The sequence below is a fragment of the Coptis chinensis genome, chromosome 2, assembly GCF_015680905.1.
Source record: "Coptis chinensis isolate HL-2020 chromosome 2, ASM1568090v1, whole genome shotgun sequence".
Lineage (NCBI taxonomy): Eukaryota > Viridiplantae > Streptophyta > Magnoliopsida > Ranunculales > Ranunculaceae > Coptis > Coptis chinensis.
The window spans coordinates 83,947,632-84,019,720 of record NC_141457.1 but is presented as its reverse complement, the minus strand read 5'-3'; the positions used below and the strand labels follow the sequence as shown (position 1 = coordinate 84,019,720).

The 72,089-nt window shown below is 39.0% G+C and overlaps 2 protein-coding genes, 3 long non-coding RNA genes and 1 other non-coding gene across 7 annotated transcripts; 2 read left to right on the top strand and 4 right to left on the bottom strand.

Annotated features, from left to right (window-relative positions):
* Positions 1 to 6,655: 6,655 nt before the first annotated feature.
* Positions 6,656 to 6,727, bottom strand: TRNAC-GCA (transfer RNA cysteine (anticodon GCA)). Its single transcript has one exon. It is a non-coding gene; the product is annotated as a tRNA-Cys (tRNA).
* Positions 6,728 to 27,674: 20,947 nt separating this feature from the next.
* Positions 27,675 to 30,516, bottom strand: LOC147518396 (uncharacterized). Of its 2 annotated transcripts, none has more exons than XR_015214054.1 (6): positions 30,341 to 30,516; positions 30,003 to 30,259; positions 29,489 to 29,523; positions 29,209 to 29,280; positions 28,911 to 28,981; positions 27,675 to 28,241 (listed from the first exon to the last, which is right to left on the bottom strand). It is a non-coding gene; the product is annotated as an uncharacterized LOC147518396 (long non-coding RNA). The 2 variants fall into 2 exon arrangements; XR_015214053.1 differs by having other exon boundaries at positions 30,003 to 30,251.
* A 1,537-nt stretch (positions 30,517 to 32,053) lies between these two features.
* Positions 32,054 to 33,044, bottom strand: LOC147518395 (uncharacterized). The gene is made up of 3 exons (XR_015214052.1): positions 32,689 to 33,044; positions 32,466 to 32,503; positions 32,054 to 32,108 (listed from the first exon to the last, which is right to left on the bottom strand). It is a non-coding gene; the product is annotated as an uncharacterized LOC147518395 (long non-coding RNA).
* A 5,105-nt stretch (positions 33,045 to 38,149) lies between these two features.
* On the top strand, positions 38,150 to 39,163 carry LOC147518394 (uncharacterized). The gene has a single exon (XM_086593907.1). The coding sequence runs from the start codon at positions 38,150 to 38,152 to the stop codon at positions 39,161 to 39,163; it is 1,014 nt and encodes a 337-aa protein (XP_086450033.1).
* Positions 39,164 to 58,030: 18,867 nt separating this feature from the next.
* On the bottom strand, positions 58,031 to 63,069 carry LOC147518393 (uncharacterized). The gene is made up of 2 exons (XR_015211782.1): positions 62,717 to 63,069; positions 58,031 to 58,243 (listed from the first exon to the last, which is right to left on the bottom strand). It is a non-coding gene; the product is annotated as an uncharacterized LOC147518393 (long non-coding RNA).
* Positions 63,070 to 68,922: 5,853 nt separating this feature from the next.
* Positions 68,923 to 70,814, top strand: LOC147518392 (uncharacterized). Its single transcript, XM_086594768.1, has 3 exons — positions 68,923 to 69,023; positions 69,107 to 69,950; positions 70,030 to 70,814. The coding sequence occupies exon 2, from the start codon at positions 69,292 to 69,294 to the stop codon at positions 69,703 to 69,705; it is 414 nt and encodes a 137-aa protein (XP_086450894.1). The 5' UTR covers positions 68,923 to 69,023; positions 69,107 to 69,291; the 3' UTR covers positions 69,706 to 69,950; positions 70,030 to 70,814.
* Positions 70,815 to 72,089: the final 1,275 nt, after the last annotated feature.

Sequence of the window (72,089 nt, the reverse complement as noted above, 5' to 3'; positions counted from 1 at the left end):
TGTGGTTTAGCATTTTTTTTTGTGTGGATGTTCATTCTAAAATTTTGTTGAATCTTATACTTTCAGGTCCACATCTTTAAGAATAATCGTTCATGCATTGAGTGCTGACATACCGTGTCTGGTCGAGGTTAGGACCATCCTATTATTGATGAATAGGGTTCTGATCCTAAATTAATTGCAAATGTTTTTACTTTATTTTCATATAGCATGTATCCAAGAAAATGGTAGGAAGTACTTTTGCTTTCTTCGTCATCACGTTTTCAATTTTAATTGCTTTGAGGGTCATCATATAAGCATAATTTTTTGCCCTGATTTAGTTATAATTTGTTCGTGGAAGAAGCAGTGGCTAGCATGGTAGGTGTTAATGATTCTTGCTAGGGTTTTTTGAGTGGTAGATTATTATATGGACCAAAGGTATATAAAAAGCAATGGCAACATGTCTATAAAACCAGTTTTTGGCTTGGGAATGAATTGTGTGTATTCATTGTAGTTAATCTTCACCATTTGAAGTCAGACTTTTTATTTTCCTTTTCTCTTATAGGTATGTTCGTGACTTCCACAATAGCGGTTTCCAAGATAAAAGTCATTTTCTTTTCTTTATAGATTTTGAAATGGAATGAATGTGTTTTTTTTTTTATCGTATATGCTAACTAATTTGTTTAAAGGGTTTCATTTTTGTGTTGCTGTCGTTACTCATCCTCCATTGTTGGATTAAATGGTTTCATAAGTGGTGTCATGTAGAACCAAAATTTTCAGAACGTAGCGTAAATAGGTTTTCACAATCCCCATACCTAATTTGGGACTAAAGGTACACTTTTGCATCTCTTTTTCACAATACAATAAGAATCCCTAGGACTCTTCTCAAGAAAGCTGGAAAAAAAAAATATGAATTATAGAATTCTTATGGTATTTGAAATCGATACCATTTTCGAATCAACTAGGAACAAAAAACAGTTACTGTACTGCAGACTTTTTGAGATTTGACAAAGTTGGTGGCTAGGAACAAAGACAACACTATTGTTAATGGCTAGATGAGTTTTTATAAGTACTTTCAAATAGTGGAATTTTTACTAAGTTGAGTCGACTTGATCGAGCTTAAAGTTGAGTGATGTTAAATTGCTCTTTTTTTCCCGATAATCCTAGATAAGAAATTTAGCCTCCTAAAGTCTAACATTATTTTTTTTCACAGGACTGCAACACCTACCTGTTGCATATATTGGAATGGGTATTCACCCAGTTGCATCAAACACACGTCTCAATTAAGAATGCCCAAGAGAAATTAGTATAAGGTGTTTGCATTTGCTCGACAGTAGGGTACCACCAACCTTATAGTTCATCGAATACAAGTGGATTGTGGAAATTTATGAACCTCCCAAAATGAATTGAGAAGTACGAGTAAGAGTTGGCATTTTTTGGATGATCATCACTGAAGCTTGACCTTATGGGTGGTTGAACCTTGCATGGGTTTAACGTAATGCATATTTCGTTAATACTGTATTGTTGTGTATTTTATTTTATCAAAGTTTTTTACTTTATTTGTACAAAGAGTTGCCACATCTTTAATGAAGTTTGTTGTAGGTGATATTTGGTGGGAGTCATAGTTGTACAAGTTGCTTGCAAATTGTAAGTATTAAGTAGCTTCTTAACCATATATTGTGTCTTTGTATGTAATATATTTAATTAAAGAGGTCTATTTTGCAAAATACATATACCATTGTAAAGTTTCTAGACATATTCCATGATTTAAAAAACTATACCAATAAGATTGGCCACTAGAGATGTAGATCAATTGAATCTAATAACATCATTGACAATTAGCTATATTTTTTTTATTGAAAAAAAATCCTACTAAAGTATCTAAATAAAAATATGTACTGTGTTGACAATAAGAGCTCATATTAATATAATTAATAATTACTCAATTAAGTAAAAAACTGCAACTACATGTTAAAGTTGACATGTCTTAGGAATATATGTTTTTTTTGTGAACATTAAACAAATGATATTGAGTAATTATATATATTAACTTTCTTTTTCTAAAAAACATAAAGACAACTGTGCCGAAGGCACGAGTTATATCTAGTCTATTATAATAAAACAAAATAGATAGACAAAGAGTGGTGGAGATTTTATAGGGATCTGCATTAGATGTTGACAGGTGTGTGGTTGGGATCACTATTATTCCATCAATTACTCCATCAATTAATTCGTACTATTAATCCTCTATTAAATATTATTAAAAAAAAACATTGGATTCTCTTTTGAGGCATGTCAGTTCATTAAAGTCTCTTTCTCAAGGCATGTTAGTATGATTACTCTTTGTTAAATTTATACATTTGTCAGCTCTTCATTAGGGAGAATTGAAGGTAATCCTGGTAATCGTATCCCTGCAACTTCCCTTGATAATAGTAGTGCAACAATTACATTAATGCAATTGTGTTACATTGATATGCAATGTGGACACTAATGCAATTCTATTATGCAAGTTAATGTTTGAATATGCACTTGGTAGCACTGTTACAAACATGACATATGTCAATTTTGTGGTTGAGTGTGTATATATATAGTCATACATGCCTTCTTTTTCTTTTTCTTTTGTTTGAATGGTTAAATTTTCTTTTTTTGGGTTTGATTTTATAGTCAAGTTGTCAAAAAGTGTTCAAGATTGAGTAATTAGGGTTTGCTATGCAATCCATCCCTTCCCTTGCAGTTTTTCCTCATTATTCTCTTTTTCTTGATAGGATGCTTTCTTATGTTTAAATTAAGTTGCGGTTGACGTTGGATAATTCCGATTTTAAGTATTTTCACGTTGAGATGTTTTACCGAATGGAGATTAGCGAAACAATTTTGTCTTCTGCTCAGTATGCCCATATAAGCAGGTATTCTGGTAATTGTTGCTTTAGTGAGCAATTTTTGTTTTTGGCATACTTGCGTATGAATATATTGATAAGACTGAGTAATGTTTCAATTTTAATATCCAAAATACGCATTCATGCCATAAATTTGGTCGAGTGACACCTTGCTCTTTAATTTCAATTATATCAGAACCTTTTGACGTGCACTAACAATGTCAATTGTTTTGCTTAATTTTACTCTTACAGCCTACACATTTATGGCACCGCTGGCATGCCAACATGCATACTTAACGCAAATAAATTAACCTAATTGTTTTAAATGTGTTGTGCATAAAATAAGTTGAAGATACAAGAGCACTGCTTATTGAGCTGAAAAAACTCCTCTTGGGGATGTGGAAAAGTGTGTTGAGTGAATTGGGAAGAACACTATCTCTTCTTAGCACCAAAAGGTTCAATGGTATATGCAACCAATTTATTTCAACCAAACAGTCCTTACGTGAGCTACAATGGTTAAGTTTCTCACAAGGTAACATCATGTATTATCAAGTTTAATTAATTATAATTCTTTGGCATAATTTTCTTTTGCATAGTTTTATTTAAATCTTGTATTTTCACGTTGAGCTGACCTTTTAGCAATTTTGAATCTACCACTCAAATCATATAGTAAATGTTCATAGTTTTGACAATTATTAGCTCAAACGCATTCACAAAGCATTTTAGGACAGGAGGCATTGGTTACAAACTCAAAGAGCACCTAAATCAATTTAGCAATATCGCAGTCATAGTAAAAGCTATCACTATATATCAGACACTCAAGTGATCTAATGTTTAAATCTTGATTTAGTTGTGCTTTTATTACAATCCCGATATATACATATATTTTTGCTTTTGTCTCATTGAATGAGTAGATCTTTTCTTTGGATGTGATTGAGCAACCTATGATTACTAGGAGCAAAAGGCATTGCATGTTGTTACATGTATTTCAGTAGTTAGGTGTGTTGTAACATACTTTCCAACGCAGCTTTTTTCTTTTCCTTGAAACATGACAGTGAATACATAATTGTAGCGTGCTTAAGTCCCTAGACTGAACTCTAGAACCTCCAACATATTCCCTATTTATTTTGTTTTGGAGTGCATATAACTTATATGTATAACACTATCAATACCTTGATCCAGCTTGAATTGGTTACACCTAATTAAACAAGTCTGACACGTTTATGTTTGTCACAATTTGGTTAAGTAAGCTCTTAGTCATATGTTGTTTTAAACATGTTTCACTTCTACTTTTGCTCTAATATATATATTAATTTTTTTTCGTTATATCAAGCACAAAGGCGTAATATCTAGCATATGCTATGTCAATAATTTAATATAGCCAACAATGTCATATTTGTGCAAAATCAAGTGAAAAATCCACTGTGTGGGTGTCAAAACTTTATGACAATTGGAAGCGCCGATGGCATTGACATTCAACAATTTGGAAACCTCATAAGACGACTAACTGATTTTGCCGGCTTTTATTGAAATGAGAAACTCACTATGATCTCTTGGGGGCTAATCAGCAAGTATGTTGACACTTTTGAATATGAAAGGTGCTGGATATTGCAAATTGTTGAAGAAAGAACACACTTCAAGTTTTTTGCACTGGAGATGTTTTTTTACTGTTAGTGCGAGATCTGGTGTAAACTTAAAGCCACCCCCAATAATATTGATATTGGTAGTCTGAAGTCTTCTGTTTTATTTAGTGTTGTGGTTATTTGATTCCTCAGATGCAGTGGAAGCTTATATGGGACGCTTACCTTGCACAATCAAGGGTGGTCAACCAATGTCTAGAAAATTATTGCGGTATAAAGAGGCCAAATTTTACGCATATCTGACATCTTAAATGGGATCTCGACTACATAAAACACACATTCATGGATTTTAATATAGGAGAATTGAATTACTACATTTTATAGTTCCATTGAAATTGAAATGGATTTAATGTTGGTTGAAAATACTGGGAGAGAAGTATATATTTGTTACGGTTTATGAATACTTGGACGCTCAAAGAAAATGATACAGAGTTAAAAGTGTTCAAATTTTGATGAATAGAATTTTATCATTTCAATTGTTTTCTAGGATTGAATATTAGGTTAATCCGTTATACAAAAAAATAATAATTGGCATCAATTCATGACTTCAAATTAGGTGTCAAAGATACAACAAGATCTACACTATTTCAATAATTGCATTTATTCCCCCATACTATTAGGGTCGCGGTATTGACACCCCACTTTATGGAATTGGCACTCCTTTGACCAATTCAAAGGTACTGGCACCCCTCCATTAATCACATAAAAAACACTCACGACAAGAAGCTACCGCGAGATCACACAATCCACAGCATCGGGTTGTCGCGAGATCCCATATCCCACGGAAGGTGGTTGTCGTGGATCTTTTTTTCTTTTATATTTTTTTTAATAGCCACCATAAAAAAAGTTAGTTGCCGCGAGATGGTTGTGTTCACTAAAATATAGTTTTGCTTGTGTTAATTATCAAAATTCTTCTTCATTAATTTGATCACAAGTTTTTCTTATAACATATGAAAATACTTGTCATGAGATAGCAAAATTATGTCTCGATTGTACACTTTTTTTGTCATGATTTTGGTGTTGTTCTTGGAGTGTATAAAAAAGCTTTAAAGAAGAAAATGAGGTATCTATATGTCGTGTATGTTCAATACGCAAAATTTGAAGTGAAAAAAACAAAAAGCACAAAAAAAATGTTCCGCGGCAACTATCTGCCGTGGGATATGGGATCTCGCGACAACCCGATGTCGTAGATTGTGCGATCTCACGGCAACTGCCTACCGTGAAATATGGGATCTCGCGGCAATCCGATGCCGTAGAACTATTGGGTATGTGGGGGTGTAAAAAGACATATAAAGAATATCCATTATTGTTTTACTTTTTACCAAAATGGTGCCAATCCCATAAAGTGGGGTGCCAATACCGCGTCCCTACTATTATGCATCACTAGGCATCCATAAACACTAGCAAGAAAGTATGTCAACCAATATGTAGTGGCAATTTTAAAGAAAATGTCTACAAATTCCCACACATTTGAAAATACTTAGATCAGTTAGATATATCAAGATTAATGCACAAATAGCATAATAAGTGGCTATGGCACGGACAATACCTAGTAAAGCAATAAAGCATACCATAAATCTGCAGTGCCTGGTGCTGGACTGCTGGAGTATATAATTTCGCGGATTTACATTTCAATCGATTTGATTTGCTTGACAAGAGTACAAGACATAAAAGCCAGTGGTTTTTGGTCACTCCAAAATCAAACTTTTTCCTAGTTGTCAAAAATACGAAAGTATGACACCAGCAATTTCGATTGCAGAGTTGAGGTATTTTTTTTAGGGCCTATAGGGACGCCAGCAGAGACCGTTGGATCCGAGATCTAACGGTCCGAAAATAAAAAACAAACCCATATTCTCTCTCTTCCTTTTTGTTTTTGATTTTCGGACCGTTGGATCTCGGATACAACGATCTCGAAACACTCATCCCTATAGGGATATCCTCGTGGTAGCCCAGATCTTTTTATTATTGTTTAGCAACAAGAAAATGTGTGGTGATTTTTGAGGTTCTTTCAAGTCTTCTATTAATTTGGGCTTTTTTCTCTTCGGGCCGCTGGGAAATCACATATTACACGTATTGGGCCAGGCTCCTTACTATTGTAGTTTTTCAACAAACATAATTGTTCAACAAACATATTGGGGAAAAAAATAAAAATAAAAAATGTAAAAAAGGGCCCAACCGGGTTCGAACCGGTGACCTCTTGATCTGCAGTCAAATGCTCTACCACTGAGCTATGGACCCATTCTTGAAAGAAATCATAATATTTTATTACATAACTTAATAACAAAATAAAAGCTTGTGAAAGAGTCCATGTAAATTGCAATATTTTCAGTCTTTAGCCCTCAAATTTTTTTGTTATGTATGCCTCTATCAAAGACCATTAATGTTGAGCAGTCGAGAATGCTCCCAGTGAAATACGTCAGCTCCTTTTTTTTCTCTTAAATGGACACCTCAGCTTTTACAATGATTCGATAGGAAAAAAAAAAATAAAACTCACGCCCAGTTTTGGGAACTATTCGCGTAACAATCCAAAATAAAATATAAATATAAATAAACCTTTCATCAAAACTCAAAACCCCACCCCGACCTTAAAAAAAAAAAAAAAAAACCCAACACCTTGCTTGATAAGCAATACACCAAAAGGTTCGTTTTACTTGATGGCGTTGTTTAGCGGGGTGCCCATAGTGTCTAAACCTTCTTGGAGGAGCTTTGATTATGCAGAACTTGCTGCTGCTACTGATAATTTCAGTTATGGCAAGAATTTTTACTTTCCTTTTTTCTCTGTTTTTTGGCATTTGAACTGATTTTTTGGCGACATTTCAGTATTTTTGAGTTAGTCAAAATTTGTGTTTGATTCCGTTGTTCTTTAGAATTGATGGGGTGCAAATGTAATTGTTGCACAAAGTGCTGGGATTAATTGCGAACCGAAAGCTGGAAAAGCAACATGATAGATCATAGATGTCGTTTTAGTGTAGACAATTCGATTAATATCATTGTCTAGATTTCAGAGTGATCAATTGAATCGTTATTGTCTGAGCATGTGTATTCAGTTTGCTCAGGAACAGGAGTTTTCAGACAAAGTGTGTTAATCTCTAAGAAGAGAAAGGAGGTATACCCCCTTTCCATAGTTTAGGTCTCAATTCATTCAATTCAATATGATTAGTTGCTATTGATTATAATGCAATCTCCCAGGAGTTAGTCGATAGTATGTTAATTCGTTTTTTATTTCCTTGGTAGATACAAGAATTGTTTTGTGGCATTAAAGGTGTCGTCTTGCTTGGCCTGGTATGTTCAAATTTCTACGCTTTTTTTTTTTTTTTTTTGATTTGTATATGTTTTTTAAGCAAATAGTTTTGGTCTTCTTCCTTTCAGTTCATTTTCTGGTATATATTCTCCTCATCTCAAATCCAAGTTCCTTTTTTGGTAGTAAAAGTTAATCCACATCTTCCCCTCCTCTCAAATCCAAGTATTCAAAAAATTTATCGCCTCCATTCTTCATGACTTCACAATTTGAATCGATCAATTGAAAAGATTTAATCTTTTATTGGTTGGCAGAGTATGCATTTAAGGTAGTAAAGTTGGCTGGTATAACTTCGATTGGTGTTCGAGGGAAGGATTCCGTATGTGTTATCACTCAAAAGAAAGTATATATTATTTGTTTGATTGATTGTGTTATTAATTTGAATGGGCTGAGTTTATTGGAATGTGTCTGTGTGTGTTTTCAGGACAAGCTTCTGGATCAAACGAGTGTGACTCATCTTTTCCTAATTACTAAGTACCTTGGATTACTAGCTACAAGTTAGTATAGGGGCCATGGTCAAATGATCGTAACAGGCACCACACTCAACTTATGATTCAAATGACATTCATCGTCGACTCTTTGAAGTTGCTTTAGAGTATCCACTAAACTGGGACGAGTTTGGTTATGTAGATGCCGACTAGATAGTATTCAATTCACTTTAAGGTATTGACATCTCATACTACTAATGGACTGTTTATGGGACATTATTTACTGTAAGATTTTTTCAGAAGTTTTGTTTATGGACACGAGACTTAATCTTAGCAGTGTCAGAATAACATAGGGGCACATTGATGGACTACTTCGAGATATGAAATTGTGTCTATTTGGGTTTATGAAATTGTAACCTTACTGATGTTTGATGAAACTAATTTTAGAATAGTGAACAACTTGACAGAAGTGGGGAAGTTGAGACTTATATTGAAGCCTGTTGGAGTTTATCATAAAGATAGTGAATAATGGATGTACAATTTTGCAATTAAGGAGTATATGAAGTAAATCTAGATAAGATATTTATGATGAATACTATTAAAACATGTAGCAACTCTTAGGTATGCTTCAGTGGTCAAGAGTATAACAAAACATTTCTATCATTAGGCCATCAGGTATCCAAGAAGGAAAGCATAAGTCTCAAGGGATTTTTTAGAAGACAATTCAAATTAGCGAATGTCATCTACTTTCATAAGATGACTGATACAAAGATATGATGGTAATAGGGAATCAACAGAACTCAGTGCACTACATGGTATACCATTACATAATAGCATAGTGCAAATATATGTATTCATAGGTGTATATTAGTAAGCTTATGGAATCTAAGATTAAGTGCAATCGTTATACGGTAACTTGAAATTAAATAAAAAAAAATTCATTCCTTTGGTTCAGGTAGAAGTCGAAAGAATACATGCATCTTTATGTCATATTTGGAAGATATGCATGATTATTTGTGGTTATTTTGGTTTTTAATTGATATTATATTTGGAAGTATCTATTATAAAGTTTGAAGAAGAGTGAATTGTTTGATGTCATATCTTTGCTCCTACATACCAAAATAATCTACTCATTAGAGAATAGAAAGCTAAAGCATATACATTGTCGTGATAACAAATTTTTTATTTTCTTTGATATTCTTAAATCATGCATATTCATATAGTTCATTAATTTAGACAGAAAACATAAGAAGAACTTCTTAATGAAACCCAAAGTTTCAATCTTTTTCTCTTCCCTCACCTTAATTCACATGTTAATTTCGTTATTATTTTTTTTCTTTTTTTTTAAAGATTATCTTAGAGTCTCAACAGGTCTTCATTTAGGTGTTTTACCATGTAATTGACTAAGAAATTTAGGTGGCAATGTTATTCCTACTCGACAACGTGGATTTGATCAGGTACATCAACAACAAAACCCATTACTATTCTCTCTCTTTCTATTGTTAAAATTTTCGTTTGATGTCCACTTTATATGCTGTAATTTATTATGATCACTTAATCTATGGTACTTCTGTCATAGATGAGGGAGAATAGTAATGAAAGCTGAAAAGGGCAAAAAAGGACACATATTCTTACTTTTATGAGTCGTGATTCATGATAAGTTTTAGTTTTTGAATAAGTAGTTTCACGAGCTACCAAGTAGAAGAATTGGAATGTAAGGCCAATGTGCATTAATTAGTGTGGTTGTTAGAATTTTTATATCAGTATATGGTCCCTGCGCTATCAACTCAAAAATAGTTTTGTTTGTGTTATTGTAGGTTTTTTAGCTACATAGGACTATGGGAGTGATGGTTTTGTTAGTACGTACATAATAATGTTAGATTGTTAGTTATTTATAGGATTAATTAGTCCCAAAAGCGATCGGGAAGGAATGGAAAAAGGGTTTGTTGCTACCTCAGCAGGTTCAGGAATGATTGTTGTTGGCTGACCTTGACTTGGATTAGGAATTCAGCTTTTCGTTTTTTCCTGGGTTTGAAGAAAAAGGTGACAGTTTCCCACCTGCGCTACGAGTGTAAATAATGTAGTTCTTACTGGCGGAAGCTTCAGTTTAATAGAATCTACACTTTAATTGAAACACAATTAAAAGACGACTTAAAAATCACTCTTTTATTGAATCTCTCAATCACAAATCACACACATAAACACAACTACTGAAACCCTAACTACAAGCCCGTTATTTAAACTAAACCTAAAAAGCAATGAACCAATAGAGGACAGACACGTGGACACTAACAAAACATAAAAGGGCCTGTGGGCTTGGACTCGAGATACAGGCGCACACCCTTCATACTTGGAGGGAACATAGGCACACGCCTATGACACTGACAGACTCGACTAATGTTCTACATCATTCTCCCCAGGTTTGGAATAGCTCGACCGCGAGATATAATCAAGATGATGCTGATAGAAGATGGGATCAATCTGTTGAAACAGAGCACCAGATATCCAGGAATTATCAAGGAGTGGACGATTTGCCCACTTAATTAAGAAACGGTCTAGAGAATGCAAAGCTGAAGAAGACTTGGTCATATCAACGACTCCCTCAATTCGATCAGTATAAATGGGAGAAGCACAAAGATGATCCACCGATAGCGGAATAGGAGGGATATGGTCACCAGCAAAAGGAGAAAGCTCACTAACATTGATAGTCTTATGTACACGTACTTCAGGAGGGAAATCAACTTGATAAGCATTATCTCCACATTTACCAAGAATGGAAAAAGGGCCAAAACACCACATCATCAATTTAGTAGACTTGCCAACATGACGTTCTTTCCGAAGATAAACCATAACTAAGTCTCCCACCTCAAATAACTGTTGTCGTCGATGGACGTCAACCTTGGACTTATACTTAGCATAAACTTGAGTTAAGCGTAGACGAACATTATCATGAATAGCCTTAATACTGGAAGCAAAGTCATCAGCTGCAGCACTAATAGGAGTAGACGACAGTAGTGGTGCCAAATCAGTGGGCATAGTAGGCGATGTCCCCTGAACAATCTGAAAGGGCGACTTGCATGTACACCTGTTAACAGCATTATTATAGGCGAACTCAGCCTGGGATAATGCAAAGTCCCACTTAATCGGATCATCACCGACAATGCAACGGAGTAAATCACCCAAGCTACGGTTAACAACCTCGGTTTGACCATCTGTCTGTGGATGAAAGGCAATGGAAAACTTCAAGGAGCATGACAATAATTTCCACCGGGTCTGCCAAAAGTGACTAGTGAAACGGACATCTCTGTCAGAAGTAATGCTACGAGGAATACCATGCAAGCGCACAATCTCTTTGAAATATAAAGTAGCGACATGACTAGCATCTGACGTCTTTCTACCAAGAATAAAATGTGCCATCTTAGAGAAATGGTCAACCACCACGAAAATAGAATCAAAACCCTTTGCTGTTTTTGGCAATCCCATAACAAAATCCACGGAAACATCAAGCCAAGGGCGCACAGGAATCGACAATGGCAGATATAGGCCGGCGTTAGTTTTCTGACCCTTGGCTGTCTGACATGTATAGCACCGACGTATAACAGCGTTAGTATCACGCCGCATTGAAGGCCAAAAGTACCGCTCGCATAAGGCAGGGAGAGTGCGTAGTACATCCACATGACCAGATAAGCCTCCAGCATGGAACTCGGCAATAAGCTTGTCTCGAAAAGAGGACTCCAAAATGCTCAATTGTGAGCCTTTAAAAAGAAATCCATCCTGTAAAAGGTACTCACCAAACAAACCAGCAATAGTACTACAAGACTGGAAAATAGGGCCAAAAAACTTATAAGTAGGATATAGTCCTTTGAATTCCTCGAAGCAAAAGACAGTAGTACGGAGGAAAACAAGAATGTGATCCCGGCGGCTCAAAGCATCAGCAACTTTATTATCAATACCAGCTTCATGTTTCAATAGGAAATTGTAACCTTGTAAAAAAGCAAACCATTTCGTTTGTCGATCACTGACTTTAACCTGACTGTTCAAATAACGTAAAGCTTCATGGTCAGACTTGAGAACAAATTCCCGGTGAAGGAGGTAATGACGCCAATGGCATAAAGCTTGTACCACGGCATATAGTTCAACATAATAAGTAGAATAACAACTAGAAGGACCAGACAACTTCTAACTATAAAAGGCCACTGGTCGGCCATTCTGGCTAAGGGCAGCACCAACACCGTGCTTACAAGCATCACAGGCTACTTCGAACAGTTGGGAAAAATCTGGAAGAGCTAAAACTGGGGTAGTGGTCAGTTTCTCAGCTGCTTCTTCAGTCCACACAGGATTTTTCTTGCAATAACGCTGTTAGAGGCGCCATGATGCTATTGAACCCATGGATAAAACGCCTATAAAAATTGACCAGCCCGTGGAAGCTTCAAACATGAGAAATAGAAGATGGAATAGGCCAATCAACAATTGCTTGAATCTTTGACTCATCGACCCGAATACCATCACCAGAAACAACATACCCAGAAAATTAACAGAAGATACCATGAAAGAGCATTTCTTTAGTTGCAAATATAATTTATGCACGCGGAGAACTTCTAGTGTAATTTGAATATGCTGTAAATGCTCTTCCTCGGTGTTACTGTAAATAAGGATGTCATCAAAGTACACAACTGCAAACTTACCGAGATATGGCCGAAGGATGTCAGTCATTAACCGCATAAAAGTAGAGGGAACGTTAGACAGACCAAAAAGAATTACCAACCACTCGTACGAACCATCTTTAGTCTTAAAGGTCGTCTTCCATTCATCACCCTGCCGCATCCTCACCTGATAATACCCACTCTTGAGGTCGAACTTTGTGAAAATACGAGCACCTTGTAAAGAATCCAATAAGTCCTCTAGTCGCGGGATAGGAAAGCGATACTTAATGGTAATCTTATTTATCGCCCGACTATCTATACACATACGCCAAGAGCCATCTTTCTTTGGGGTCAATAAAGCCGGAACGGCACAAGGGGATTTACTTTCTCGTAACAAGCCCTTGTCACATAATTCTAAAACCTGACGCTGTAACTCTGCATGTTCAGTAGGGGTCATCCTATAATGAGGGAGATTTGGCAAAGATGCTCCAGGAATAAAATCAATGGAGTGCTGAATATCTCGGAGAGGAGGAAGACTGCAATTTTCTGGCTCGTAGCAAACGTCAGAATAAGAAGCCAAGATGGGCTGTAAAACAAAAGGCACTTCTGTCGACTCAATCTTCATAGATGGTGCAATAGCGAAAAATGTGCCATATTCATGAGCTTTCGCTAAGAAAGATGCACACACAGATTTGATGATATTTGGTGGCTTGAGCGGTTCCAGAACCAATTTCTGACCGTTGTGAAAAAAGGAATAAGTATTAGATTCCCCATCATGGATACTCTTGCGGTCGTACTGCCAAGGCCGCCCTAATAAAAGATGGCAGACATCCATTGGAACGACTGTACACCAAACGTAAGGACCTATCTCGAACGGCACTAAACACTGCTTGTCTGCCTTCACGGGGTCTCCGGATTTAAACCACTGAATAGAAAATGGATTAGGATGCGAAACAGTCTTCAGTTGCAATTTATCGACCATCTCTTGAGCAACTAAATTATCTGTTGAACCGCCATCAATGACTACATTGCATAACCTGCATTTACTGATACACCTAGTCCTGAAAATTGCATGACGATGCCACGAGTGAGACTCCTCCCCGTTCTTTTTGGAAGGTTGCGAAAGTGGAGTGGCAACCAAGGAAAAGTGGGGAATTTCCCTGCCTGATGTTGGGTCGTTTAACTTAGGGTTAATACTCGATGGTGGAGTAAACCCTAAGGGCACCATGGTAGCAATGGACTCCTGATCGTCGGCTTGCTCAGTTGCTGCCACTGTTGATGCGTCAAGACCCCAACCTTCGTCCCATTCTGACTCAAGCAACTGATTCATATTTGATTATGTATGTACTATGTAGACATATTCTAATTTACGGAACTCTATAAAGATCAAATATTTGATCGAAACACAAAAAAAAATTGACTTTTGGAGAAAAATAAAAATAAAAATCGTTGTGAACAGTAACCTGGGTGAACATTGACGTGGTGAATAGTATCCATGAACAGTGTTTTCGGTGAACAGTACTATAAATAGTAACTCATGGAATTAATCTGCTCTGATACCAAATAATGTAGTTCTTACTAACGGAAGCTTTAGTTTAATAGAATCTACACTTTAATTGAAACACAATTAAAAGACGACCTAAAAATCACTCTTTTATTGAATCTCTCAATCACAAATCACACAGATAAACACAACTACTGAAACCCCAACTACAAGCCCGTTATTTAAACTAAACCTAGAAAGCAATGAACCAATAGAGGATAGACACGTGGACACTAACAAAACATAAAAGGGTCTGTGGGCTTAGACTCGAGATACAGGTGCACGCCCATGATACTTGGAGGGAACATAGGCGCATGCCTATGACACTAACAGACTCAACTAATGTTCTATATCAAGAAATCACTAGGTGTCAAATTTCCCGAGGTGGAAGGAAATGGTGGCTGTTTCTCTAAAGACCCTAATGCACAATTGATTGTCAAAAACCCGGGATTTTTTATTAAAATGGCTTTTTCACTCCTAAGATAGAGACTCTTAGTCCTCTAAATAGGAAGATGAGTAGCCCTAGAGAACTGAAAAGTGAAAAGCCAATCTCGATGTGTAAAAGCATTACTACTTTTTTTATCCCTTATCGTTGTTGACTGGAATAAGGCAGTCTGGATGCTATCGAAGAGCTAAGGAGAGATAGAGATAAGCAGGGAAAGGGGACCTGGTACTCTTAATCAGATATGTACCATATAGTGAGGGATGCCTGGGGGAGCTCGAACATATCTATGTCAACAAGGAGATCGTAGTATGTAGCTAAGCGAATGTGACTTTGTGGGCTTCCCCTAAGTAAGGATAGATAGTGAAACCTTGAGGTTTAGGACTCGCTATGCACTTCCTTCCCTCTAGATAGATGGGTAAAGTCCTTCCTATCCTAATATCAGGTTTTTCTTATTTAGGTAGGGTTATCTCATCTTTGATCTGTCCTTGGGTTGGGGCCAATGAGGCTAAAGAGTTAGAAGTCTTATCCTCTACCTTTTTTCAGGCAATCCAATCTATCAAAAAGTGAGTGCAAAAACCACTCAATTCTTTGTGAAATTAAGGAGAGCAACCAACCCTTTCTTATTATATTAATTATTAGCGGGTAGGTGAAACTTTTTCTTGAAGTATAGATGAGATTAGAGATGAAAGAGACGCTAGGATTAGCAAAAGATCATTGATCATACTTTCTTGCCTTAGCCACTATTGAGTAAGAGGGATTTCTACATGCCTTAGATCACTATCGAGGAAGAGAAACTCATAACACAGACAATCCTTACCTGTGAAGGTAGTTTACTTGCTTACTTTAACAAGTAAGGAAGAAACAATACCTGTTGTTAACAAAACGGAGTCTCAAACTTTTATCGTATTGGTCTTAAAAACTTAATTATCGTATTTTCAGGCAGAGCACCACTAAAAGACCACCTAGAGGCCTATGAAAGTCACGTGTTTTTTCTTAAGAAAGATGACAATAAAATGATGTTTTCAATTTCATCAGCAACCAAGGCGATAGAAAGAGGTGGAAGGAAGACAACCTATAATGCATTACCAGAAGGAGAGCTACCATCACTATTAGCTAGAGGACCTAGAACTCCAGAACTAGAGTCAGTGATTGCGCCATAACAGAGTGCTAAAGGGCCGTAGAGATATTGATTAATGATATTCATAGGGATTGCACTTACGCTTGCTGCCAGCATTGAACTTGAAGTGGATCTCCAATCTATATTCGATAGCTTGAAGAGGGCTGATTTCTAAAGAGAAATTGTCATTGAAAACGATTCTTTTGCTCAAGAACTAGACTCAAGGGGTTGTGCCTACCAGTCAAGACAAGAAGGTGGGATGCTAGCTAGCACATATTCTTCGTTTAAGTGCATAAATTTCCGAGCAATGTACTGATAAGCAACCAAAACTGTAATATTAATCACCATTGAGACATATAAATTTGGTTAATTATATGTTTAATAATTATGAAATAAGTATATTTTCATACTTTTGCAGGTCTTCGCAGTAAACATGAAAATATTGGTTAAACCTGCGTTAAAGCACAGGGAACGATGTATATATGAATTCTTCCAAATTAGCCATGAGAAGCTAAACAAAGACGGATCAAAGACGGGGACTCAAACATGACAGAATCAAGTCAGAACGGGACTATGTAAAGAAAAGCGTAAACTTTTGGAGCTCATATCTTGTTAACCTAGACTCTGATTTCGGCAAGTAAGCTGCCCTGATGATCAGCACGACTAGCTCTATCTTAGGCCAGAAATTGCAGAAATCGACGTCCGGACCCACCAATGGACATAGCATATGGACCCACCTTTCGGGCCCACAAGAAGAGATGAGTCATCAATCATGGAGCATGTCAAGACAAAAGTGCCAAATTATTAGTGCAAAGTTGACAACTTGCATGTAATTAATATATTAGGTGTTAATAGTGAAAAAAAAAAACAAGGTGTCACTTTGTTTTAATGTGGTGGATAAAAGTGAATTAAATATCTGTGTGTGTTTTCACGTGGGATGAGGGGGAGAATTCTAAAAGGAAGGGAAAAAAAACAAAACAAGGGGGGATGCACTCCATTTACTCCCTTGACTTCTTTTCCTTTATCATGCATTATTTTTTTTAGTTCCTTAGTAGGAGTAGTAGTAGTTTAGTTTTAATTTTAGTTTTGAGTTTTTATGAAAAAGTTTGTAACTGTTTTAATGGTAGAACTTTTTGTGTTCTTGTTCTAGAAAAAAATCTAAACTTCTTAATGCAAGCGAGTTCCTTTATTATTCTTCTTCTTCTTCTTCCCCATTTACATATCTATTTGCTTCTTTCATTTATATCTCTAGGATCATGAGCTAAAACCTTCCCTTTGTGGGGGGTTAATGATGCTCATGTGAGGGATAATCTTTGTGATGTGATTTTAGTAAGTTGTTTAGGAAGAACAACTAGACCTACATCCTATCCCAAAATAGTAGTTGGTGTAGAGTCTAGTTAGGAATCAAGGTGATAATCTTAGAGATAAATCATTGCTTTGGTTCTACATGCTAGCAATATGATCTTAGAGATGAGTCATAGTGTTAGGGATCAAGTTAATCTTTATTAGGACTTGTCTATGAGTTCTAGGAAGGTTAAGATGCATGAACCTAAAATCATACAATAGATGTTATCTTCACATGAGGAGAACTAACTCTCCACACCTATCTAGAAGTAAATTGTTATTTTTGTTTTAGTTTCATGTTTACGTAACTTAAAGTTTTTATTTTTTGCATTAAAAGAAACCAAGTAGTTAGTATCAATTCAACCATAGCTTAAAACTTACTCACTAGTTTCCTAAAAGAGCAAAAACAAGTTGTAAGTTGTCTTAGACTTAGGATGGTTCGAAATCTCTACTCAAATCTATACACAGGTGAGTAAGAAAAAAATCTTTGTATTCGCACTTTGTCAAATTAGAAAATCAAATCTCTAACATACGCAAAAGGTGAACATCAAAATGGCGCCGCTGCCATCCTAAGGACCAAAAGACCTTCCATTACAAGTTGGAATTGCTCCAAGGGAAAACCCCCACTCTCATTCCTATCCATCGTTTTTCATTCGTTTTCATTACTTTTTTTTTTTATATATAAAAAATTTCCTGCGTTTCGCTGTTGATCTGAGTTTGAATTTTTGGTTGCACTTACAGGAACAAAAAGTTAGGACCTGGAACAGAATCTATACACTAAAATAAGATTGTTGTGAAAATTTGGGGCTGATCAAGGAAGACTCTCTGCTGCGTCTTGGCGATCTTTGAACACGCGTCCGGCTGGGTTGAACTTCAGCGTGTCTTGGTGTTTAGTCTCTGTTGGTACTCCTGTTTCATTTCCAGCATCCACTGTGAAATCTTGTTCCATTATCAGGCCTAACTCTCTAGACCTGTAACAAATACTTCAAATATCTTCTGGGATTAAGGGCATCGACAGGTTGAAACGTCTGTTTCATTTCTTTGGCGGACTTGCGGGACGCTACAGGTTCCAAATTTTATACTATTTTTGCATGAATACCATGTATGTAGTTATTATGTACTAGTTTATGGATTATTATTTACGTATTAGATTCGAAATATGCATGAATCATGTTAATACGCCTATAAATATATATATATGCGATTAAGTGGGTATGGATTGCATATTAATATATATATATATATATATATATATATATATATATATATATATATATATATATATATATATGGTACTGTTTTGCATGGCTATCTCTATCTATATGTATAAGTGTCTATTGTTGCATGTTTAGTATTTCTTTATGTATAAGTACACGGTCTTGTTTAATAAGTCGATTTTGTCAAGAAAGAGGAGAACATTTCAACGAGGGTTTAAATCTGAGTTAGGTAAGTTGTTTCTAAACCCTACGGGGTGAAGCTGCTCTCTATATAACACTCGCAATCTCAATGAGTATTACCGAAATCGAATTATTATGCAATACAAGAGTCATATTTTAATTTATGTATAATACGTTGCATGCTTAGTTTACAATTTTGCATTGTCGTATATATCCATGTACGTATAGTATCTTCGCATGCTAATGTATCTAGATACGTATGAGTGATTACAATTTGCCGGTTAGTGTAGATATACGTATACGAAATATATATCTACCTATAAGTGCTCAAAAGTAATGATTTATAACCCCAATTATGTGTATGTTAGTCTCCATTTTATATTTAAATATTCTAATATGATGCAATTTGAGTTTTTGCAGGTCAAAGAACCTAAATGTGAAATATGGAGGGAAAAGAAGTCAAACAAGTCAAAAAGGAGTCACTGGGAATTATAGCTAAAGGTCTAGGGAAAAAACGTCATATTTGTCTCCATAAGTGCCAAGCCTAATGGGACTCTAAAAGAAGATAATAATTGAGTTAGAAGAGTCTTCAATCTGATCTCAAAGCCTTAATTTTGACTTCATAGGAAGATGAGATCAACATGGAAAAGAAGTCAGAGTTTCACAAGAATTAGGAAACCTGAAAGTCCGTCGAAAGCAAAAGGGGGAAATAGCCTCTTGAGGGAAAAATTGGGCCACGTCCAACTTTGGTCCAACCAAATTTAACTTTTCTAGGATTGCTTCTAGAAAAATTATAGAGAGTTTGACACCAAATAAACATAGGATTCAGATCTCTATCCAGACGAGCATATAAGCCAATATATAAGGCACAAAAACCTCGGTTTACATCATCTAGGAAATTTAGTGTTTGCATCTTAGATCTAGAATTAAGAGAGAAGAAAGTTCAAACCTTTTCACCATTAATAGCTATAAAGATTATTCCTTTTCATATTGTGTTCATAGCATAGTATGATGGGCTAATCTCCTTTCTCTTGGGAGGGGAGATGAAGCATTTTTCGTATGTTTTAGTTTAGTTCTTCTTCTATCATGTTTTAGTTTAAATCTCTCATTGAGTTTTTTCTTATTCGTCCATTGATCTAACGCTCCTGTGGAGGTTAGGAGGTCTTAGGGTAATTCAAGATTGTGTAGAGCCAAATACCACAAACCCTAGATTCTTTTCTTCTAGTTTTTAGTGTTCTAGTGTGATGATTGGATTCTTTATGGCACCTCAATTAGTTGTATGGTTAATGTCACATGTGTATTTTCCATGGCACCTAGAGTTGTATATTGAATGCCACTTAAAGCACAATTTGGTTAGATAGAAGATATCATTGGAGATTGAAGAAGTATTTGATGGAAAGATAGAAAGCACGTTGAAAGCCACATATTATCATCATGGTTATGAGCATAAAGTTTGTAGGTATGATGAGTTTCTATTGGTGATTTATATTAAGCATGATAGATAGATCTATTAGACTAATTCTATGATTATGGTGGATTCATCTCTCCCAAGATATTCTTTCTCTTGATTCATATTCATATATTTAATTTAGTTTAGTTTATACATAGTTTAAATCTCAAACCAAATCAACCATATATTAATTATTACTTAGCCACATCTTTTACTTGCATCCATTAGAGTAATTTAGATTAGAAATTTCTATTATTATCACTTAGTTATTTAGAGTAGGATTGATACCTTGCTAGCCACTATACTAATCAATATTTAATAGGCTAAGTAAGATTTGCAAAAGATACGTAACACAAACAACGACACAAATAATTACGTGTTGCGTGCCTTTTCAATAGGCTATCACATTATTCATAATAACAGTGTTTATTATTGTTCTACTGTCGCTCATGCATAACAGGCTCATGTAACCGACATCTCTCTTTCCCTATGTCGTTTTGTATATTAGTATGGTGTGTTAAATAATTCTCACGCATTTGTACGGTTTACGTATTAAATGGAGAAGTTCCCTATTTTATATTTGTGTGTATTAATTGTATTTTTAAACTTCCAAAAACAAAAACAAAAAAAACAAAAACAAAAACAAAAAAAAAAAAAAAAAAAAAAAACAAAACAAAACAAAACAAAACAAAACAAAAAAAAAAAAAAAAAAAAAACAAAGAAGAAAAATTAATAACTCACTAAAATAATTCAATCTTAACTCATGGTGTTCATAGAAGATCGCACACACTACACGATACGCCTAAAAACCATCGAGCACGCTGCTCGATTATTCTTTTCATCTTCCATTATTGAGGTATGATTAACAATTCAGAAATTACCTGTAGGTCTAACAACACTGTGAAACCTAGCTTCATCCGTATTTTCTAACAATGAAATAAACATCTTATTAATTGTTTTTGGAAATCTGACATGAAAAGACTTACTATGGATACCCATATTTGCTGTTCATAAAGGTATGTGTCACAACAACACATGAGTCACTTGTGTTTTAACATATTAATTTCGGATTTAACTACACTTGGAATCCGGATTGGTACAGACTCATAGATTGGCTATAAATCTCTTCTTTTCGGCCATTCTCATTTCAAGCATTCTCCATTATCCTTCCCTCCGTAATACTTCCAAATGGATCACCCAAGAAAAATAATGCCTGAGAAAGACTACCTGAAATGTTTGATGATAGCCAGTTTTCTCCTTAGTTTGACACAGAAATTGTACGTCGAGGATGGATGCCTCTTATATATCATTCAGCAGCTGGTTATTCCCGAGAATTGGTTTTGATGTTCTACCAATTTATCAGTCCTGAAGATGGAAAATTCTACTTCAATGCCTATGGACAATGATTTAAATTGACTAGGGAAATTATCTCCGACATACTTCAAATTCCAATGAATACACAAGAGTTCCTTTTTCCAGAGTCAACTTTTGATTTCGTCAAAACTTTACTACGAGCTACCGTATCTCGTGGCGAAGTCGGAAATAGACATCACGTTGTTCTTCAACACTTTTTGAAACAGAATCAACGAGTTGTGCTCCACTGCTTGGGACACAATGTGGTAGGTACATCACACCAATCAGAAGTCACAAAGCCTCAACTTCACCTACTTTGGATTTTGCAGACTCAAAGAGATGATTTTTGTCTAATCCAACACCTCTGGAACGCGATCACCAGGAAAACGAGAAGGTTAGCACCTCTACCTACTTTAGTCACGAAAATTATGATGCGTTGGGGTTATCCAAAGAATTTCTCCGAGAGACACCCCTTCAAAGAGCAAATATTAGTGCATTCCACACAGACTACTCCGTTGGTTATTGGACTCCCGATACTCTGACAGATGAACAGAACGACACAAGCTTAAACTCTGAACATTTCTTTGATGAACATGCCATGCTAAACATTTTTAATCCCATGGAAGGAATTCAATTTCTTCATCAAGGCATGCGGGAACTACACGCTCGTCAAGAAATAATCATTAAAACTCTTAAGGATTTCCAAGAACGTCAAGCAATGCATGATGTTGAATAGGAGGAAATCTTGGAAAATCATTCTCAGTCCTTGCAATATCACGCTCTCCTAATGGAGAATCAAACTGCACTCTCTGCCAGCCAAGGGGACATTCAGATGTAGCTCAGCCAACAAATTGAAAAACTAAACAGTGTGGTGCACGATATACGTCTCCATAATTATCATAATAATCCATGATTTTCTTATTGAATAAAAATAGAATAATAATATTAAGTCAATAAATAAATAATCGAATATATCATTACATTTTTCATCATATTATGAATTTTTGATGTTATCTTTGTGTCTTATTTTGTTAGAAATGCCTACTAGAATTGTCATAATTCACGTTGTGACAAGAACAATTTTAACATGTGATTTTCAATGTCATTACAGGAGGGTCTATTTTCTTCCATACTCATTTATCCATCCAGTTTGCTTTTATCCTTACCCATTTCTTTACTTCATCCAACATAGCATCTTCATCAAACCTTGCATCTTCATCAAACATGACACCTCCAAAACTCATTCCTGAGCAATCCTTTCAGTCTATGATGGATTCCAATACTTATGGTCATCTCTTTCGAGACTACATCACTAACATTGGGTAGTCTTTCCTAGTTCTTCAACCTGACCAAACATATTCACCAAGTTTGGCTGCATACTTTTATGCTAATGTGGGGGACACACCAACATTCAACGTTGCGCACGACTTCTTCTTAGATGGATTCACAATCCAGGTTGGTGGCACACATCATATCTTTTTTGAGCCAATGCTTGCCCTAACTTTGGATCTTCCCTATCACGAGCCGACATCAACATGGTCATACATCTTTCAAAACTCTACGCATTCCTTTTCATGGTTTGCTTTTCGCAAAACATACGGTGATGGCCTTGCAATTAAACAAGAAGAACCTGGACCTGGTAGATGGCCAAATATCAGCATTCCTTTAGCAAGCATGACAATGAACGTGGGGAATGCGATGTTGTTTATCTTACTAAACATCATGGGAGATTGACATTTTTCTACTACCAATGATGTTTCCTACATAGTATTCAATGCACTTGCTCAAGGTCATACATTCTTTGATATCATAAACTGTGCCATCTCCAATCTGAAACGAGCTCGCACTGTTCAGGATTAGTATATATTGTTACCAGTAACTGCATGTCGTATTATGAGGACACATTTCCCGCAGTTTTTAGCTCATGATTGGGTTAAGGTTGATTCTATGTGCCTGGCAAACAAAATCATTCGTTCATTAAGGTTTCGACAATGGAGACGTCCTGCTAGGTACATTAGGCATGTTCGTTGTTACACGAACGACGAAAACTTGTTGGCAAATTTGAACAACTCCGGAGAACAACGATGGGCATAAATTTGGCAGCAAATTATCTTTTGGCGTGATGCTAAGGAAATACATTTCATTCAAGAAGACGCCAGACCAGCAAGTCCACTGGATGGTGACTTTGTAGGACATTGTACATATATCTAGCTATAAATAGTTATGTTTCGTGTGCTATTGTTTTTCGTTGTTTCTTTCTGAATAATATATTATGTTCTCCAACCTTTCTGTTCCAACAATCCAGCCCTAATTTTGCTCAAGGTTCTCAGGTACTTTCTTTCTTTATCTATTGATATTTCGAGGACTAAGCATCATTCAGTTTGGGGGTGCTTTAAACCTGTAGCAAAAATTAGGCAACTTGTAGGTTGTATATAGTTTTTATTTTCTTGTTAATAATTGTACTTAGTGACAAAGTCTTGTTTTCTTTTCAATGATGAAAATTGTCTAGAAATCTCACATTAGTATCTAAATTAGGATTGTTTTTAAGAAACTTAAGATAATACGTATGCAATAGTTTATACATCTTTTCATGAACATTCATGCACTGAGTATCATCGATTGTACATAGCAGTAAGTTTCTGGAACCCACGGTTAGTTACTTAAATGATCAATCCTATGAGAATCTAACCAAAAAGCCTCGATATGTGTTATATGTGAGTAATGACATAGAGGAGTAGTTTTTTTGAATAGAGAAAATCACGCGTCTACTTACTTGATCACCATCCGAACCCAAGGAGAGAATTTAGGCCATCTTTGGATCGACATAGCCAAAAATTCATACCTGTTAAAAATTTTACCACTAGTCAATCTACTGAACCTTTCATCAAACCTTTCATTTTCACCAAAAATCCCTTACCCGTCTAGTAACCCTAAATAAATTAAACCTACCCAAATGAGAAGTATGAGAAATAGAATAAAATATAGAAAAATAAAGAGAAAGACTTGTCCCAAATAAAAGTCAGTTACTTGCTTAAAAAAAATAAAAAATAAAAAAAAAATCATCATCAGTATCCAGAGGCTTAAGAGCAAGGTTGGGAAACTCAGTTAGAAGCAGGAAAGAAAACAAGGATTTCTCTAGTGTAAATATCTTGAAGACCCTATTCTCTCATAGTCGTCAATTTTGATTATCCATTTCCATTTTCTTCTACACCATCACCTAAGCCCCAAAATACCTAATAAAGACATCTAGCTCAATTAGGAGTAGGAAGGTGTGATAATAAGTAATAAACGTGATTGATCGACCTCGGCTCCTCTGACTGTCATTGAGTATGTGATGAAATGTGTGCCCACTGCACACTAGAGTTAGCAAAACCTAAGTGGAAAAATTATGAGCGAATTTGTGTTTCGACACACACCTGTGAGAACCCATTTAGGTACGCTCTCCAAAGGATCCAGAAACGGCCCTACTTGTACATTTCATTAAAGAGTTCACTGTATGCATGATCATATGTAGATGTTTTAATTATTGAATGTATATTAACTTGAGTTTCAAAGAAATCAATCCTCGTTCCCTGCTAAGGAGATGTATGGATATCTGAGATTAATTTAGGAAACGAGTTTTTGTCATTGAGTCGTTATAGTATAAATGAAGTTTGTGAGTATCTTCTCTGGAAAACTCTCACGAGGCTATAACTCGTCCACTAGAGAATTCCTAGTGGTTTAAGGCCTTGTTGCATATGGTCAATGCAACCGCACTCTGCGAAACGAGAATTAGTTAGGACTATACATTTTTGGCCACTTATCTGTTTTAGTGTCTCTTCTTTGCTTGAGGACAAGCAAAGTGTTGTTTGGGGGTAGTGTGATAAGCACCAAAAATTGTAATATTAAACCCCATTGAGACATATAAATTTGGTTAATTATGTGTTTAATAATCATGAAATAAGTATATTTTCATACTTTTTCAGGTCTTCGCAGTAAACATAAAAATATTGGTTAAACCTGCGTTAAAGCACGGGGAACGATGTATATATGAATTCTTCCAAATCAACCATGAGAAGCTAAACAAAGACAGATCAAAAACGGGGACTCAAATATGACAGAATCGAGTCAGAACGGGACTATGTAAAGAAAAGCGTAAACTTTCGGAGCTCATATCTCGTTAATCTGGACTCCAATTTTGGCAAGTAAGCTGCCCTGATGATCAGCACAACTAGCTCTACCTTAGGCCAGAAATTATATAAATTGACGTCCGGACCTACCAATGGACATAGCACATGGACCCACCTTTCGGGCCCACAAGAAGAGATGAGTCATCAATCATGGAGCATGTCAAGACAAAAGTGCCAAATTATTAGTGCAAAATTGACACCTTGCATGTAATTAATAATATTAGGTGTTAATAGTGAAAAAAAAGCAAGGTGTCACTTTGTTTTAATGTGGTGGATAAAAGTGAATTAAATGTGTGTGTGTGTGTGTTTTAACGTGGGATGAAGGGGAGAATTCTAAAAGGAAGGAAAAAAAACAAAACAAGGGGGGATGCACTCCATTTACTCTCTTGACTTCTTTTCCTTTATCATGCATTATTTTTTTTTAGTTCCTTAGTAGGAGTAGGAGTAGTTTAGTTTTAGTTTTAGTTTTGAGTTTTTATGAAAAAGCTTTTAATAGTTTTAATGGTAGGACTTTTTGTGTTCTTGTTCTAGAAAAAAATCTAAACTTCTTAATGCAAATGAGTTCCTTTATTATTATTCTTCTTCTTCTTTCCCATTTACATATCTATTTGCTTCTTTCATTTATATCCCTAGGATCATGAGCTAAAACCTTCCCTTTGTAGGGGATTGATGATGCTCATGTGAGGGATAACCTTTGTGATGTGATTTTAGTAAGTTGTTTAAGAAGAATAACTAAACCAACATCCTATCCCAAAATGGTAGTTGGTGTAAAGTCTAGTTAGGAATCAAGGTGATAATCTTAGAGATAAATCATTACTTTGGTTCTACATGCTAGCAGTATGATCTTAGAGATGAGTCATAGTATTAGGGATCAAGTTAATCTTTATTAGGACTTGTCTATGAGTTCTAGGAAGGTTAAGATGTAAGAACCTAAAATCATACAATAGAGGTTATCTTCACATGAGGTGAACTAACTCTCCACACCTATCTAGAAGTAAATTGTTATCTTTGTTTTAGTTTCATGTTTACGTAACTTAAAGTTTTTATTTTTTGCATTAAAAGAAACCAAGTAGTTAGTATCAATTCAACCATAGCTTATAACTTACTCACTAGTTTCCTAAAATAGCAAAAACAAGTTGTAAGTTGTCTTAGAGTTAGGATGGTTCGAAATCTCTACTCAAATCTATACACACGAATATCGTGAGTAAGGAAAAAATCTTTGTATTCGCACTTTGTCAAATTAGATAATCAAATCTCTAACATACGCAAAAGGTGAACATCATGTACGAAAGAGGTTATAGGATTTTGTTTATAGATATTGTGCTTTTACATCAATTTGTTATTTACGAAACTTTAGGGTGTTTATGTATTGCCTTTGATATTATTTCCTTTCATTCTAAGAGTGTACCAACTTCTCCAAATTTTGACTGATTTATAATATGAAACTTGCAACGGGTCAGCCTTTCTGTGATGGCATGGGTTCACTTCAAGAGTAGAAAACTTCTTCGAGGGTAACCTCGCTTAAAGGTTGGTTGCTTAAATTTTGGCTGATCAGCTTCATGATTGGTTGAAAATTTTCCATTGCTAAGTTCTGGTATAAGTTTTCTTTGTTTTTTTTATGCGTTTCTGATATATTTCTGATATTTGTCAACACCACCAAGTTTGGGGGTATTTCTGCTATAGTATTGAAGCAACTTTGTGATGATTATTGTTGGTTACTTTGTTATTTCAATTTGATAGTAATGGTATGTGACCTTTTAGTACTTTGTATTATTAGAAAATTGAATGTGGCATATGAAAGCTTAATATTGACTTTCAGGCTTGAAACTTTTATATGTATACTTATGTGTTGGTCACCTTTGCAGGCCAACATACCAAAGGAAATATATGTCTAACAAAATTTATAAGGATGGCAATCAGGTTCGTGTTTAAATTCCTTTAAGACTTTAGACAATTTCACTCTTTCAAAATCTAAGTGTACTGATATTACGCTTGATATTTACACTACAAAAGAAATGACTTTACCCGACTGACAATGATTGTCGCCAAAGGTATTACCCGACAGACCAAAACTGTCGTAAGGCCGTCGGAAAACGCTTGATCTGTATAGAGTTCTGACGGTTATTATTGGTCAAAACAGGCCGTCGGTGTTTATAATCTTTGACGACGGATATTCCTATGGCCTTTGACCGTCGGATATTTCTGCTGTCATTGACCGCCGGGTATGCCTGCTGTCATCAACCGTCGGGTAGTCCAATTGTTTTTGACCGTCGGATATGCCAACTGTTTTTAACCGTCGGATATGTTTCTTGAGCGACAGTTTATGTCCGTCGGATATTAGTTTTTTTTATTAAAAAAAAATATTTGTCATCCCAACATCACATTCTTTCAAATATCCCAACATCACAATTATTACAGAAGAATTGACTGAATCCCAAGACACTAATCATATTCCTTTCTCATTCAAAGGGGAGTCAAATGTCAATAACAACAATTAAAATCAAAGATTTGCTGGTATCTAACTTTGACTAATCTTCCACTTAAAAGGATTGCAATGACATCCACCTGTTAAACAAATTGAAACAGTATAAGAACAAGTGTGCATCTAGTGAATATATTGCAAAGCTCAACATCACATTTCATGATCAATTTGACTAGTTCAACTCCTACTCAACATCCATATGCAACTACAAGTACACTTACTGCTAGATGTTCACATAGCACCTACACATACAAACCCAACACTAGGTATAAGCAAAAGAATACAATACGAGACATACAAATAAACAACACACAGGAAGTTCTGAAAGTTTAAAACAACCTTTTCAACTGTTAAACCATGGAGAAGATAATAAAGGAAATGTCGTATAAGTCATAATGACAAGTAGCACCTATTATCGCAAGATAAAAAAGTTAATATTTCAACAATCAACTCATCACCTAAATCATAATGAAAACATATTGCTGCAAAAACCAACCCAACGCTAGAAATATAATGGGTGTCTTAAGATTTACTAAACAAGTGTGGTCAAGGATAAAGAGAGCCATGGGACTCATTACAGCAGTAGTGAACTATAACTTTAACAATTTGGCTACTTACAACAAGGAAAACTGAAACAGATTTTGAGATCACATTCGACCACCCCTTGACGTCCGTATTAAACCACAAAAGAGATGGTGGTAATGACCAACACGATTCAATGTGAAAGAGTATCATACACAAAAAGAACTTACACTAGGATGACATCCTCAACTGTTGCTGCAATTGTTCAAATTATTCTACCGTTCCACTGTCACATATTGACCTGCCAAATAGAAATTCAAAAATTAAAAAATTTGCAACAAATCTTTATCATGTCTTCTATGATTTGAACTAATTTCTAAGTTAAAATATGAATTAGTGTGAGCCTTTCAAGCTTGTGTTACTGGTTCAATAGGCTGCAACAAGTCAAGCATAAAGACTACAATAGGTCTTGGAACGAAAAATTACTTCAACATATAACGGAATGCATAGTAAATGTAGGAGTCTTACATAGCAAGTCGAAGTGTCGTACCAAAAAAAAGCAAACATTGTATTGAATTCGAATCAATCCTTCACAATTTCCTATAAACCAAAAGAGGATATAAAAAAAGGAGTGGCCTAACTTTGAAAAATAAATTCAGAAATCACTAGTGTGCTCAATAAGCAAAACTAGTGTAACAAGTGTATATGCAAAACTAGTGGAATTATTAATACTGAAGTTGAAGTGAAAAAAAGAGGCTAAGAAGCCTTCACAGTTGGGGGGTGTCAACTAATAAAAGGAAACGTTTACCTCTTTGAAACCATGCTTCCTTGATCCTCATAACGCTATCAATATTCAATGAAATGGGATTAGAAGTTTCACAAATCAGATTGAACTAAGTTAATTTAACAGTTCTTTTTTCCTATGATTCAACCGAGAAAGAACTAGTGTACTAGACCTGTTATGTTTCCCGCAAAGTGACTAGAATATGTAGCTTACTTGAAAAGAATATGAACAAATCTTATTTTTAACTTGTCGTTGGGTATAATTGGTAACTAAAGCCCATTCTACTTAATCGGTTGAATTAAGACTTATCGGTAGGTGTTTTCGATATAGTATCTAATTGTGATAACTTATGGAATCGTGATCGATGGGTCTTCTTCTCGAGAGTTTCAGAGTACAAGTACTTTGATCAAGGGACTTTGTTTGACTTAATACCACTCAACGCAGAAAAGCAAAGCACGGGCTTAAGATATAAATTGGTCAAATTTAGACTATAAGCATTTGTATTGGATGAAAATAGCTGGTAGTCTATACAACTTACCCGAGATAGATGGAGTCAAAATTTCATCTCCAATCACCAAGGAACAGCCTAGAATCGTGACAAGCAAGAGCATAACTTGAGCCACTTTACTTTTCTCCATCTTTTCTTTTATTTTTTGGGCTCTCCTTAACTGGTTTGATGGTGTATCTAGTCTATAATTGGATAGTTCCCTGTCTTCTGCTTGGTGATTAGGAATCAAGCTTACCTTCGCATGGCGACATATCAAGGAGTAGAGTGCAAATGTTCCACCTACAACACTTAAAAACATATATGTGACCTTCAATTCAACAAGAAAAATTTCTTAAAAGAGAACCAACAGCAACTGCTCCAATCCATACCATTAAAGCCCAAGAACAGAAGGTTACTGATTGAAACATGCCTGTTCCAATTCCCTTTATCAAAGCCTCTCTTTTGCTCAGCTTGACTTGTTTTTCCATGCACTCTGAGAAGGAATTTATTGCTGAATGCTCTCCAACAAATGCAAATACAGTTTTGATTTGAGATATTGTCCGCAAGGCAGCAACTGTGATGTCTTTCTCATTTTCTTGGTAAATTTGGTATATATCTTAAAGAAATGCTAGACATCAATGCAATGTCCCAAGTTGTGGAACTGATTTAACCCTAAGATCTCTCAGTACTTTACTTGACTGCCTTGAAGAGAAAAACACGGTGAACCAAATCAAAAGCAATCTGAGTCTTTGAGGGGCACTGCAAACAAGTAATGCATCACAAATAAGAACCTCTTTCTTTTATGGAATTGAACCAATTTTGAGGCCTTTAATGGGCGACACCAACAAATACACCTTCTATTTTCCATTTTAAATGTGTTAAACTCTAAGAAGTTAGATCATAAGCAGCACCTGTTCCACCATAGAAGTAGCATCTAATAGATATATGATTCTCATTGTTGATATGGCATTCATCTTCTTAGCGTAGGAGGCTCCAATGACGTAAAATCATAGGAACCACCAACAAGGTAAGCAAAGCGACTTGCCAACAATGAGATAAAAGCAATCAATACTCCCACAAAGAATGTCGCTAAATTCGACAGGAAATGTCCCAACTGACAGAAAAATTATACAAATATATGTCAAGTAGGAACAATAAACACACATACAATTAATTGTTGAAGCACTTATGATACTGGAAATATATAATATATCAGCAGTAATTTGACCTATGGTGGTTGGCAACTAGGCATTTTACATTCTTTTTATGGAAATACATAAGCTTGGGATTCAAATTTGCACTCTGTTAAGCGTGTCTCACATATTCTGCTTCCCTTAAAGTGTGTCAAAGGAGTGAAAGACGTGTGTTAACAAAGGAGGGATCAACTCGCATTCTAGATGTTGTCAGTAACACTGTGCTTAATTTAAAATATGAATTCTGAAGTTTTCAGGCTTCAGAATATGTTTTTAGGCTCCCAACGTAAATTTGTTATTTATTTATTTATTTATTGTAGAAGCCAGCGATTCATTATATATTTGATAAGGTGAAAGTGAAAACATGGTAGAATAAAAAATTAACATACTGTCACTCAATGTTCCTGTAATTTTTGGTACAGACGTCGTTGTACTTTATATAATAAATCTGTAGTATTAAAATCATATATAGAAAATATATGTCAGGTATATGGATGATAGTCTATATATTCATGAACTAATGTTGTGGTTCCTTGTACCTTCTCGCCAATGGCATCTTGGATGACACTCATGTGGCTAGTCATCCCAAAGAATTATCTTTCCAAATCGTTAAATCTGTATCAAAAGTCCCTATATCCCCGACTTAACATAGCTCTAAAGAATGCAAGTCTCGAGACGAGTTGATTGTCGCTCACTAGCATACATCCAACATCCGGTCTCAAAAAAAATAAGTATTGGCGGTTGGCCCGCGGAATGCAATAATACACACAAAATTCAACAAACTCTCTGTGTCCAAAGCTTGAAGACACCAATATAGAAGCTCCATAAATATATAACTAAAAGGGGACTCTATCTCAAATTCAAACGAAGCAGAATCTAACGCGCTAGTAGCATTAGAGCAAAACTCACCCAAGATCCCAAAGAGAAATGTCGCGATGGCCATATACCATACAAAGGGAACAACCTGAAAGACTTGATGACAAAGATCAGAAGTCATTACAAGTTGGCTTAACTCGAGCTTACATGCATATATAGGACACATCAGAGCTTCAACAATTGAATACATAAAACAACCACTCTTTTCCATAATTAAATCTGTTAACAAGTTAGTTGGAGTACGTATAACTGTGGTAATTAACTAAGCATGAGCATATATAAGTAGTGCGCACGTATATGTACCTTGTAGAGAGCTTTAACCATAATATCACTATTGTTGATATTGTTAATTTAGGGTTTAGTTAAACCCTAAAATTTAACTAAACCCCAATTCATAAATAATCAAAATTTATTAGAAAATAATTAGATAACCCTAATTATTTACCTTGATGGGTTAAACCTCATGAAGTGTTACAAAACAACCTAAAAAATCACCAACAGAAAAGATTAGTAAATATGAAATCATAATTTGATTTTAACAACCGAAAAAAAGAAGAGGTTTAGTCTTTGGTTGAGTGTGAGAGTGATAAGTGAGAGAGTGAGTGTGGGAGTGAGGAGATTTGAGATTTGTGGGAGTGAGAGTGAGAGTGAGAGTGAGGATATGTTACCTTCTTGGAGTCGCATGAGAGATTTGGAGAGGGAAGACAAATTTATTTGCCGCCTGATAATTGGGAAAGATAAGCCGATGGCCAAAACTCGTAGAATATTAACCATTATAGAATATTCAAACTACTGTCGGGAAATTATAATGTATGTTGGAAATAACCAAGAACCGTCGAACTATCCCACGGTTAGTAACTCTCATAGGACCGTCGGCCATATCTAAAACATGTGAAATACCATTGGAGTTTACCCGACAGATGGCCAAACAATATCAGACGGACAAAATAAGCCGGAAACTTTCAATAGATAAAAACCGTCGGATATTCTTTATGGTGTCTGTCGGGTAAACTCATTTTTTTGGTAGTGTTAGGTTCCTCATTTGTACTGCATCTAGCGAGAGTGTGGAATTAACAAGTTTTCCTACTCATAATTTCTTCATTATGTCCTTAAATTAGCAAGATGCATTATGACCTTGACTTAACAAGATATTCAGTGAACAACATTATTAGTTTTCATTAACTATGTTTTTTTATGTTTCAGGGTATTGATTGCAATCTCAGGTGAATGGGTGATATTCTACTGGTTTGCAATGATCTCAGGTTAGAAGCCGAACTAAAAAACTTATCATGACCAATATATAAATAGTTATTACGAAGTTATCTCTAGCATTGGGTTGATTACTAAAGTCCGCCTGGATAATTTTCGGTACACATCATAAATATCACTATGTTATATATCTGGGTGCATTACATTAGTAGTGATGCTCATGGAATTGGATATTATCATATCAGGCCACTTTTATGTGGAAAATGCCCCTGCTTCAAAAATAGATATGTTGATGGACCATTTCATGTGAAAACAACAAAGATGCTCTGGAGGGGTTCATAAGCACATGAAACTCAGAATAAAGGAAGTGGGTGTGTTTTCTAAGTTGGATTATTAGCCATTACCCTGACATTTACCTGAAAGCCGACCTCACATATAAAGCAAGTCTACTTATCATCATGTTCACAAACAAGAAGAAGAAATGATAAGTGGAATGGGCAATGCATGTTGTTACTTACTGCACTTTGTCCTTAGCCAACTGTAGAACCTTACTTTTATTATTTTATCACAATAGAAGTTGGATGATGTCCCAAACAATGCATAGGTTTTATGAGTCAAGCTTTACTGAATTATGGGATTGATGATCTATATATTTCTCTCTACGTGCACGGTAAGTCATTCTTTTTTGTATGTTTATTGATTTTTCTTTGATTGATTTATGTTCAATTAATTATATGCAAACTTGGATGGTTATATTAATATACTCTAGCTGATGTATTTAAGACACTAACTTTAGAGGAATGTAGATATGATAAATCACCATCGACAAGGTTTTATATGGCTACTCTGACTGCAAAATGTATTTGGTTTTTATATGGTTTGCTAATTTAGTGGTTTTTCTGAATATCCATGAATGGCAAGGGAGGAACTTTTAATACAACTAATGGCAACACTCACATTTCGGTACACAAGGTACACAACCCGCATTGGACCCATTCTACTTAAGAGAGCATCAAAGACTAAAAAATAATAGAAAATAATGCAAATATGGGGAGGGCCAAAGTTTGTTGTTTATATAATCTTCTGTTACATATTTGGATGACAATAATCAATTTTTTTTTTATTATTATTATTTATGTTGTTCTTTTTTTAACTGTGCAGTTTTCAATGGAAAATATTTATCTTGGTTCTTTTATAAATTATAAATTTCATAATTTAAAATAATATTGAGCATAACCTATTACTTGAATGCGTGAAGTGGTTTCATTCCTTCATTTCACTACTTGATTAAATGTTTTAGTAGATGGTCAGTTACATTTTTTTTGTATGTTGATGGTGAGGGAAGCTATGACTTGAAGCCTCTCCGCTCATGAGCAGAATGTTAAAAAAATTGAAAGGTAAAATTTTCATTTTATGAAAATAGTGTTGTGTACACCTATGGTATTCCATGTTGTAAATCCATGAGCTTGAGGGAAAATCAAAAAATTGTTAGTTCCATTTGATAATTACATAATTGTTGACAATTATATAGATTGTTCTATTTATGTAGCATTGGATTACAATCAAAACTTGCAATTTGAAATTAATAAAATAATACCTTGATATTCTATAGGAGGTCAGGTGGTTTGGACCTGCCTTAAGTACATCCCTCACCGGTATTATGATTTGTAAAAATCAATTTCCTATCTATGTTAGCGTTCTTTTTGCATTATGGTTTGAAAATACCTAGCTAAATTTGGAAGCTCGTGAAAATTGGCAGGCTATTAGGTGCAACTTTACTTACACCAGTCGTCAACTACTGGTGGCCTGGATTTCCAGCCAATTTAACCACAGAAGTCTACAACCAGCATTTCACGCAGGACCAATGGACACTTCGAGTGGCTCACTACCTCCCATGGCTCACCTACTGGTGGAACACTCAGAAATGGTTCCCTGCTTCAAGTGTTGCAGCCATGAAACCCGCAATTTTTTCACAACCGCACATAGCTCTCCTCCCCAAGTTTGCATCCATAAAAAATCATCTTGTATGGACTATTCTTTAAGCTTCTTCAAGTACATGTTTGCCCTCCAATTCTGAGTTATGTTGCAGGTAATACTATAAGAAATCAGATAACAAAAAAATAGATAATAGGTAACATATATTTTCCTATTCTTGAGAATTGGCATTGAGTCTTTCAAATTCACTTTAGAGGACATACATTCTAGGATGGAGCTTGATTGGAAAGTAGAGGTCAAACATATTATGTGAAAAAAGTCCAAAAAGTCATTTGTCATTATCACTTGGTCAATGTACCAATTGACCAAATGAAAGAATTAAGATTCCACCAATGGAAATTCATGAAATACTACCATAACTTACTGTATTATTCTCAGTAATTTTTTTTAGACTCTCGATATTGAATTGGGGAGAACAATTGAAAAGGGGATAAAAGGGCGTGGAACTTCTTTGAAATCACACCAATATCATTTGCAAGAATGTTGAGATTGACATGTACAAAAGGTACTTTCCCACTTAATTTCAGATGAACCATTTGTGTTTTGCAAAGATTGAAATAATTAAGTTCTATTTTGAACTTAAAAGCTTTAACACAGGCAATCATGAAGAGAGAAAAAAAGTTGTATGGCTCAGTAGCAATAAAAAAGAAAAAAAGATTAATGATAGTCAATTACTCTATTTTATACTTATTACTTTTTCCTCTTTCATGGTTCAGTTGTAGGAACGGTTAAGAACGCATTGATGTGGCTATGGATTGATGCTCATGCTCTCTCTCAAACATATCAGTTTCTGCATGTTGGTTCAGACATTTCTTATTGGGTGTTTCTCACCTCTTCTCTAGGTTGGCTAACTGTGGCTATGGATTAATGCTCGTGCTCTCTCTCTCAAACATATCAGTTTCTGCATGTGGGTTCAGAACTTCCATTGGGGGTTGACTTCTTTTTAGAAAGAAACAAATGATTCCGTTCTTCTCTCAAATTCATATTTGACGCCTAATGCACCTTTTATGTGGAGATTTTTTCCCTGCAGAGTTGGGTTTCAAATCTTTATAAACTCTAAACAGGATTCTGCTGAGTTTACTTGTTATGATGACTGCATTAATCTAGACTTTTTCTGTCTTAGTGAGGGTTACGAGATCAATGGGTAATGATGGTCTGAGTACAGAGGTAGCCATTTGGCGGATTAGTTTCATACAAAGGAGATTATGGACAGATTATGGGGGTTTATGCAAACAGATGAACTTGTATGAATGGGTAAGCAATGAGGTGGAGTTGATACTTCTTGAATGTGGAGGGATTGTGGATGCATTTGGGCTGTATAAAAGGTTATTGCCAGCTTACTGGTTCTTCACAATTCTTCAACTCGAGATTCTTCACTTCCTTCTTTACATGAGCCCTACCACACACAAGTTTCTGTCTTCCTCCAAGCACCCAAATTCTGTGGAACTTCTATCTGTGGAATTTGCCGCCAAGATGAAGATGCCTTATACAGATCCTCCAATGATAACCAGCTCTGAGAAAATGAAGAGTATATATGTAGGCCATAATAAGTCCACTCTGTTTGGTCGTGTTCTGGATGGCAGGCTGAATATGACCACCATTAAATCAGCTCTTGAAAAATCATGGTACCCTTTTAAGATTGAAGACATGGTTTTGTACAAAGGTGAAATATATCAAATCAGTTTGAGTCTCGTGAACAGTGGTCGCGACTTCACAAGCAGCCTTGGATTGTAGCTCAGCACATTTTTCAGATTATCCCATGGATGGACTTCTATGAAACCAAGGAGTTAAATTTTTCAAAGTTTTATGTTTGGATGCATTTACATAACTATCCTGAGGTATATTTGGACAAGGAGATTATTGAGGGGAACTTGATGGAATCTGGTTATTTTGATATGTCGGATCTCAAATTTATGGAGTTGTATCCTAAGACTGAAACGCACCCTAGTTGTGTTCGAGTTAAAGTGGTATTGGATGTTCATGCACCAATTCCCCCTGGCTTTCTCATTCCGGAATCCATCAATGGAGTTGACTGGATATCTTTTGGTTTTGAGTACCTCCCAGTTTTCTGTTTTAAGTGTGGCTTCATTGGACATCATTTTGCCGCTTGTAATGTAACTGAAGGTAGTCATGGGATCAAGTTCGAAGCCTCGGAGGACAAAGGTTTCAGTTTTACTCTTCCAAAACTCGCTATGTTCCAAAACCCTTTGGAGACCGAATTGTTTATGGCTTCTCCTTGTTGTTTACCACTGATCTAAACCAACCTTTTCTTCCGATGATCACAAATGTCGCTGACTCCTCGGTTAATTCAAAGCGATCATCAGACAACCGGCCAACATTTAAAAGCTCCCATGATCATTGACATATCGTCACCTCAACTGCATGCATGATGGCCCTAGCAATGAAACTGGATGGCAAATTCCACATGATCACTTACCTCTTGCAGTGGAAGCACATAACCCTGGATAGCTGGGTTTTTCAACTCAAATGGATTTCAATAATTTTCATCCTTTGCATGAACTGGAATGTCCGCCTGGATTTGCTCAGATATCAACTGATCCTCATAAGCTTCATTTCATCGATTTGGCTCAACTACATAATCAGCCTGTTCATCAAGAGGATTACTCTTATAAAAGACAAGAGATATCGCAAGGGGTGGCAGCTAAGGATAAGATGAAACAAGACGGGGAGAATGTCAATGAACTGGTTGAAAGTTTCCTTAAGGAGGATCGAGAATCAAGAAGGAAAACTCCTATTCATGTATGTGAGGTGGAGGTTGAGCGCCCTAACATACTTCAGAAGAAGAATTCAGTGGGGAAAGGCAAAAAGCTTCACCGGTTAAGGGTTCGGCCGTGAAGCGTAATCCCCAAAGATTCCATGAGTCTTCTAGCTTGGAACAGTCGAGGGAGTGGCCGACCTTCGATGATGGAGGAGCTGAAAAAACAAATCAAGGATGTCAGGCCTATCTTTAGTTTTGTTATGGAAACTAAGTGTTCTGTAAATAAAGGAGTCAGTTTAATTAAAAGATTAGGGAATTTTGAGTCTTTTGTAGTTCCAAGCCAAGGGTTATCTGGTGGTTTGTGGATCTTTTGGGATAAATCTGTGGTTGTTGAAGTTTTGATGTCCGACTCTTGGTTCATTCAATCAGAAAATATCAAGATAGTGAATGGAGTACATGAAGGTTTCTTTTTGTCATGTGTCTATGGTAACTCTAAATCTTGTATTAGGAGATTACAGTGGCCTGTTCTTACTATGTTTAAACCCACAAATAATGAATCATGGTTGCTCATGGGTGATTTTAATGAAATAACTTGTCCAGAAGAAAAATGTGGGGGAAAACCTTTTAATTATCCCAAAGTGAGGAATTTCTTGGATATGATGGATAATTGTGAGCTGTTTGATTTGGGTTTTGTGGGTAGTATTTACACATGGACAAATAGACAGAATGGGAGGCATAGAATATGGGAACGAATTGATCGAATGATGGCAAATGAAGGTTGGCGTTCAAGATTCTCTGGCTGTAGAGTTCATCATGTGTTGGCCACCAGTTCTGATCATAAGTTTCTGATTCTAAAGTTGCTACAAGACAGGGTAACGGTTAGACGACCGTTCAGGTTTGAAATAATGTGGGTGCAACATGATGGCTGTCAGGAGCAGATAAGAGATGCTTTTCACAATGAAGTGCGAGGTTCTCCTTCTTTTGTCTTATGTAAGAAGCTGCAAAACTGTCAAGAAAAATTAAAATGGTGGAATAAGCATGTATTTGGTGAGGTGGAACATAAGTTGGAGTGTGTTTTACAGCGGCTGAGTGAGATTCAAAGTTTGATAGAGAATGACAATGACACAGAAGATTTATTCAGGGTGGAGAATGAATTGATATTGGAACATAATGATATACTGGTACAGAAAGCAAATCATTGGGGCGTAAAGCTTGTCTAGATTGGTTCCAATTCGGAGAACAGAATACAAGGTTCTACCATAATATGGTAAACTGTCGATGGCAAAGGAATTATATACACTCAATCAGAGATAGAAATGGTGGCATCTTAACTGAAAGGAGACAGATAGGTGAGAGGCTCAGTGAATTTTTTGAAGACACAATGACTACTTCGGATCCTGATCTTATGTCACAGATTTTCAATGTTCATGCCCCATCTCTTGAGGAAGATGAAAAATCCAACTTGTTAAAAGGAGTGACTATTGCTGAAATAGTCAATCGCTCTTTCTAATATGAAGCCTTTTAAATCTCCGGACCGGATGGATATCGGGCATTTTTTCCAAAGATTTCGAATTTGGTGGGGGATCAAGTAAGTGCGACAATAAAGTCTTTTTTCCTTTCGGGCTCTTTCTCCCTGCAGCTAAATCATTCCTTCATTGCTTTAATTCCAAAAATCATGAATCCTTCACTCCCGGAACATTTTCGGCCAATCAGTTTGACAAATGTGGTTTACAAAATCATTTCTAAGATTATTGCCAATCGATTGAGACCTATCCTGCAAAGAATTATTGGTCCTTTTCAGACTGCCTTCTTACCCAAGCCAAAGTATTCATGACAATGTTTTGCTTTGCAAATGAATTTTATCATAAGATAAGAGGGCATGGGAATAGAAAAGCTAAATATTTTGCTCAAGATTGATATGCAGAAAAGCTATGATAAAATTGAATGGAGTTTTCGAGGGTGATGCTAACCAAGTTTGAGTTTCCGATTGGAATTTGGATTAACAAGATAATGTTTTGTGTTCGAATGTTTCTTACTCGTGTTACTAAATGGTGCTGCACATGGTTTTTTTAAGCCTTCTAGAGGACTAAGACAGGGTGATCCCCTTTCACCCTACCTTTTTATTTTATGTTCAGAGCTTCTGTCTTTGAATTTCTTGAAAATGAATAGAGAAGCGGCTTATACATGGTTGCAAATTGGGGAGATTTTCTCACCGGTGTCTCTTAATGTATCTTGATGATCTTTTAGTCCCGGGTAAGTGTGGATTTGAGGAGCAGCATCATTTGAACAATCTGCTAACGGAGTATTGTAAAGTTTCAGGTCAGACTATCAATAGAATCAAGTCGCAAATAATTCATCACCCCAAATTGCATAGAAGGTTGTTTACTTTTTGAGAAAAAGTTTCATGATGCCGTCTACTTCTGTCCTGCCAATGTACTTGGGAGTACCAAATTTAATAGGGAAGGGTAGAGTTCACAGGTTTAGTCCTCTTCTGGAAAGATTTCAAAGGAAACTGGCCGGATGGAAAGCTAATTGTTTATCTAAGGCAGGCCGACTCACTCTGGTAAATTCTGTTTTATTTTCACTGCCTACTCATATGATGTCCTGTACAATTTTACCCTTGCATTTATATCGGATCGAATGGAGATTATCGAAGATCTTTTTATGGGGCCATACACCGAGACAAGGAAACTACATTATTTCCGTGGAAGTTAGCATGTATGTCAAAGAATAATGGAGGGTGGGAATCAAGGAACCGCTGCAGCTACAAAATTATGTTTTATTAGCAAAGAAAGGATGGGATCTTGAATCCAACATCATTATGGGCTCATCAAATGAAACAGGTAGGTTTTCCCAACTCCGGTTCTTGAAGGCGGAAGTCAAATCTACTTCATCGCTTATGTGGAAGAGGATCCGTGACACCACGAAAAATTATCAATCTTGGTTAAATGCGAAGTCGGGAATGGTACTTCTATTAAGGCATGGGAGGAAAAATGGATTCCACATTCTGAGGAATTGCCTGAAATTACTCAGAAACCACTTGACTGTCCTTTTCACTTTGTTTCTGACTTCATTGACATGGATACTAATACATGGGATTGGGAGAGGTTAAATGAATTTTGGCCTGTAGAATATGTGGAGAGAATTGTTTCCATACCTTTAACACCAAATGAGAAGGATACTTTGATCTGGAAATGGGAGGATAATGGCGAATATTCAGTGAAGTCTGCATATGATGGTTGCATTCAGTTGATTACGAAAGAATGATATTTTGGATCGATAACAATTTTATAAACAGGTTTGGAAGATGAAAGTCACATTCAAACAAAGATTTTTCTTATGGCAATGCTTGCAAGGTGTCGCCCCAACAAATGGATATTTTGGCATCTCATCATTTTCAAGTTTATCCAGAATGCACCATGTGTGATAAATTTCCGAAACTCAAACTCATGTTTTCTTTGAGTGTTCCTTTTCTAGAGCTATTTGGTGTGGAACAAATTTTAGTGGACTCGTTGATCAGAGGAATATGAATGTTGGCGGTTTTAAGGACCAGTTACTGAGTTTATTAAAATACATCAGGACAATGCAAAACGGGGAAGTGCAGTGCTGCTATTTTGTTGGGGTTTTGTGGATTATTTGGATCGCGAGAAATGATACAAGGTTTCAAGGTAAGCGTCTGCATCCATCTCGATACATCAGCAGAGCCTTGAAACACATACAGCTGGTTATGGAAGTCATGTTCCGTCAGAAGCATAAGGAAAAAATGCTTGTTTATATTAAATGGTTTCCACCAAATGAAGGCATGGTTAAACTGAATACAGATGGGGCTTCGATTGGGAATCCAGGACATGCAGGGGGAGGATGTATTCTCAGGGATTCTGCGGGCCGTTTTATAATGGGAGCTTCGATACCAATTTTCTTCGCAACCAGCAATGAGGCGGAATTTGTAGCTCTATTATATGGACTTCAAATTGTGGTAGAAGCGGGATATATGAAGGTGGAGGTAGAAACAGATTCTCAATTGCTATATAAGGCTTTAAAGGATGAGAACTTGAACTGTCATTGGTTACTAGCTCGAATTATTTCTCAGATTAAGATAGTGCTGAGTAACTTCCAAGAAGTGCACTTCAGTTGGGTTTATCGGGAAGCAAATGGTGCTGCAGACGCACTGGCATCGCATGCAGCGGATCAAGTAAAGAACTTTCGTTTGTCACGGCAATCAACTGTACACCTTTCACCTGGACCTGCTCGAGACCTGTCTTTCCTTCCGCCTTTCTCGTCTGTGTGGTGGCATCAGCCGCCAATGGTTGTAAATATGCAAGTTCTTTATGATGTCTTAAGATTATGTAAAGTACGTTTGGTCTAATAAAAGATTAAATCTTAACAAAAAAAAAAAACGGTTAAGAACGCGAGGGGCGTATATTCTAAAACCTTGTGTTACTTAAAAGAGGCCTACATATTTACTACATGTTTTTTTCGTTTCTAAAGAAAGTGTGTGTTATTTGAATCCCACTGAGAATATGCTAATAAAGCCATTTAAGTTTTGTTCAGTAGATGGTATGGTGTGCATGGAAAACCTAATAAATTAGGTACTACTCATAATATGTCAGATTTCTTAGCATGCTACTATATAAATTATATTTGTAATAATATTTTGTGATTATTTTAAAAATATTATAGTGTTATTTGCATAAATGTGTATTAATAGTCTGGGTCTCTGGGATATGCAACTAAATAGGCTTTGGAACATTTCACAAGAGGTGTTGATTGCCTGATTCCAGCATACCTATTAGCCCACTTAGCCAGGTCGTGAGCCTCCTGGCTTGTTGGACCTACTTTTAATCCAGAAATTTTTTACACCGAAGCTCTGTTTACAACTTTGAAAATGACTAACAATTTCCTTTAAGTGATTCTCCAGTTGCCAGCCCAAGCTATCTGATCTTCCAACAAGAGCTTGAGCTTCCGATCCATTAGACTTTGATTATCTCCAATGACCACAAGGGCTGGAAATGGAGTGGGTTTGGGTCGGATTCTCACTCAAAACTCTTTACCATATCCAGATTCGGATATCATATCCATTAGAAAACACCAAAAAAATATATTATTTTAATGATTTTCATATATAAATGTAAGATATAAATTAATTTTTAGGCTTCAAAATATGAATTTTGTTAAAATGGTTTGGGTTTTCGGATATTCTGGTCGGATAAATTGGATTTGGATATGGTCAATTTGGATAAAATCACTGTTCTAAAAATCGGTCTAGGCGGTCTCTAGGCGCTAGGCGGTGCCCAACCGACTCACCTAGGCCGAAGTCATTTAAAAAATCGATAGACTGATTAATATTAGGCGGGTCTAGGCAGACCGATTAGGCGGTCTAGGCAGCCTCTAAACGGTCCAGTCAATTTTTTTTTTTTTTAATTGACTAAATGTTGAAAATTAAAGACCCATGTAAGCTTTAGAGATTTGAATGAGTTTAAAAGACTAAAGTTCAATATAAATTATATGTCATTATAAGAAAGAATATGTTTTTATATGAAGTCGATTTTCTTAAACTATTATGCATTTTTGTAATAAGAGCATCTCTAGGTGGTAGTATAACTATAAGAAAGTATCTTTGTTTGTGTTTATTTTTTGAGTTATGGTAAATGATTTTCTTAATTTCTTGTAATATAGGTGTGTATTACTATATATATCATAAGATATATTTGAAAAAAAAAACTGCCTAGCGCCTAGCCCGTCTAGGCACTGCTTAGAAGACCTAGGCGCTAGGCACTCTCCCACCGCCTGACTACCGCCTAGCGTTTTTTAGAACACTGGATAAAATGAATTCGGATATGGGTTGAACCTGTACCATTCCCAGCCCTAATTAATGACCTCTAACGGTTCTAACTGTAGCCTTTGAATTAGGTTTGCCACAATTTCTGTGCCATGACATTTTGGTTGCAAAACACTTTGACATTGAAAATTCTTATATGCAGCCTTCCATCAGCATTTGTCAATGAACTAGACTCTTATGCTATAAAAAGGTTTTGAAAGTAATCCTACCTAAAACAGCAAGTGCAACAACACATTCAACACAATTAACAGTATGTTTGACAAAAATAACTGTGAATTTAGACATACTATTCTTTCTGCAAGCAGGCAACAAACTAATTCTAAAGCCTAATACACTTGATAATACACTTAAACCAATATTTTTCTTTTAAAACATTTGTCATCAACTATTAATGTAGCATGCCCGGCAATGGCCGGGCTAATTAGCTAGTCCTAATTAAAAGTGGTACGTAATCTTTCTTTGGGATGTTGTTGAGGGACTTGTAACTTTGTAATGCCATGATCCAACTAAGTAGATGCTTGTATTTGAAAATCATTAACCTTTAGCCCAGGCACTCACGAAGATTGAGATTTCTTCTAACAATTCAGAAATCAGAATTAACAAGTCAACGTAGGGATTCAGAATAAGGCTTCATTGCAGGGACTGCATCAACAACTCAATATTCCAGTTTTTTGGATTGCATGACCACACTTGGGCCAGGCCCTTAAATTGGGCCCATAGACTTTTAAGTACATGTGTACATAGTGGGTCCATAAGCCCAGCTAGAAAACAAAATTAACAATCTTTTTGACGACCAAAATACTCTTCGAACTTTGTTGCTCTTTAAACGTGAAAGCTGACTATAGACTGATTAAAGGGGTGCAAAAGTATACTTTGATAAATTTGACCTGTCGCTTTTGGGAAATGAAGAAAGTAATTTTGGGGACCTTTGATGTTGATATCTAAAGTTGGTATCATACTATCGTGGTATGGTTGCTTGAACTTTTATTCTTACAGCCCTCCAGTGCAAAATGCTTTTCCTCTCTCTCTCATTTATTTATTTTTAAATTTTATTTTTGGATACTCTTCAATATATGGTGTTATATACTTATATATACTTATATCTTGTAGGGGAGCGATATTCTATCATGCATGTGTGCAGCATAAGTGAACTCAGGACATCAACCTCCAAGACCAACCTGTGAGCAGCTCTCTCGAGAACACGCATGTACGCAGCATAAGCGAACTCAGGACATCGACCTCCAAGACCGATCTGTGAGTAGCTCCTTTCAAGTAGGTGATACGAACAAAGATGTCTCGGTACGAACACATGGCCAAAGACAGAACGCCTCGAATAAGGTCACCACCAGGGGTAATCATTACCAAAATCTTGCTTGTACTTCCCACCACCGGGAAATAGGGGTGACCGCGCCAACGCCCAATCAGCACACGACTTCTAATATAACCAGCCCAACACTCACTCACGATCTCCACCTTACACGTGTGCAAGAGACACACGTGTCTCCTGGATAGATATTTCCTCAAGCCTATAAATACCACCTATTTGAACTACGTCGGACCTGATTCCTCTCTCCGCAGGAAAAAGAGAGACTAACAAGAGGATACGTAGGCAGTTCGCTCATAAGTGAACTCGGTCCCTTCAGAAAATCTCAAACCTCTTCCCTCTCCCTTAGCGAACACCAAGGCCACCTTTACATTGGCGTCGTCTGTGGTTTCGATTACTTGAGAAATCACGTTACCCTAACTAAAAACTCTCCAATTCTCAAGCCCACGAAGCATGGTCAGCCTCGAAGCTCAGGTTCAACACCTTGCAGAACAACTGGGTGTAACAAATGAAAGCATTTTCTTGCTCAGGCAAGAAAATGCTACTTTACGAGCCCAAGTCGACGCTTATCAACAGCAACCAGTCGGTAATGTTGCTGAAAATGGCATCAACGAAGTTAATCAGCAGATTAACGAATTGTCACATAGGATAGGCCAAAGTGCAGTCAGAAAAGACGTAACCCAAATTGTTCAAAAGATGCTCAAGACATACCGCGCGTCCCCGTTCACTGTTGACGTTCTCAGTAAATCCTCTCCTCAAAATTTTATCCAGCCACGTTTCCCCATGTATGATGGCAGCACCTGTCCCAATCAACATGTGGCTCGATACATTCAGAGTTTGGCCCTCTACAGTTCTTCTGAATATGATTATCTTCACTGTCGATTATTTCCGGCCAGTCTCAAGGATGGCACACTTGATTGGTTCTTCTCTCTCGAACCCCGATTCTATTAAAACTTTTGAGCGACTTCTTCGACTGTTTGCTAGCCAATACGCTCATAACCGTGACGTAAGAAGGCGATCTTGATTCATTGTTCCAGCTTATCATTCCGAAGATGAAACCATTCGCCAATTCTTAGGGCGGTTCAAGGCTGAATTGTTGTGTATGGAAAGCGGATCGAAAAGTCTTTTGCCACAATCGGCATTTTCTAACGCTTTGTCGAGTCGTAATACCGACCTCTCCGGATCGCTCATGAAGGAACGAAACGCTTATCCGAATTGTGCGCTTCGAAAGTTGACAAGTATATCAAGTTGCAAGAAAGTTTGAAGTCTAGTGGTTTAGCCGAAACCGAGAGGTAGCAAATGATCTCGATCATACCCCGCGTGCATAAACAGATCCGTGTCACCGGCACCTAAGGTCGAACCCGACAGATAACAACAGAGAATTCGGCCCTAACACGCTCTCCTAGTTACATCCTAGACAAGATCCGGTGAGCCTCGTACTTCCGCCCAGAGGTGAAGCAGCCCGTAGATCGACCTGACAAGCCATATTGCGCATTCCACAAAGCCAAATGTCACGACACCAATGCGTGCTGGGGGCTTAAGCATTATCTTCAAGACCTTGTCGAAGCGGGTCACATTAAACAGTACACTAACATTCCTGACGGTGACTTGCGTCATAAACTCATGGCTCGCCGAGTGCGCAGCCGATCTCCACCTCGTCGAGTGCGTAGTCGATCTCCACCTCGCCGCCATCATCATCAAGACTTTCCAGTTTGCCCCCACAATAGAGGATGTTCCCAAGATCGTTCTCGTCACGAGCGAAGACAGCACTCCTCAGATCGTGACAATGCTCGAACAATTCACATGATTACTTTCCCCGATTATTCGCCTTCATCCGTAGAAAAAGACGCGTTGTGTTGGCGCTCTTCAAGAAGTGTATCACTTTACTTCCCAAGCAAAGACATGCTCCGCGGCCGCCAGTCGCCATTCGGAGATATCATTTTCACAGAGGCCGACCTCAACAAGGTCTGCCTTCCTCACAATGATGCACTAGTCGTCCACGTCAAGATCAGCGACTGGACAGTAAAGCGCGTCTTGATCGACCCGGGGAGTTCCTGTGACATTTTATTCTACCACACTCTCCAAGAAATGAATTTACCCAAATCAGTTCTGATAGATCCGATTGCCCCCCTTTATGGGTTCAATGGTTCCAGGGCCGACCCTGTCGGTGATATCATCCTTCTAGTATCAGTGGGATCTAAGGAAGACACAGTCAGCTGCAATACGCGCTTCAGCGACCTAGATATCTAGTCGTCCTATAATGCCATATTAGGACGACGATGGATCCACCAAATACAAGCTGTCCCTTCGACTTTGCATCAAGTTCTCCATTTCCTGGGCCCCAACGGACTGATGGAGCTACGAAGCAATCAACTGGAAGCATATCATTGTAACCAAATCTTGTCAGCAGGAAATATCGACAGTACACCACTCCACACAAGTAGCGAACCCATCAGTTATACCATAGCCAAAGACCTGGTTGCAGAGGTCAGAGCCAACGCATCAACGCAACACGCTGCGGGCTCCAGTAACAAGAGGAAGTCGTCCACTTACACTCCAGCAGTCAATCCAACCGTTGCCGCTCCATCAAAACGGATTCCCAAAGTCGCGTCAGTTGCTGTCCCTACCGTAGTCCCGCCCCCAGAGGGCCCCTCTACTATTGTTATCTCACCAGTTAGCATCCCAATGGATTCACAGACATGTGTTCCACCACAAGTCTCCATGCCGACAGTCACTCCAGCCCCTCTTGGTACGACCACAGAAGCCATTCCAGTCCCCGCTCTCGTCAACACAGATGCCGATCCAATTCGGATGAATAAGTGCACTCTCCCTCAGGTCGCTGAAGTACCACCACGCGAAGAAGCGTCGCCACCCACGCCAACACCTCAACAGGTCGACAGAGAGCGGGTGAACTTAGGAACTGATAATGATCCCAAGTTTGTATATGTAGGGGCTAACCTTGACCCTACACTCAAGGCACAACTTGTAACCTTTCTAGCTATGAATAAAGATATTTTCGCCTGGTCGTATATCGATGTGCCCGGTATAGACCCTAGTGTAACCTGTCATCGATTAAATGTTAATCCTAATGCTAAACCAGTTCGCCAGCGACCTTGCCGGTTATCTCTGCGATTTCAGAAAGCCATTAATGACGAGGTCGACAAACTCAAGTAAGTCGGTTTCATCAAAAAGGTGGACTACCCCGATTGGGTCGCTAACATAGTGGCGGTCCCCAAAAAGAATGGAACAGTTCGCCTATGCGTCGATTTCACGAATGTCAATCAAGAAAGACCGAAAGATAGCTTTCCCCTACCACGTATTGACCGACTTGTCGACCAGACTTGCGGACATGAGCTCCTTTCCTTTATGGATGCGTACAACGGATACAATCAAATCCCACTCGCGGAGGAAGATCAAGAGAAAACCTCGTTCATTACTGAACAAGGAATTTATTGTTATAACGTCCTCCCGTTCGGTCTTAAAAACGCCGGAGCGACATATCGGGCCTTCGTGAATCGACATGTTCCAGACATGTTAGGAGAGACCATGGAGGTTTACATTGACGACATGGTCGCCAAGAGCAAAAAGCAATCGACCATATTACTCACCTTGAAAGCAAAGCGCTTCCGTGATTACGCCACACTCGAATGAAGTTGAACCCGTGAAAATGCCTCTCGAGCGTCTTTCCTCGTAAGTTTCTCGGTTATCAAGTGTCACAACGCTGATCGAAGCAAATCGACCAAATCGAGGCGTTCTTAGATATGCCCGATCCATAGACAAAGAAGCAGATACGTATTGTCGCATGGTCACGACTTAATCGATTCATATCCGTATGCCGACAAGTGTCGTCCGTTCCTACAACTCCTCAAGAAAGGCGAACAGTTCTCATGGAACGATCAATGCCATCACACATTCACCACTCTTAAAGAATACCTCACCACGCCTCCCGTCTTAGCCACACCAGTAGATGGAGAGACACTGGGGCTATACCTGGCAGTATCAGATTTTGCAATCAGCTCGGTTCTCTTCAACCAGGAGAACAACTCAGAAAAGCCGATCTACTTCACAAGTAAGACGCTCACGCCAGCTGAGAAGAATTATTCTTTCCTTAAACGAGCCGTACTTGCTTTGGTGTATTCGGCAAGGAAATTTAGGCCGTACTTTCAAGCCCATCCAATCAACGTACTGACCGACCTTCCACTGAAGAAACTCCTCCACAAAGAAAACAAAACTACTCGTGATGGTCAGATATGGGCCGGGGAGCTCGGTGAACACCACATGGAGTTTGTACCTGTGATCTCGAAGGTCAAGTCGTCGCGATTTTCCCCGCTAAGGACCCACACCGGGAAGCCGACATGGAGCTCGCTATTTGTCAAAGAGCGTGTCAAATCAATCTGGTCTCTTTGTAGATGCTCTAGCAACCCCGAGGAGGATGGGCATCGGGTCGCCTTTAGTGTCTCCCCGGCGGAGTTATGGTTGAAAAATCAGTTCGACTCGACTTCGCATCTTTCAATAACGAGGCAGAATACGAAGCGATGATCATGGGCCTTCGTATGGCGCTACAGCTCGGTGTGCAAGAGCTCCAAGTCTTTAGTGACTCGCAACTGGTCGTTCGCCAAATTGCTAAGGAGTATACTACTTAGGAAGGTAACCTTTCGAAGTATCTTCAGGTCGTTCATCATTTGTTGCCTTCTTTTAAGAAAGCTACCATACACCATTTTTTGCGAGATGAGAACTGTCACGCAGACAGCCTAGCTTACCTAGCCACTCAAACACCGAGTTATGCTCCACGACAACTCCTCATTGAGGTCGTCGATCGACCTGCATACCAAGTCGAACATGCCCTAGTTATAGCCGATCTGTTCCCTCTTTCCGACGCACCGGATCGCCCGGACACTGATGCGACCCATCATGGACTACCTCGATAGGGCACGCCCTCGTAGAGCGCCCATAGCCGCATAAATCCAATATATCAAGTGCGTCGTTATTGCGTGTTACATGATAAGTTATTTAGGAAATCTGCTGGTGGACCGCATTTGTGATGTATTACTCCAGAGCAGGGCCAATTGATATTTGCCGAAATTCATGAGGGAGAATGTGGAAACCATGCCGGAGGTCGCTCTTTAGCCCACAAGGCAATTTCCCAAGGCTACTTTTGGCCTCGTATGCAGACCGATGCCAAAGCGTATGTTCTCAAGTGCTTAAAATGCCAAATATTCGGCCACAACATCATTCAGCCCGCACGCGAGCTGATCAATATAGCAAGCCCATGGCCATTTCACATGTGGGGCATGGACATTATGGGACCATTCGTCCCCGAAAAGCACTGGTTTTCGGTTCATCTTAGCAAAGAATCGACTATTTCACTAAATTGTGGTCGGCCATTCCTTTAGCACATGTCAAGGAATCGCGATGTCCGCAATTTCATCTGGACTCATATCATCACCAGATTTGGGTTGCCATATACACTCGTAATGGACAATGGACCCCAATTCAAAGGCCGAACCATTAAAGAATTTCTAGCAAAGTGGAAGATAGTTCAAGCATTTTCTACTCCACAGTACGCTCAGAGTAATGGTCAAGTGGAAGCCAACAATAAGGCCATCTTAGAAAATTTGAAGAAAAAGATTGAAAAGAACAAGTGTCAATGGCCGAACCAGTTGGAGAACATCTTGTGGGCTCATCGCACCACAGTTCGGTCCAGTACCGGTGAATCTCCATTCTCCTTGTGTTATGGCACAGAAGCTGTCATTCCCACCGAGCTGATAGTCACTACGACTCGGTTCGAGCTTGTTGAGACCGGACACAATGATTCTGTCCTAGCACGAGAGGTCAATTTGCTCGAAGAACGGCGTGACTTATCCACCATCCGAGTCGCATCTTATCAACAAACCCTAAAGAAAACTCCTACAATAAACGAGTGCATCCTCGACCTTTCCAGCCTGGCGATCTAGTGCTAAAAAAGACGCAAGACGACTCCAAGCTAGCTCCTAATTGGGAAGGTCCGTACATCGTAGAACGTGTTATGGGCAACGGAGCGTACTGGATAAAAACTCAAGAAGGGAAATTGTTACCTCGCCCATGGAATACTTATCTGCTGAAAAGATTTTATCAATAAAACCTTTGTTGTTATAGAAATTTTTTATGTTGCCCTAGTATACGCTATTCCATTTACTAGCATCAGAACGTCCTACAGTTCGCATCCGATGCACGACCAGTATGCTTCCCCGCTCTCACACGCTTAACACGCCATACGCTCTCCAATTCTTGTCACGTCGAGGACCTATACTTCTAGGATCGACTAAACGAGAACGCTTTCCGCGAGCAAACAACTCTCTGGAGCTTACAGGCTACCTAGCCTCTCCAATTCTTGTCTTGTCGAGGACCTATACTTCTAGGATCGACTAAACGAGAACGCTCTCCGCGAGCAGACAGCTCTCAGGAGCATACAGGCTACATAGCCTCTCCAATTCTTGTCACGTCGAGGACCTATACTTTTAGGATCGACTAAACGAGAACGCTCTCCGCAAGCAGACAGCTCTCAGGAGCATACAGGCTACATAGCCTCTCCAATTCTTGTCACGTCGAGGACCTATACTTTTAAGATTGACTAAACGAGAACGTTCTCCGCGAGCAGACAGCTCTCTGGAGCTTACAGGCTACATAGCCTTTCCTATCCCTGTCACGTCGAAGACCTATATTTCTAGGGTCGACTAAACCACAGGACGTACATTTCTAGAATCATAAGCAGCACACTAATTACACACAAGTACACGGCAACATGCATGTGAAGCATAACCAATAACATTATATGACCACTCATCACAACAACTACATCCACCGATCTGCTGGGCTTACCCAGAAAATCCAGATCGGTGTTCATTACAACATTAACAAAGTATCGAACTGCCACTTTCGTGGAAACCAGTTCTCTGAATAAAAAGGCGAACTGCTCAGGCAAGCCTGAAGACACAGCTCTATTGTTAACTCTCATGTAAGAGAGGAAAATGTAAACAACACTTACAATTTAGGGCTGATAAAGACAAAAGTAGATCACATCATCAAATCTCACTTATGACATGCTTATCTTACGGTCTTTGCGGTCGGCAGATATGTCGGGCCGATCTCAAAGATCACACGATCTCCTCGCCCTTGTTCATCGCCACCGCGATTCGCTTTCTTTAACGATCATATCATACTTCGCCGTCGAGGCGGCATAGGCGTATACAGCTTCGTATACGCCTTCTTCGCTTTACGCGCCACCTTCTGACACTTCTTAGCATAAGCAGTCACCACAGCTAATTCCCTTTCTAACTCCGTCACGTCAGCCACTAACACCGCATTCTCGGCCGTCACGTTCTGGTACTTGGTAGTCATCACTTCCAGTTTTCTCTTGTCCGCCCCCCCACACAGCTCGCATACACCCTAGCTCGACGTGAGGGTTATCATCAGTCTCCGTGTTTTGTACAACATCCTTCAACTTATCATATCCTGCAAGAAACTGCACGGAGGAAGTTAAAGAATCAAATTGCCTTGGAGACCAACATACCCATCTAGTGTCTCATGAAGTTACCAAACAAGCGGCCATATCCATCGTCCCCAGCAACGTCTCCATGTCCTCATCTTTCACCTCTGCCTTGTCACCATCCAGTATGATCCCCTTCAGAACGCTGGTCGCTATGGGCGCCGAGTGGAAGCTACAGTCTAAGCGTTTCACCATACGCTTCTTCCCCGTCTTCTCCATATAGTAGAACTTCGCCCCACATCACCACAATAGCGGGGGCTAACTCTCACCGACCGGGCGACCTTTTGCCTCAGTCGCTACACTCCGCAGGCGTGACGATCCAGGTCGCCTACCCGCCACGGGCGACCTAAACACAATGCCGCCAGCGCGTCCAAACCTCCTAGGTCGTTTATGACCGCCCGCCTCTACAAAGAAGCTTTTCCTCTTCCCGCGATCACCATGCACGTGAGGTTCAAACTCCATCCTTTCCATTATCAGCGGAGAAGTTTCCCTCATGCTGTCTTCTCCCCTCGCGTATGGATGACATCTTGCCATGATAAAACCTAGGAAACAAACGTACTGTCACATGAGCTACAATTTTATCCCAAGCTTTTCTCAACGAAATAACACTAACAGAGGAGACTGAACGTACCTGAATGAGCAGCAACGGAGGAAATGCACAACCAAAGAGCAGAGCAAGAAGACAGACTTAAGCTTTGGCAAGAAGACAAGCAAATACTTGTTTTGGTATTCGATGAGCAGTTTTTATTCAATAGGAAATGTCTTTTCCTAAGCGCCTCATAATTACCTTGAGACGCCAAACGCCATCTGCCTGCCATCATTATGTTCCTTGAACCGCTCGTTTCCCTCCACGTGTCACGCACGCGAGGGAACACTGCCGTTAGCGGCACTGAACACAACACGATTCGACCTCCTTCACGAACCAGAATCCAGCGACCTGGTGGCCTCGTTACGAGCAACACCTCATAGCTGCAAGCAATTTAACAACAAGACGCTCATGCAAGCTTACCAAGCATGTGCAGGGAAGTCGTCACTGCAATGTACCCGCCATGCTTTGGTCTACGCAATATACTCACACACAACTATGGTCAAGCAAGCGATTCACCCATAATAGGGGAACAACCCACAAGCGTGGCATACACATAAACAACGACCTGCACTAGCACGCTGCAAACATAGCAAGTTAGCCGGGTTGCTGAGACTACTCAGGAAATCCAACCCGACTAAACAATATTCGTCCTCACATGAGTGCCCCAAAACAGAACGGGGTACCAGATCACTCACAGTACTAGCACATACAAATAAAAAGACGAACTGCCCAGGTTACCCCAGGAAATCAGCTCTATTGTATCACAGCTTATAAGTTGACAGCATTACATAACAAACTTACAACTCGCCATCTCTGGGTTCGACAATTAGTTCTCCAGGCATGAGCGACTCATCAATCTCAGCATCCCTCCCAGTCACCATAACAGATACTCCATCCAAGTCTAAACTCATCAAGACATCGACGACGCAAAGATCGGTCATCGGTAGTGCAATCTCGGCATGACCTCCGGGCGGCGGGAGCTTTACTAATTACTCCCGGCACCTGTTCTACCCCGATGTGAGATGTACAGCGTGCATGATCTGTCTTCAAAGCATTGTAGTCCGCCTCTAGTTCAACAAAGTCTGCATCCAGAACGTCATAGGCTTTGGTAGCGTCCTGAGCAACCTTCTTGCAGTGTATACTCGTTCAGCCTACCAATTTCCACGGTCGCTGCCAAGATGTTCTCTTCAGCTCCCTGTAGTTTTTGCCTTAGATCTTCTACTTCAGTGTCTTTCAACATCTTGGCGAGACTCAGCGCTTGATGAGCTTTCTTCAGATCTTCCAGTTCCTCGCGTTCCATCTTCGAGGCCTCCTGGACATTTTTCAGCTCATCAGACAGCTTCACCACCGCTTCTCTATCTGCCTCCGCGAACTGGGCAATCTCCTTCAATTTCTGAAACCCACTTACTAGCTGCAAAAACACACGCATGGTTAATAGCCACGAAATAAATAACAGGCGTGTATCGTGAACAGCGATTACATCAAACGCAGATAGACACGCGTACCAAGCATTACGCAATTTCCATTCGTCTCAAGTTATCAGCCAGCCCTTTCTCATCCAGTTCCTTGCGGTTGCCATCCAGAGCTATCTGTTCTAACAGGCAACCCGATATCTTACTCGATCTGAAGCTACAATCACTTTGCTTCCGCGGTTATATTATTCCCATGCTCGTCGGAAAAACAAAATGTCCCTCTAGCTCGGCAAGAACTACAATAAAGCTCTTTCCACTTTCTTTTTACGCTTTAAACTTTTCGCCACGGACTAGGTTCACGCCCGACGAGGCGCACTAGACCCGCCCCAAAAGTAGCCAAGTCCATGACTTGCTTCAGTCGCTCCCACTCTGCGAAAACAATAACCCAGCCGCCACCACCATCGGAACCGCCTCTGGCTTAGAGCTTCCCCCCGAGCGTGCGGCTACTTTTTGTAACTTTCGCAAATATCTTGCTCGAAAGCATCAGCGGCCTCTTCTCCGACCTGCTCCTTGCGCGAGGGTTGAAAACCACCGTTTCTAACTCCACAGGAGCATCGATCGAACCCCTTCAAGGCGGAAGCTCGATCAACCAGCTCCTGAGGCACCACCTCTAGCAATTCAGCCTCGCCGCCATCTTCGTTGCCTCTCTTCCTGTGTTATTAAGTCACTCGTTCGCGTCTCCATCACCTCTTCCCTTGTCTGACCTCGAGCTCGATCTTTTTGCGGCTTCCTTTTTTCCCGGATCGCAGGCCCACCCTTCTCCACAAAGAAGTGTGCAACTTCAGGCAACTTCGCTTGCTTTTCTGCACGAGTCAGCCGAGCGAACCTCTCTATCTCCCCACGATCAGTTCGTTTCTTCACAGAAAACTCTGTAGTCAAAGCCACACAAAGGCCTGTTAGAACAATTATCAGTCGTTAAGTAAAGCAACAACAGAAAAATATTCCTACCCACCAGATATGTTACAAATCCTAGTTTGCAATCTACACCCGTTCACACAGTAGTTGCCAACTAGCAACAACGACCTCTTTGTCCAGGCCTCATTGCTTACACCATCGATCACAGCAGAACGCGTCGTCATGGTTTGCAAGCTAAAGTTCAAATTCCCAGATCGCTTTACCACATAGTGCTCCACTATATCGGATACCCCTATGTCGTATTCCCCACTCACATTCAACAGGTCAAACACCTTAAACAATCTCCAGGTGTTACCAACGAACTGACAAGGAGACTTCCAACAATAGGCCAAGAAGTCACATACCAGTTTCGAGAATGGTATTTGCATATGCGCTCTCAGCTGGCCCTCACAGATTATTATTCCACCATTCGGCGGGTTGTACTCCTCACTACGAATATTTTCACTCAACCGTGGTTCAGATATATCTCGTGTCGGGGACATTAATCCCATACTGGCCCCTCGGTTCGGGAACGAGTTAGCGAAGACGACGGTTTACACTTCTAAGGGGCACATCGCTTGATGACGACATCTCCCCTCGACCTGACGTACTGGCTACGCCACCTTCTGACCTAGATCGGGTATTACCCTCATCTACCCTATCTTCCTCATCCAATTCAACCTCAACACCAACACCAACACTCACTACTTCTTCATCCTCATACTCTCCGCAACTCAAGGATATCTCCCGGACCTCTTCCGATCGCGTATCATCCGAATCAGACATTATAACGACTCTTTTCTATCAATTATTCAAGCTTAAACCCTATAACCTTACGATGACCTACCTACTTAACAAAGGGCACTGGACAGAGAGGAAAGCAAATTGAAAATGGAAAGGTAACAGCAGCAAAAGCACTCACCTGAGGAACCCTAGCTTGCGTTTTTGCGGAAGAAGAAAACACGCAATACCTTTTGGATGTCCCAAATTTGATTTTGTATAAACCGTCCGTTCAGTTACCAAGAAGTTATGATTACAGCCTATGCTCTAGCCCGCACACGTGTTCCAAGGTACTGTCTTTTCAACAATTCCGTATAATGCGGCGACACGTTTCTTCCTTAACTGCTACGATTCTGTCACGTGCATATTACGACACAACTTCCCTTTCCCGCCAAATCATCATGCTACATGATTCAAAAGTTCATAGCGCCCCTGGTCGGATCGTCCACCACAGCTCGCTCATATTCCACACGTTCTTCCATTTTTTCTCTCAGCAGAGCGTTTCCTGTGGCATAAACACTCTACTGAGAGGGGGCTGTGTAGGGGAGCGATATTCTATCATGCATGTGCGCAGCATAAGCGAACTCAGGACATCAACCTCCAAGACCAACCTGTGAGCAGCTCCCTCGAGAACACGCATGTGCGCAGCATAAGCGAACTCAGGACATCGACCTCCAAGACCGATCTGTGAGTAGCTCCTTTCAAGTAGGTGGTACGAACAAAGATGTCTCGGTACGAGCACATGGCCAGAGACAGAACGCCTCGAATAAGGTCACCACCAGGAAATAGGGGTGACCGCGCCAACGCCCAATCAGCACACGACTTCTAATATAACCAACCCAACATTCACTCACGATCTCCACCTTACACGTGTGCAAGAGACACACGTATCTCCTGGATAGATATTTCCTCAAGCCTATAAATACCACCTATTTGAACTACGTCGGACCTGATTCCTCTCTCCACAGGAAAAAGAGAGACTAACAAGAGGATCGTGGCGTTAAACTTCATAAAGCGAACTCGGTCCCTTCAGAAAATCTCAAATCTCTTCCCTCTCCCTTAGCGAACACCAAGGAACCCAAAACCCACCTTTACATATCTCATGTCAATGGTGTATTTGATAGTGCCCCATTTAGGGGTCCGACCATCGAGTGGATGGGCTTAGCTCATGACTAACCTTGGCATTGCACGGAATGCACGCCATAGGGTTGTTTACATGCAAAAGGCCAAAAGGCATTAGGATAGTTATCTGGATTTTTTTGCAAGAATTATCTAATTTACGAAATACCTAAAGTTTATAGTAAAATAATGGGAAAAAAAATATTTTCATTATATTCTGTACATTTTGTCAGTGAAAAGAGAAAATTAATTAATGCACTGAAGTGAGAGGTCTAGAAATTCCATGGATTTTATGTTGGAGTAAAATAGATCAGAGTCAAACAAGGATTTTGAACACATTTTTCTTTCAGGAAAGAAATCCCGTGAAAGTGTGGAAGATCTTTGCAATATTGGTGAAAATGTTGGCAGACGCAAGAGATTGGTTTTCCGTTCTTTTGCGTCATATCGTATAAGAAACGAGCTCAATCTTACTACTGGGTCGTCATTCTCAGTTGGTCACACTATCTCGTACAGATGGTGCCTGTGTTTTTTCATGCCATAATGGATGGTTCAAGTTCATGGTACAATCTTTACCAAAAAAAAAAGTTCATGGTACAACGGTATCTAGTTTATATAATACTGACATAGTAAAATTACATAGTGCGTGGTACAATGGTACTATTACCTTCCACTCTTCCAGTCGACTTTTCAGCACCCCCTCTCATCAACAATTGTTTCAATCTACATAGACGAGTATGAATGGATTTCCCATGCAAACGCTGCAAGTATGGACAAAAAAAAAAGTGATAACACTTTTTCACTGCAAGTGCAAAGAATCTCAATGCCAACAGGCTTCAAATTTTGGAAGTAAAAATCAAAGAAGACCGCCGCATAGCACTATAGCAGGCCACCGCATAGCACTATAACACCCATTGGACTATATGGTGTTATATGGTGCTGCTAAAGACTATAGAGCACTCCAAACACCAAAATGTTATTCTAATGGGGCTGCTAGTAAGGTTGTCAATGGGTTGATAATCCGATAACTGACCCGAACCAAATCGATAAAAAATGGTTTGGGTTTTGGTAATTAAGTTTGTCCTCTACCGACCCGAAACCAAACGGATATAAACCCGAACCGATAATATGACATTTTAGTAATATTTATGATTAATTTTGTAAAAAATGAGGCTGCCTCAGCCTCTTGGTTCTAACTCAGTTGAGTATAAACTCTCTCCCATCGGCCCATATCATATAACCTCCCTATTATTTAGGTCTCGTTAAATAACCTCTCTGCTTTCCAAAAAAGAGATAAAATCTAGTCTGTTTTTATTTACCATTTTATCTTATTTCCTTTTTTACCCTTTTGAGATTGAAATTTTCCCGACTATATGTAATATGTTAATGTATTTTTACATATATATATGTGTGTGTGTGTGCGCGTAATATCTATATTTGCATAGTCATTGGAGTTATAAAAACTTAAATTTACATAGTAACTTTTGGGTTTGAAAATTTCTCTCACAGAATATATGTAAATTTAAATTTAAATAGGTTAAGAAGACTTTGTAATTTTATATTGTCATATGTTGTAAATTTACATATGTAAATTTAAATTTTCATATGTAAAAATACTATGCATGTAAATTTAAATTTTTCTATGAAAAAAAATTTCATATGAAAATTTAAATTTAAATAGGTTAAAAGGACTGTGTAATTTTATATTGTCATATGTAAATACAAATTTACATAGGATGACGTCAGCCCGGTTTGTCCTTAAACCGAAATTATAAGTAAAGATTGATGACGTCAACCCGGTTTTCACAGGGGTATTTTGGTCTATTTTGGTTTTGATGTTATGTTTTAAATAATAGGGAGGTTTTATGCATTTGTTCGCTCCTGGGGGGTTTTTGTGTAACAATTTTTTGGTGAGGGAGATTAAACCCAAAATCTGATTAATTTTGTATATGTTTATTAATTGTGTGACTGAAATTAATCGATTTAATTGATTTTAAAGTTTTCGGTTTGGTTTCGTGTTCCCAATTTTCTTATCGGTTTGGATTTGGATTTTCCAGAACCTTATCCCAAACTGATCCATTGACAGCCCTAGATGCTAGTAGGGCAGGAAACGGGTCGGGTTCAGGTAAAAAAATATATCCGTTTTTGAATTCAGATGCGGATACAGATATATCAGGGCGGGTTCGGATACAGAGAAATAATAAAATGTCATATTATTTTCAATTAAATACAAAATTTTAGTGCTTCTATTCGAATTTGGATTCGGTTTGGGGTTGAATAGAAATTTCATGTTACCTAACCCGATTCCCGACCTTAGCTGCTAGAAGGCTCCTAAATTTGGCTGGTGTGATAAACATAGCCAAATTTGTGGCATTGTCTAGCAACTACCATAATAAATCCTAGGAGACAAACAACACAATGTCTACCGTCTGTTGATCATTTGCGTACCAGACGCAAAAACTCAACCAAACTTGTTCTTACTTTCACTGTTTCACATACAACTCCATCCCATTCCATTTTTTCTACAACTCTACAATCCATTCCATTCATTCCACAACTCAACAATCCGCACATGCATTCAAGCAAACACAATCCATTCACTAAAAAAATACAATCCAATCCATTCATTAAACAAAATCCATACAAACATCGAAACATTTCTAAACTAATTTCAACTCGAGCCCTTGCCAAATTGCCTCTTCTTTGATTTACTCCCTCGTCATGATTCTTGCAAGGTCATTTCTACCAATTGCACTTCTAAGTCATCAACTCTATCCTTTGACTTTTTCTCCGCTTTTCACTCGACCACCAAATAATAATAATACTCATCACTTGTAGTCATAAACGAGTCACGCATCTCATGCATAATTAATTGTGACTCGGCATATTGCTCCCTAAGTGTGGCCTACAAAAAAATCAATTACTTTAAAAAAAATCATCACTATAAACCAAATATAATTCGAGTTTCAAAATAAACCAAATATTAACCTCATCTAGAGTGTCAAAATCTGGGACAAGGTTCGGAAGATAGTTTTGATCAATGTGAGGTATATGGACGGCAACCTGCATCCCCTAAGAACTAATAGCTCCATTGATTTTCTAAATCTAACTGAGGGGAGGCAAAAGCCTCATAAGGACCCTGAGATGAAAATTATGGCTCAGCAGGGTGTGGGATATGCAAATCACTTCTAATACCCTTACATCCTATGTTAGCAGCTTTGTACATGTTCTCTGGCATTATATGACCCCTCGAGACGCGCTAACAGTAATTGTCATAGTCACTATTCACATCCAAATTGAGTGAAGCATGTGGCCATCCGTTGTTTTTATGGTACGTCTTCCACCCTTTGACTATACCTAAATGGAACATCTCGACCGGAGGTGGGTACGTGTGGGATGAAAGGTGTCATAATGACTTGGTGCCAACACCTATCACCTAAGCACCACACCGAAATAACTCCAAATTCAAAGAGCACTCGACGCATTGTCATGTCATTTGAGTTACGTACATGGTGAATCTTCTTGCGCTCCCACTCATCGTCAACATGTTCAACATTCATTTGCAAATACTTTGAGGTAAATTAAACCATAGTGTCCGCTGTAAAGACAATGTCAATCTAGTCTCGAGTTGGTTATGGTCCATGTGAATATTGTGGTATGTGCCCTTAACCATATCGGCGGTCTCTAAAGTCATTCATGCATCCACGCTCGAACTCATGGGATAATATCACGGTCCATGTTTGGTTTCACAATTAGAGTCATTGCAGGAACATACTCAAACCACCAATATGTACTACAATAAAAATTAAAATAATAAACATAAATATCAAAAGCAAAAGCAAAATTTTATTTTAATTTAAATTTACAACATTAAAAATTTAAAACTTACTTGTAAAATAGGAGTGAACCCACCCCATTGACTAATTGGAACGTTAGCATTAGGCCTCATCGTTGTATCCAACGCGTGCATCAATGCTCCCAACATAGCACCTCCCCAGTGATCATGCTGCCCAATTAATATACTATATCTGTGACAATGAACTCATCTAACCCAATCTCAAAGTGCTATCACCTGTGGGGAAAAAACACCGTGTGATCAAGTAAAAGTAGAATGCCTGTAAGTATCTTTCCCAATCCCTACCCGTCGGGCACTATCCTTCCTCACTATCTTGTGTCACATTTATGAACTCATTTGTTAAAAACGAAGGTTTGATACCACCTTTAGACCAATACTCCACCCTGATATTTGGCCAAAATCCTTCTGCATCTTCGAAAGTGTTAAGATGTTCATTTCCAAATAGTGGAGGCATTCTTATTTCTACACGCATTCCCGTGAGCATAGTGACATCCAAAGGAGTGATTACTATCTCGCCTTGTGGAAAGTGGAAGGTGTGGGTTGTGTCCTACCACCGCTCAACCAAACAATAAACTAAACCACGGTCGGCATTATGATATCCCATTTCAAATAATGACCCGAATGGAGATCGTAAAATTTCATCTCATATGTCTGCAAAGTATTGTCCTTTGGCAACTATTATCTTCCACCAGTTGTTCACAGGATGCCAACAACATCGCAATTTCATCTCCCCCACCTCCTAATCCAACACTTCATGAAGAATAAAACAAATAAATATTTTCAACAAAAAAAATCCATTTTAACAATCAAATGTTCACCGTGTTAGCGCTAACACGAGTCGAGATGTGAGTTTCCGGAATGTAGGGTGCGTGAATGGATCAACTGCATCGAGAAACAGAAGTGGTGGAGGGTTTAGAGGAGTGTATGCATCGTACTCTTCTTCGTGGCCAAGCCTCGTCATTGACTCTTCTCTCAATCTATTTATTTTTACTATCACACGTGCAATCCAATGGAATATCAAGACAGGACAAGATAACATCATTCAATTAAACAAGGCAATAAACTAGCCCTTTCAAACAATCAATCTGCTAGCAAACAATCCTTTTAAACAATCAATCCTTTCAAACATTCAATCCTAGCAATCATTCCTTTCAAACAATCTATTTACATCGCTACACAAGCTTTCAAACAATCTTTTATAACCAAAACAATTCTTGACAATATTCATGTAAAATCTACCTTGAGACTAACTAGCTACTATCCTATTATTCCCATCAATCCTAGCTCTTTACATTCAAGCATTCAATTAACAATTAATTAATGTATGAAGCAAATGTAGTGTTCAATTAACAATATTTTAAACGTGAGAAATTCATACCTTGTTGGTGTGTTAATATTTATTTCGCCCCTTCTTGCCCAAGCAATTGTTTATTTCGCATGTGAGAGAAAACTTTGAGGTGGGAGTGAACAAGTGGGGGAGAATGCAATTGGAGACTGAGAGAAAGGGAGAACATAAGAGAATTTGTGTTTTAGCGTCTGGACTATACATACTGCACACTTTCTGCCGTCTGTTTTTGTCGTCCATCTCTTCAAACTGCTAAAATTGTGATTGGAATGGTTTTTTTATTTTAGCATGCCAAATTTGGCTGGACAAGCTAAAAGGGATATTTTATCCTATGTGACACATTTTAGCAACCCAATTTAGCAACTCCCTATTGGACTTGCTCTTAGCCAAAAACTCAAAATATATATATATAGTTTCCAATTGCAATGACAAACATAGGGTGTGTTTGTTATGATGGAAACACTATGGAAAGTAAAGGAAAATAAGAGTGGTCCACCTTTTTCATAGTTTATAAGGTGTTTGTTTACCCATGGAAAGGAAATGGGCTTTTCCATATGGAAACAAAATTATTGAAATGGAAAAGGTTTGTGTCCTTAAATAACCCCCAAAATTTTGTGGAAAGGAAAGGAAAAATAAATAAATAGATAGGGACTTACTACTAATACACCTCATGACCCAACAATACAATTATTCCTTTCCATAGCTTTTGCAAACAAACATGATTATTCATTTTTTAAGGTTTTTCTTTCCTTTCCCCAGTTTACCAAACACATACCATTTAAAATTATTTCCTTTCCATTCCATTCCATAGTGGACCACCCATTTTATTTCCTTTCCTTTCCATGAGTTAAAATTTAACAAACACACCCATAGTAAATGTTTGAAATCTAACTAAACTGAGGAGAAACGTACCAGTAGTTTCACGGGGACAGCATAGTTTGGAACTTTTCCACCGAAGGGGAGACAGTTTTGTAATGATAGATGGCCCATAAGTAAACATTGCAATTAAAGATTAAAAAGGGGACAAAGACCAATTGTATGGGCCACATAAAAACAGATTGCCTATGATAGTCTTATTACCATGTGAATTTTCAACTCCATCCATACTTATCATTTTTTATTTATTTATTTATCTTTAGTAACGGCGTACTATAAAACCCATGTATAATTTTCAATCCTGCATAAATGGGGAAAAAAATATGGTTTATTACAAAAACTTAAAGGGAAAAAAATAAAATAAAATGGTTGTTTGTTAACCTTGATAACAATCTAAGTAATTCTAGTGTATAATATCCATATAGTTCATGCTGTTGGAATATACATGTATGAAGGTGAGTGGAATCACTATATCTAGATTTATCTTAATAGATTCATGATCAAGTCGTATATGATCGATAAGGTCAATAAGATATTATTAGCTAGGAATTGATTTGATATGACTTGGTTACCTCAAAATATGATTTGATTAACTCAAATCAATGATATAGTTTCCATGTTGAGTCTTTGTAGTAACTATTTAATCTCATTGAGGTTATTGTGTAATTATCAAATTATCAATGAAATAATATTTATCTAAATTTCAAGTTGGTATTTAGAGCTTAGGTTTCGATCTTCAGATAAACGCTTTTATCAGTGGGTGGCCGCTGCAATGCCGCCCGCCGGACTACTTTCCATGTTTTCATAAAATTATATTCTTTGGGTTAGTCTTTTAGTAGCAATAATGTTGATTTCTATGCATCTTCAATCCCTTCATTACGTTCAAATCAAAAGTATTGTTTTATATGAATTCTCTTCGTCGTCGTTATCTCTTTTGCAAAATTAGTGTTTGGTTTTTGTTATGCAATCCTCACCATAGTTTGATATACTCCATTGTTGATGCTACCACATAAAGAGGCCAAGCCTTCTGTTGCTGGCACAACCTTATAAAGAGGAGTCCATCGTTGTTGGTGCTATCTCAAAAGGAGAAGCCCTTTGTTGATGTTACCTCTCGTGTAGTATCTGGAGCTTAATTGTTTATCATATGTTATCGTTTATGGATATGCTTTGCTACAAAGAGCCTTCACCACTACTGGACAAATTTTACAGCTTGAAGTTCAGCAACAATCTTCTATGGTGTTAATCTCTAGCTGCTTTTCAAGCACCATGAGATTAAGGGGGAGTGCTGGAATATACATGTATGAAGGTGCATGGAATCACTATGTCTAGATTTATCTTAATAGATTCATGATCAAGTCTTATATAGTAAGGTCAATCATATATATTATTAGCTAGGAATTGATTTGATATGATTTGATTAGCTTGATATGATTTGATTAGCTCAAATCAATGATTTAATTTCCATGTTGAGTCTTTGTATGTCGTATCTATTTAATCTCATTGAGGTTATGGTGTAATCATAAAATTATCAATGAAATAATCTTTATCTAAATTTTAAGTTGTTCCAACTCATATATTTAGTTAATCACAATTTTATTTGCAAGAATAGAAGTTGTACACAAAACCTTGTACAGGGGGGGGGACGTGTATAGAGAATAAATTTGATTGAAGCCACAAATGGAAAATATTAAACTTGCCCCAACCCGCCCTGTTTAACGACATTAAACCAACTAGGAGACCAACTAGGGAAAATAAACTACATTTCATAAATACTAAAATTACAAATGGCAAATATTAAACCTGCCCTGACCCACCCTGTTTAACGACATTAAACCAACTAGGAGACCAAATGGAGAAAATAAACTACATTTCATAAATACTAAAATTACAATTATCTTTTGTTAGATGGGGCCTAATTTTGGGTCAAACTTCGGGAGCCCAGTTAGTGCCTATGTCAAGGCCGACCCTGCTTCTAGTTTGAATTGTGAAGTGAGGACATTGACTTTTGAGTTATAAAAAAGAATGACACGAGTATTACATTAAGAGATATTTCGGTCATCTGACATTAAATTATGCAACTTTGGAACATAATACTTGTTGGGGTGTGTTTAGAAAAAAGTTAGTCCCACACTGCCTAAGGCGGTTGAGTTCATTACACAGTATAAAAGCAGTTTGAAAACCCTAATTTGTGCTAATGTCTTTCAAGAAAAACCCACACCTCGAGTGAAAACAAATTTGTGCTAATGTCTTTCAAGAAAAACCCACACTTCGAGTGAAAACAAACTGGCTAAGTGGGGACAATATTGGTAACAGTTGGGTAGGTGGGATCTTCCCCAAACTCATTTGACCTGTGGGAATGTGTCATGCCCAACAAGTGGTATCAGAGGCCAAGCAATGCCTAGATTAAGTAAGTGGGGGACTATTGAGATGGCGGCAACAATTTGGATTCTAATTATGATGGACTCATTTGGCTCCAAGTAGAGATTTGTTGGGTGTATGCAAAACAAATTAAATTAGTTCGCCTCGTCCAATGTAAACTTTATTACGTACTATATATATAAGTAATTTGAAGACCCCAACTAGTGTCAAGACCTTTTAAGGAAATGGGAGAGGTTCTAAGGACATATACTACAAAAACACGTAAATAAACTCATGATTGTTATGATATTTCTAAGTTTTAGATTTGACTAATTTTTTGTATATATGATCTTCCAACTACTTTAAATATTGTCACAAAAAATTATTCAAGTTCGAAATTTGTAACCCCATCAAATGTAGTAAACAAATTAAAAAAATTGGCTACTTGTAGACGGTTCATTTTCACCATTTATGATATTATATTTGGCAAGTTTAGAAATTTTTGATTATTTGTGACAATGTTTAAAATAGTTATGAGATCATATCTACAAAAAAAATTAGCCTAATCTAAAACTTATAAATGTATGCCCTAACAATTTTGAGTTTATTTATGTGTTTTTATAAGAAATGTCCCTGGAACCCCTCCCTTAAGAAAAACTTTACAACTTGAGTGGGAATGTGTACAACGGTATTAGCTCCTCAGTTGGTTCGTGCGTTTCCTCGAGATGGTGTACTCTTGACACGGCGATGACAATTCGGATTCTGATTGTGGCGAACTCATTGGCTCCATATGGAGATTTGTCGGCGTATATCGGTATATGTGTGGAGCAAAATTACTCCCACATCGCTCAAGGTCGAGTTTACCACCAAGTATATAAGTGATTTGAAGACCCCCAGCTAGTGCCACAACGTTTTAAGAAAAGCCTCACACCTTAAGCCGGAACAAGTTAGGTTGGGACGGTATTAGAATTAGTTGGGTCGGTGAAGTCTTCCCCGTTTCACCTGTGGGGTGCGACAGGCCCAACAGTGCCAATACATGGCAATGACTTAGAAATTTTGACGGTCTGCTGACAGGGTACTTCGGAATTTGTCCGTGAAGTTGCAGTTGCGCTAGTTTATGGCATATGCTAACTTCACTTTCTCAATGGTTATGTTGAGTCTGCTTTGCAACTCAATGCTCAGGCATCTTTGCTACACTGAGTTATCCGATCCATCACCAATTTGCATTTAGCTATCCGATCGAACGCCCGCCCTATGCCAAATTTGTAAAGGAGCGTTTTGGTCTTCTCCTAATTACAACTAGGAAGAACGGGAAGGGTTAGGATTTTGGATGTGACCGAGGTCGCCGGTGGAGTTTAACCGCCTTACGCGATATCTTCTCGTTTTTCCTTTTTCTGAGAGAAGAATCAGTCCGACGTAGTTCCGTGAGGGTGGTATTTATAGAGTTTTGAGAGAGGAGATCCTTCCGACACGCGTGTATTCTTTTGTACAAATGTAGGGTGGAGATCGCGGATGAGTGTTGAATTGGATCTGTTATGATTGGGGGTAGATCGCGGTAGTCCCTATTTCCGGTGTTGAGATTACCACTAAGATTTTGGCAATCATTACCCCCAAAGGGGCGTGTTTCTATCCGCCGCTTACGTAATTGGCGAAGTGTTCGTGATCGAGATATCTTCGTTCGCACCACCCACTCGAAATGCTCGCAGTCGGTCTTGAGGTCGCCTTGGATTCATCTATCTATGCCGCACACGCAGGTTCCGCTAGGGCGCCGTTCTCGTCCGTCTTTGAGGTCGACATCTTCGGTTAAGCTTATGCTCCTCGCGAGTCGCGATGCCCTATGAGGATATCGCTCCCCTACCAACCCCTCTCGGTAGGGCGTTGGTGTAAAGGAAAACGCTGGCGAGAAAGAGTCGGACGAAAGGTGGTGGAGCGCGGAGCTTAACAAAGAGTGGATGAACCGACCGGTAGAAGCGCCACTTTGAATGTTGTGGCCTCGTGAATTGGCGGAAAAGGTAGTTTTAACTTACGCACGCGATGTAATCGTTAGCGGTTGAAGCGAACGTGTCGCCGCGTTATGCGAATCAACGAAAAGGATGCTGCCTTGGAACACGTGTGCGGGCTATAGCGTAGGCTGTAATGATTACACCTTGGTAACTGAACGGGCGGTTTATACAAAATCAGATTTGGAATACGAAAAAGTTACTTCGTGTTTTCTTCTTCCGCAAAAACGCCAGCTAGGGTTTTCCAGGTGAGTGCTCCTGTTGCTGTTTTCTTTCCCCTTTCCATTTGCTTTCTTCTCTGTCCGGCTCGTTATTTTAAGTAAGTAGGTTATTGTAAGGCTATAGGGTTTAGAACTGAATATTTGATAGAAAAGGGGTTGTTAGAATGTCTGATTCTGATGATACTCGGTCGGAGGAGGTCCGAGAGATATCTTTGAGTTGTGGAGAGTACGAGGATGAAGAATCAGTAAGTGTCGGCGTGGGGGTTGAGTTAGAAGAAGAAGATAGGATAGGCGGGGGTAATGTCCGATCTCGGTCAGGAGATGACGTGGCCAGTACGTCAGGTCGAGGGGAGAGGTCGGCATCAAGCGATGTGCCCCCTAGAAGTGTGAACCGTCGTGCTGCTAACTCTTTCCCCCGAAATGAGGCAGCGATGGGATTAATGTCCCCGACACGGAGATATACTGAGCCAATGCACCGAAAGTGAAAATGTTCAGTAGTGGAGTATAACCCGCCCGAACGGTGGAGTTATAATCTGTGAGGGTTACCGTGAGAGCAGATGCACATACCGCTTCCGAAACCGGTATCGACTTCTTGGCGCTTTGTTGGAAGTCTCCCCGTCGGTTAAATTAACAACACGGCGATTATTTAAGGTGTTCGACCTGCTGACGCCGAGTGGGAATATGACATAGGAGTATCGGATATAGTGGAGCACTATGTGATACGTCGATCGGGAACATGAACTTTAGCTTGCAAACCATGACGACGCTGCGTTACGCGGATCGATGGAGTAAGCAATGAGGCCTGGACTAAGAGACCGTTGTTGCTAGTTGGCAATTACTGTGTGAGCGGGTGTATACTGCGAACTAGGATTTGTAACATATCCGGTGGGTAGGAACACTTTTCTGTTGTTATTTTTCAGAACGTTTGATAGCTGCTCTAACAGGTCTTTGTTTTGCTTTGGCTGCAGAGTTTTCTGTGAAGCGGCGAACTGATCGTGGGGAGATAGAAAGATTCGCTCGGCTGACTCGTGCTGAAAAACAAGCGAAGTTGCCCGAGGTTGCTCATTTCTTTGAGGAAAAGGGAGGGGCTGCGATCCGGGAGAAGAGGAAGGTGCAAAAGGAGCGGGCTCTAAGTCGAACGAAGCGAGGGGTGATGGAGAAGCGTACAAGTGATCTGATAACACGAGAGGAGAGGCAGCGGGTGCAGGGGAGCGCAAGGCGGCCTGTTAGGGGGGGAACCGCAGGAGCTGGAGGATCGGGCAGTCGGCCTGAATGGGGTTCGATCGAGGCTCCTGTAGAGTTGGAGCCAGTGGTTTTGACTGCTCGTGCTAGGGGCAGGTCGGAGAGGAGGCCACGCGATGTCTCTGAGCAGGACGCTGGACGAGCTGCGAAAGTAGCTCGACATGCTCGTGAAGATGGTGCTAGCACGGGGGGCGGATCTGATGGTGGTGCGGCTGGGGCCACGGTATCTCGCCGTAGTGGGGCCCGACCTGAGCAGGTCATGGACTTGGCCACTTTTGAGGTGGGGTCCAGTCGCCTCGACTGGGACGCGATCCCAGTCCGGTGAAGAAGGGCAAAGCTCCACGTAAAGGCGATCGAAAAGCGGTGCGCTCGCGGACGATCCGGAAGGACATTTTGTCTATCCGACGAACGGGCGCAATAAGACCGCGGAAACGGTAAGCGGCGGCCGTTTGATCCAAGAAGATAGCGGGTTGTTTGCTAGAACAAATAGCTCTGGATGGCAACCGCAGAGAGCTAGATGAGAAGGGGTTAGCTGACAACTTGAGACGAATGGAAATTGCGCAATGCTTGGTATGTCTATAACTACATCTGAGGTACTTGCTTGCTTATGCAAATTGTTGTTGTGCTAACCCTGTGTATGTTCGTGCAGCTGGTGAGTGGATTCCAGAAGTTGAAAGAGATCGCCCCTTTGCGTAATCGATAGGGAAATGGTCTTTGAAGCTGGGTGAGGAGCTGAAAAATGTCCAGGACGCCTCGCAGATGGAGCGCGAGGAACTGGAAGATTTGAAGAGAGCTCATGAAGCGTTGAATCTGGCCAAGATGTTGAAAGATACGGAAGCGGAAGAGCTGAGGCAAAAGCTAGAAGGAGCTGAAGATAATGTGCGAGCAGCTACCGTGGAGATTGGGAGGCTGAACGATTATGCCTTGCACTGCAAGAAGGTTGCTCAGGACGCTAATCAGGCCTATGACACGCTGGACGCAGACTTCGTTGAACTGGAGGCTGACTACAATGGCTTGAAGGAGGAACACGCCGGTCGCGTCCGTCCCGGCCCCGGTGGAGGAGGTTCAAAGGGGTGCCGGGCGATTGCCTCTTCCTCGTGAGCTGCGCCGCGCGCTGCTCGAAATGGAAGCCGCTTGCACCCGATCGCGGTGATGAGCTTAGAGTTGGATGGCATATCGATCATTGTGGACGGGAGAGATGCTGAGGTCGATGAAGCGTTTGGCGTGGAGGAGTAGTTAATGTGGTCGAGATGACGAGTTGTAAAATTTGTTCTTTGCCTTTTATCGCCTTTATATTTGTGATACAATAGAACCGGTTTCCCAGGGTAACCCGGCAGTTCGCCTTTTATGTTTGTTATCTTGTAATCCCCAAGTGGGTGTCTCCTCGCTGATTCGGGTAGCCGAATGTGACGAACTTCGTGTGGGGCCGGGTTGAGCGATATCCTCATAGGGCATCGCGACTCGCGAGGAGCATAAGCGAACCGAAGATGTCGACCTCCAAGACGGACTGAGAACAAATTTAGCGGATTACACGCAGCGCAAAGATAGATGAATCCAAGGCGACCTCCAAGACCGACTTCGCGAGCAGCTCGAGTAGGTGGTGCTTAACGAAGATATCTCAAGATTTAACACTTCGCCAATTACGAACGCCGGATAGAAACACGCCCCACCCGGGTAATGATTGCCAAAATCTTAGTGGTAATCTCAACACCGAAATAGGGACTACCGCGATCTACCCCCAATCATAACAGATCCAATTCAACACTCATCCGCGATCTCCACCCTACATTTGTACAAAAGAATACACGCGTCGGGCGGATCTCCTCTCTCAAAACTCTATAAATACCACCCACCGAACTACGCCGACCTGATTCTTCTCTCCCCCGAAAAAGGAAAAACGAGAAAGATAATGTGGGCGTTCGGCTTCAAAATGCGACCTCGGTCACATCCAAAATCCTAACCCTTCCCGCTCTTCCTAGTTGTAATTAGGAGAAGACCAAAACGCCCTTTACATTGGCGCCCTCGTGGGTTCGACATCGGAGAGCCACTTTAGATCGATCTATCTCTAACTCTCCGTTCCCACGGCATGGTTAGCATAGAAGATCAAGTTCAACCTTGCCCACCAAGTTAGAGTAACGAATGAGAGCATTTCCTTGCTCGTGGAGGAAAATGCTACGCTACGCTCGTGGATAGTTATCAACAACAACAAGTCGGAAACGGAGTCAACACAAGATCAATGACGTTAATCGCCAGCCTTTAACGAAGTTGTCCCAAAGGATTGGCCGACCTCCGCGGAAGAAGGACTCGACACAGATTGTACACAAAGATGCTTAAGACGATCGCGCATCTCCGCTCACCGCAGAGGTCCTCAAAGAAATCCTCTCCACACGACTTCATCCAGCCACGCTTTCCCATGTACGACGGCAAAGACTCGCCTCGTCGAAGATGTGGCTCGCTATATTCAAAGTCCGCACTTTACAAACCACCCGAAGTTTGATTATCTCCATCGCAGATTATTTCCAACCAGCCCCGCGGATGGCGCCTCGATTGGTTCTTTTCAATCGAGTCCGATTCTATCAACACCTTCGAAAGCAGCCATCGATTTGTTCGCCACCAAGACGCGTCCACAACAAAGCGGAAGAAGGCGATCTTGATTCTCTGTTTCAATTATCTTTCAAGGAGGGCTAAACTATTCGTGGAATTCCTAGG

Bases quoted from the DNA above. Each gene is read 5' to 3' on its own strand.
- LOC147518394 (XM_086593907.1), top strand. From the start codon at position 38,150: ATGGAGGAGCTGAAAAAACAAATCAAGGATGTCAGGCCTATCTTTAGT.
- LOC147518392 (XM_086594768.1), top strand. From the start codon at position 69,292: ATGGAGAAGCGTACAAGTGATCTGATAACACGAGAGGAGAGGCAGCGG.